Source organism: Lactuca serriola, chromosome 1, assembly GCF_051521515.1.
Source record: "Lactuca serriola cultivar US96UC23 chromosome 1, Lser_US96UC23_V15, whole genome shotgun sequence".
Classification (NCBI taxonomy): Eukaryota; Viridiplantae; Streptophyta; class Magnoliopsida; order Asterales; family Asteraceae; genus Lactuca; species Lactuca serriola.
Genome location: NC_136408.1, coordinates 32,062,342 through 32,134,430, shown reverse-complemented (window position 1 = coordinate 32,134,430; position 72,089 = coordinate 32,062,342). Strand labels below are relative to the sequence as shown.

The 72,089-nt window shown below is 37.0% G+C and overlaps 1 protein-coding gene, 1 long non-coding RNA gene and 1 pseudogene across 3 annotated transcripts; 2 read left to right on the top strand and 1 right to left on the bottom strand.

Moving 5' to 3' along the window:
* Positions 1 to 47,770: 47,770 nt before the first annotated feature.
* On the bottom strand, positions 47,771 to 48,445 carry LOC145080899 (uncharacterized). Its single transcript, XR_013695477.1, has 2 exons — positions 48,310 to 48,445; positions 47,771 to 48,163 (listed from the first exon to the last, which is right to left on the bottom strand). It is a non-coding gene; the product is annotated as an uncharacterized LOC145080899 (long non-coding RNA).
* Positions 48,037 to 50,273, top strand: LOC145080867 (protein NRT1/ PTR FAMILY 5.10-like; annotated as a pseudogene). Its single transcript, XR_013695448.1, has 4 exons — positions 48,037 to 48,181; positions 48,251 to 48,468; positions 48,723 to 49,255; positions 49,326 to 50,273. The product of XR_013695448.1 is annotated as a protein NRT1/ PTR FAMILY 5.10-like (transcript).
* A 15,355-nt stretch (positions 50,274 to 65,628) lies between these two features.
* LOC145080851 (patellin-3-like) lies at positions 65,629 to 68,146 on the top strand. The gene is made up of 4 exons (XM_079023201.1): positions 65,629 to 67,009; positions 67,104 to 67,228; positions 67,317 to 67,458; positions 67,542 to 68,146. Exons 1-4 carry the CDS (start codon positions 65,735 to 65,737, stop codon positions 67,797 to 67,799), a joined length of 1,800 nt encoding a protein of 599 aa, XP_078879327.1. The 5' UTR covers positions 65,629 to 65,734; the 3' UTR covers positions 67,800 to 68,146.
* The last annotated feature ends 3,943 nt before the right edge of the window (positions 68,147 to 72,089 follow it).

Here is a 72,089-nt window from a genome sequence, read left to right as displayed (position 1 = left end):
TTATTTATTGTGGGTTGAAAACCCTATATGCTCACCAGGCTCCCAAGTCTGACCCACTTAGTTTCTTTGTATTACAGGTAGTGGTGCGAGAGCATAAGTTGGAGAACTTGTGAAGATGTTTTTGTTTATAGACCAGTAGTTATATATAAATGTGTAAGGTCTATGTTTTATTGTTTATGCTTTTGTGTATGTATCGGAACATGACATCCCGAGTTTTGATATATAATGAAAATACATTTCTTTAAGAAATGCTTTGATAAACTTTATTTTATCAAGTATTGTTTTAGGGACAAATTCCGCAACTCTTTTAAATCAATGGATTTACTCTGAAATTATTTTAAAAAGCATAAATGAAACCGGTCTTTTCTGGCCGTGATTTTGGGGATGTCACATTACCAATTTCAAATGTACAAGAGTAGGACACTTTTACTCTTACATTTGACAAGTGTTATATACCTCTCTTTAAGATATGTCACTCAACTTACAGTCTTGGAGTATGACTCTAAGACTTGTTTTGGAACGAAGTATGACTCATCTTCTTGATTTAACCATTCCAAAAATTCAAGATTCATCTTCTTAGTCATAAGAATACACTAAGATGTCCTTAGAGGACTAATTGTGACATGATTTCTAAATCATTAAGATGATCACAAAACATGATACTAAAGTACTCTCCCATCTTTTCAGATTTGAGAAACTTTTATCCTTCTGCCTAATTTGATTCTTCTCATTCGGTCTGCCATACATCAAAACTTTTCCAGTGTTTCAGAATTATACTTAAACTTGTAAGTATAACCATATTTACTAGGCTTTAGTAAATCATGACGAATATTCTTATCGATCTTTTGTGGTGGACTTGATCAGTGCACCAGAATGTGTACTCGGTCCCTTAGTCCTTCACTTGACTCACATATACATGTGAACAAGGAATTAATCTTAATTTTCCAAAGATGAAAATTCTCATTCATCCTACTATACAACTTGCATGATTTCCAAGTTTCTATCCAACTGAAACCCTGGGTGATGAGAATTTTTCCTTATTTGGTAAATTTAGACACTACCACAAATGAAAGAATCAAATTCATATTTCCATTATTGCTAGAAATATACAAACATCAATTTCCATAAGTACCATTGCAAGGACATATAAAATAAAACAAAATTTTATTTATTTATCAAATGCGGAAAAACTTTCCTTACAATGCAACTTTAAATGGAAACTATGCTAGTACATATTTCCTTTAAATCTATCATAACTCTATAAGTAGTAGCTTAGGAATCCAATCTTCGAACCATGCGATTAAAATCCATCTTCGCGATTAGATTCAGCATACTCTTTTTCTAAGTTTCCTTCCCTTTGCTTGATCCTGCCATACATTAAAAATGTATTAAGAATCTTCAAATAGAAACTTAAGAGAATTAGATAGTGGACTTACCTGAAGCAGAGTCAAGCTTTTTGACTAGACCTCTCAGATCTTTCAGGTAGTTAAGTCAGCTTCGCATCCAATGCCCCTTCCTTTGGCAACAAAAACATATGGACCCTTTGGGAATGGCACACAGGACTATCTCAGACTTAGCCTTTCTCTTTACCATTTGGTCAACCGATTTGACTATGGCCAATCCCTTTCCATTGGGAAGAGAAAGCTTTTCTAGATATCCAATGTTACCAATTGCCAATTTCCATTGTAGTTTGGGAAGTTGATCTTCTAACCAAATTTGCTTTACTAGTCCTCCAAATCATTTTTGATTCAATAACACAAAGCAAATAGATAAGATCATTAAGGGTCATGTCATAGTCTTTTACATAGTAGTCCATAAAGAACTCACTATGTGTCTTAGGAAGTGATTAGTCAACATCCAACTTCCTCAAGACTTTGACACGCAACTCTCCCGGCTTGTAAATATGTGACTTCATCTCCAAGATGTGAGCACACATAGACCTTGCTTGCCAATAAGGCTTGAGTGACCTTGAACTTGTGGGTTAGGGAGAATAATTGGAGGAGGTGGAGGGAGCAAAGAATGATTTCCGAGACATCATATTCATTAGGAAAACTTGTTCCAAGAGTTTTTTTGGGGAAGATCATAGATGTTTGAACCAAACATCTTTTGGGAGATATTCAAGACAGTTGATTTAAAGTACTTAATATAACACCCAATATAAAATATTAAGGCTAGGACCCAACACAATATTTTATAACTTGGAAGAGGGATGTCGTAATCCAAACTATAGAATATTTGAAGGTAGGTGAATGACGATTCACCAATTTCCACCATGAAAAACGAAATAATTTATTAGGCTTTAATTGTATTTGGAACTCCTAGATCCATTGAGATTCATTGAACTTTTAAATGGCATGTTTCAATCTCGATTGTGCCCTCTCAGGTTTTGTGACTGGGATGCCGAGGATCACAAAACAAGGTGTGAATAACCATGCAAATATACTTGGTACCCTTAATATTTACCCCTCAATCGATGTGCCGGTTAACCACCCGCGCTCCATCGATACACTCATAAACATTAAGTTATGATTTTCCTACCTTGTTAAATCAAGCTAGTGTGCCGGTTAACCACACGCGCTCCACTAACCGACTTAAGCAAAGTGTAAAGTGTAATTTCATGGGTTAGAATCAAATTCACATTTTCCTAAAGTAACTTAAGCGAGTTGGATGCATTTAGCCTTGGACTCGTCGAGTCCCTTTATGGACTCGGTGAGTCTGCTGAGCAGACAGAAACAAAATTCGTTTTTTCAGCCAATTTTGCAAGTATAACAAGAAAACAAGCCTAGGATCTGATACCACTGTAGGGTTTTGAGCATTCTAACACTCCTTAGTGTACATGAAACCCTAAATACCTTGGATCTATGTTTTCTCTATTATACATGCAAATATGAATATCCAAGGTATTACCCTAACTAGCATACAATTCCTTGATACTTGGGTAATAAAATAGATAGAATACATACCTTGTTGATGTAGCTTAACTCCATGAAGCTCGAGAGCCTAGTGCCCCAAGTGTGACACATCAAATGGTTCACACAACATCATATGCACTTGGAAAGACTTAGAGAGAAATGATACTTCATGAAATCGGCTTGCCCTTTCCTTCACACACTTGAGGCCGATTTTTCCCAAGAATATGATCTTTATATAGTGTCACAATTAGGGTAAACCCTAATTGTCATGGCTTTCCATTTCCTTGGATCCATGGGTTCAAATACACCATGGAGCATCCATGGAGCATCCTATGGGTTTTAGCCCAACTTGATAATCCATGGAGTCTTAGCCCACTATACAAGTATGGATGATTTACACAATCAACCCATATATTTAATTAGTCTTCTTTTGATCACTTAATTAATTCTAGATTAATTCTTGATCAATACTAATTAAATAATCTTATTAATATATTAGAACTTATAATATATTAATAAACCTTAAGTGTTATTTCTCTCATTTTAGTCTATCCAAATGCACAATGCCATGCAACCCAAATGGACCATGCCAAGTCGGGTCAAGTACATACCAATTATATTTATGGACTTAGACACTAATCCAACATAGCATTCACTAGTAGTCGGATAGTGTGGAAAGTGTTGTAAGACTACGGGGGAGCCGTAGCATTCACTGTTGGATTAGTGTCTAAGCTCGTAACTATATTTGGTATATACTTGACCCGGTTGTGCATGGTCCTTTTGGGTTGCCCTCACCAAAGCAACTTGATAGGATGATTTATGGAGAAAGAGGATTAATTATGATTTATTAATATATTATATGAATAATATATTAAAGGAGAAATCATATTGTTTAATTAATATTAGTCAAGAATTAATTGATGGTTAGTTTTGTGACTAAAAGACATTAATTAAACTTAGGGGACTGGAATTGTAATCATAAGATAATTGCAATTGGGCTATGGATCACCTTGGAACATAGGTTGGACGAATTCTATTGGAAGCCCATAAAGAAATCGTCCAAGGGGTGTTCTAAAGGGATTCCATGGGCTGCTTAGGGCCTAAGCAGTCAAATTAGGGTTTCCTAGTTGAAAACCCTAATAACCTACCTATATAAAGGCTCCAAAAACGTGGTTAACACTTCTAAGAGAACCCTAGATGTTTTTAGTGCCTCCTCCTCCTTCTCATAAGTCATTCTATTGCTTATGGTGTTTGTAAGCCATTAGAGGAGTGACACTTGTGACTCTAAGCTCCAAGACAAGAAGATTCAAGCCATTGAAGAAGAGGTAATCATCTAGATCTGTATTCTTATGTCTATTTCGACTTATATTACTAGATCTAGGGTTTGTAAGTCTCGGATGAATTGCATGTACAATAGAGAAACCTAGATCCAAGCTTTAGGGTTTGCATGAGCACATAGGATGTTATTTTGGCTAAAACCTATCAGTGGTATCAGAGCCTTGATTGGTTTCTATTGTATTGATGCTTTGTGTTTCATTCATGCTTAGAAAATAGATTTTTTTATCCTCTGACTGACAAACTCATCGAGTCCCAAAGTGAACTCGTCGAGCAGGATGAACTCGGCGAGTCCCTATGGGAACTCGGCGAGTCATGCTGTCAGAAAGAGGGATTCTCGGGATTTCATGCCTATTTTGCTGTGGGATAATTGCCAAATAGTTTTTTATTGATAAATTACAAATTTTATTGATATTGGATGATTATCCTTGCCAAAATAAAAGATAATTTAAAATTAATTGAATATTTACTTCCTTATATGATAAATGTTAATTTTTTGGATTATATGATAATTATATTGCATGAAATTGAATTAGGTCATAATTAGATAATCATTAATTAATTGTTTAATTGTCTTATTTGTATTTTGATCTAATAGTTTTGAGAGGTTTCAAAACTTGCCCTCAAGTTTTGAAATTTAAACTTTTTTGATTAAAAGTTTAATTTTGAAATATTTGAATTCTAAAGCCTGATGTTTTGAAATGTTTCAAAACTTGCCCTCAAGTTTTGGAATTTAAATTTGAATTAAAAGTTTAATTTTAAATTGTTAAATTCTAAAACCTTAATTTTTTAAAAAGTTCAAATTGCATCCTTATGGTTTTATTAAATTAATTAAGTGTTTAATTAAAAGAGAGTTAATAAATCCATAGTGATATGGTTTACATTTAATTAAATTAATAGTATAATTTATCAAATTAGACCACCTAGTATTTTAAAAGTGTAAAATACACCCTTATACTATATATATAACATTTAAATTCTAATATTATATATGTATACCTTAAACTGCTAGTCTTATTGTTAGTAGGCCTCATTCACGAAGTCGATCTATAAGGGGGGTACAAGGTTATGGCCTATAAAATGGCCGTTTAATGGGTGTCCACTATCACCCACCACTTCCTTGATTGGTGAAGGGTCGTTAGCCGAACGGATAGGATAGGGCAAACCCTCTCCTCATTAAAAGTATAATGAATGTTAAAGTAACTAAATGTTTTACAAAAAAATTCCCAATCTTAGTTACTTTAGGCAAAAGTGAATTGATGCAATTCCATGAAATTACACTTTTTACCCTTGCTAAGACATTAGTGGAGCGTGTGTAGTTAACCGGCACACTAAATGGGTTCTAAGAAAATGTAGCAAAGGGTGACTCGATGTTTGTCATAGTTCGGTGGAGCGTGTGTGGTTAACCGGCACATCGAATAGATGACTGTAACATTGGGGGCACCATGTAAGTTTGCATGGTTATTCACACCCTGTTTTGTGATCATCGGCATCCCAGTCACAAGTCGAGGGGCATATCGAGATTTAAACATGCCATTGAAAAGTTCAATGAATCTCAAAGGATCTAGGAGTTTTTCAATACATTTGAAAATTAATCTCTTTTTCGTTTTTCATAGTGGAAAATTAGTGAATCGTCATTCACTTACCTTCAAATGTTCTGCAATTTGGGTTTCGGCATCCCTCTCCCAAGTTGTAGAGTATTGTGTTGGGTCCTAGCCTTAATATCTCATTTGGGTGTTTAATTAAGGAATCAGTCAATCAACTAACTTGAATTTTCTCCCGTTTTGTAGATGTCAAAGTATGACAACTATGGTCTTCCCAGATCCCATGGAACAAGCCTTCCATATGAAGATGATATTCCACAATTCGATCGAGGAACAAGATATCATGCTTCACTTCCTCCACCTCCTCCTATTGTTCTCCCTAACCCACAAGTTCAAAGGCTCGAAAAGTTCAAGCTCACTTAAGCCCTTTTGGCAAGTAAACATGAAGAAGAAAAGTCAATGTGTACACACGTCTTAGAGATGAAGTCACACATTGATAGGTTAAGAATGCTGGGAGTCGTTGTTTGTAAGGAGCTGGCTGTTGACTGGGTTCTTCAGTCGCTTCCTGACTCATATAGTGAGTTCATAAGAGAGTATTATATGATAGACCACGACGTGACCCTCATCGATCTCACCTATTTGCTTATTGTTGCTAAATCAGCAATGATTTGGCGCACTAGAGAAGCAAAGTTGATTGGGGGATCTACCTTCCAAACCACTATGGACATAGTCAATGGCAACAAAAGGCATGCCATGGTCGAAAAGTTTGATCTTAAGAGAAAGGTAAAGTCTGAAGTAGTTCCGTGTGTTGTTCCAAAAGAGTCAATTTGCTTTTATTGCCAAGAGAAGGGGCATTGGAGACGAAGCTGCCCAGTCTACCTGAGAGATCTAAGAGATGGGAGAGTCAAGACGTTTGGCTCTACTTCAGGTAAAATCCACTATCTAACTCCATTAAGTTCCTATTCATTGATTCTTAATACATAATGTGATAAGATTACATTTGAATGTTTTGCAGGCTCAGAGAAAAGAGAGGAAGCTTGATGGAAGAGAAAGATGAGTCTGATCACAAAGAAATGGATCATGATCACGTGGATTCGAAGATCAGATTTTGAGCTTAGAAAGTTATGATAGATTTGTTAGGAATATTTGATTACATAATTTTTTAGTTGATTTTGCATTGTAAGGACACGTTTTCCGCTGCTTTATGAATAAAATAAATTTTTTGATTTGTCTTGTTTATATATATCCTTGCAATGAAATCGTTGTGAAAAATTGATGTTTGTGTATTTCTATAAATGGATGTGATTCTTAGTTATGTTATTTATGGAATTGTCAAATTTATCTAAGTATGGAAAGATTCTCATCGCCCAATTTTCGGTTGGACAGAAGCTTGGAATCATATGATTTGAATCATGTGATGTATGGAAATCTTGGTACTTAGGAAATTAAGACTAATTCCTTGATCACACAAGTATGTGACTTAAGTGAAGGACTAAAGGACTAGAACACAATGTTGTGCACTAGTCAAGTCCACCACAAATAACAATAAGACTATTCATCATAATTTACCAAAAGTCTAGTAAATGTGGTTATACTTACAAGATTAAGTGTAATTCTGAATCATTGAAAAGTTTCAATGAATGGCAGAACGAATAAGAAGAATCAATGAAGGCATAAAGATAAAAGGTTTCTCAAATCTAAGAAGAATGGAGAGTACTTTTGTATCAGTTTTTATGACCGTCTTAATGATTAAGAACCATATCACAATTGATCCTCTAAGGACATCTTAGTGCACTAGTATGGCTAAGAAGAGGAATCGGAAATTGTTGAAATGGTTAAATCAAAAGGATGAGTCATACTTCGTTCCAAAAATAAAGTCTTAGAGTCGTACTCCAAGATTGTGAATTGAGTGATACAACTTAAGAAGTTCTAACACACTCATCAAATGTGAAGTAGAAAATTGTTTTTCTTACTCTTGCACGTTTGAAATTGGTAAATTGTGATGTCTTGGATAAGACAAAGACCAACTAATACCAATTGTGTGTAGTGTTTGTCTTGATAAGAATGATAACTCTTGAATATTTGTTTGTCAAGAAATGTTTTCTTGACAAGAGAATCTTCTATGTCAAGAGGTCAGTGGGAGTCTAAATGATCTTGAAAAGTTTCAAGAACTAATCAAGACTAAACCTATTATTAAACACTAGTACGTGACTTGAGGTTTGTAACCTATCGTGTTGACGTATTCTTGTTTCTGTGCCAATCCAGTTGAGTTGATTATGCATATGATTTCTACGAGTTCTCAATAGGTTGCATAAGGGCAAACACCTTGTTCAATGAAAGTACATTGAATAGCATAGGTGAGCTGCTAAATAACTTGGAAGGAATGATGGGACCCTTGATGGAAAGAAATTAAGAATGAACAAGTTCTATCCATAAGAGTTTGATTTTTTCACAAACATTATCTTACGATTATGGTTATGGCAATTCACATGGAAAGGAACACATACACTATAAAAATCTAAGTGTCATAAGCTTTCTCTCATTCATGAAAATGATTGTGAGGAAACTCTTTCACTAAGAGAGATTTTAAGAAGATAGCGATTATGTAAATTGCATTATCAAATTCGATTATGATTATGTCATCCCTCTTCGTAGTTCGAATTGTGAGATTTGGCAGTTGGTCTAAACATTTGGGACTTAGTAATATAAGTTCTGAATTAGTTTAGACACACATGTGAGCTATCTGAGGAAAGGTGTATGAGTTTGAGAAGCTTAGATTAAGGCTTATCGAAGCACATCATATTGGAAAGATGAACTTTGGAAGTCAATAAGTATTGTCTTCTAGAAGTCCAACTGTTTTCTGAATACGTGTCAAAGCTAGTGGGAGCATAAAAGTTATGCTGAAATGGATATAATCATCATGTTAGTGGGAGCATGATTATTATTTTAAGTAATGCAAATTAGCAATATTAATTATAGAAAAAAAAAGTTTCACATTGCAAAGTTTCAAGGGTTGAAAAGTTGTTTTTGCTATAATTAAGGGAGATAATGTTATACTTCATTTCCAATCTAAAAGCTTAGATCGAGAAATTTAATTGAATTTAGTCAAGGCTATATTTATTATTTGCATTCTTAAAGTTCGATTATGATTACGACATCCCTTTTCATAGTTTGAATTTTGAGAACTCAGAAACTAGAAATATTATGGCAATATTATAGCAAGAAACTAGTAAAGTATCACATTTTTCATTATGAATCGTATCCCATATGTTTCGGGTATAGGATCGATTGCAAATGTTGTAATATTCGACCGTTCTAAAATTTTTCAAATGCCTACGGCATTTAGAGGGAAAAGGGGAATAGAACCGGTTTTGACTAAAATAATTAAACAGATGTCAAGGACAATCTAAGGTTCGCCAAGGATTGGTCGCTTGTGGACAGTTGGAAGTATAGTTATGGATGGACCATATTGACATTATTATGAATAGATAAGATTCTGTTTAGAATGAGTTTTCATATGGAAAATATGGAAATGTTTCCATATTGGGAGTTGGATATCGAGAATCAATGTCTAGATTAGAAACTTTTATGCAAGAAGGATGTTCAAAGGAATGTACTTTGAATGTGAGACTTCATGACTATGGAATGGTCTTGTAACAATATCCAATAGGGCACTTTGTAATTTCATTGGCAAAGTCTTGGTGACTTTAGCACTGTGATATTATGAAAGGACCAATGCATAAAATGTTAGAATCTAACATACTTTAGTAGTGGCGAGAATTTTGTATTCTTACACTAATGGATTAGGAATTGTGAAATGAGTGTGATTGAAAATATTATTCAATTATACTATTTCACAAAGTAAGGACCATAGGAAAACAAAGTGTGCATGCTAAGAGCATGGGACAATTGTTATTATAATTCAAGTAGGAAGTTGATTACCTGAAACAACAAATAATGAGTAATCAATATGGTGATTAAATAAAATGTTTTATTTATTCTCAAAGGTTTGGGACCATATAGGATTAGTATTATTTTTGTGTTTCACTTTGCATGTTTTGACTTCCCGAATAATAAGATTATTCAAACCCTCCACAGTCACTCATCCTTTGGAAGTAGGTATGAAAGAAGACTGTCATGAATCTGACTGTAGATTGTCCAAAGTGTTTGAGACAAAGAAAACGTTTGTTGCAGGGTTCATGAGTGCTGCTATAAGATTAGAGTATTCGATTAAACCCACGCTCACTTGGATCGCTTCATGGATTTTATCACGAGTGATCGGTGAGACAATAATATCTTATATTCTTGAAACTAAGAAGTGTAAGTTGTATCTTGCGAGTCGGTTACACATTGATAATATGTAAACGCACCAGTAACATGGTGTTATAAAAAGTATTTTTGTGTGTGTAACGTCCCACAAATAAGGTCCAAAATTTTCATTTTTAGATCATTAATCAAGTCATAAATATAATTCATCCATCCAAAACCTTAGTCATTAATACAAATCAGAGTTTCATTTCCAAAACACTTGTTCAATTATCAGAGCAAACATCCCAGGCTAACTTGTCATGGTGTGTGGACTGTAACCCTCCCGAGCTCCTCTTCTGAAAACTGAATACCTGAAACCAAAACTGAAAACCGTAAGTACGAAGCTTAGTGAGTTCCCCAACCTACCACATACCATACATATCTACTGATCCATACATGTCATACATAATACTGAGCACATAACCACATAATGGGCCCCCGCCCGCAGCATTGGTCCTCGCCCGCCATCAGACCCCGTCCGTCATCAGGCCCCGCCTGGCATCAGGTCCCACCTGGCATCAAGCCCCGCCCGATATACATATCTGTTTCACTAAGGCCCCGCCTGTCTTTGGGCCTCGCCCGCCACTACACATACATACTATCCAAGTAACATACTGAATCATACATAAAATTCCCTAACTATACCCTGATCTAAGTCCTCACCTAACTTGAGCCCCGCCCCTCGTCTGCTACTGAAGTAGTGGAACCCCGTCCACACTCCCACTAGTAGTGAGATACGGGCCCTCGCCCACACTCACATCCTTCCTATCACGAGCCTCGCCCCTGCTCTGCTAATATCGAGATATGGAACCCCATCCATACTCAGCTAGTGATGAGATACGGGACCTCGCCCACACTCACCTCCCTACTAAGCACATACAAATGTCACGAAGACAACAAGTATAATCTAACGCACTACAAAAGAATCTTCCTCGAGAATACCTCGGCATCGGACCCCCGGCCCGGAAACATACTATTATCTAACGTACTTCGGTCTTACCCCGACATCGGACCCTCAGTCCAGATCCTATCATACCGACACATGAAAGAATCACAAAGACCTCTAGCATCCTAACATTCCTTGGGCCTCTCCCGACATCAGGTCGTAACCCGGAACATATATCAATAAGTGCCTAGGGCTAACCCTGTGGTCTTCCTTCTATACATAAGCATAAACATGAACATGAACATAATGGCCCGACATTGTGGTCGTAGACCCATGCACACAGTGAGGAGACTCACCTCCCACAGCTGAAAACTCGTTGAACACTTCTAACTGCTAACCATCAACTTCTGAACCACTGTCCCTTTGGCTTCCCGAACTATCAATACCTAAAATAACATTTAGACCACAATAATCCAAAAGTCAACCCTGGTCTAACTTGGTCAAAGTCAACGGTCAAAGTCAATTTCTAGTTGAATCGACTTGCCTAGTTGTTCTACCAACTCATCGAGTCCATAATCCTCCAATCCTAAAACAATCCCGACTCCACTCGTCGAGTCTGGCAAGAACTCAACGGGTTCTCCTTCAACCAATCACTTGGGACCATCTTCAACCGACTCACCGAGTTCATCCTTGAACTCGTCGAGTTCATCATCTACATACGTATGTCTAGGACATGACTCGTCGAGTTGCATAAACAACTCGTCGAGTTCATCTTCATAACTAAGAAGATTGCCTTGGACTCGCTGAGTTCTTCCTTGAACTCGTCGAGTATGATGAACTTCATGACCATTATGGACTCAAATTGGTTGGGTCCCTTTCCAACTCAACTCATACCCGTAACAGAAGGGTTTTAGGGCAAAAACTGGCCTGACTCGCCGAGTCTCTCAATGTCCAAAACTATTCAGACGATTTCATACAAGCTCAACGCATCCAAGACCCAGATCTAGCCTCCTAGGGTCGGGATATCACCCAAAGTTGCTGCCTTTGCATCCATACATGGCCCTTTTTGCTCAAAAGGCCATAAAAACCACTTAAAATTTGCATGGGGAGTTCTATTGACATAAAGCTTCCACCTTTATGCCTTTACTACTCTAGACACCCCTGGATCTAAAAGGATCTAGCTTGGGGACGTTCAAATCCCACAAGACATCATTCTTGGTCCATAAACTTCATAAAAAGGGACATAAATGGATCTAAAAAACTAGAAGTCAAGAAAGGAACTTGATTACCAAAATGAGCAGCAAATGGAGTGAATCTTCTAGATCTACTCCTTCCTCCTTGAACCTCCAACCTCCTTCTTGTTCCTTCAAGCTTCAAAATGTTCCAAGACTCACAAAATGGCTCACAAACTCAAGGGAGGCTCTAGGGTTTCGTTCTGGTCTTGAGTGAGTATCAAGGGGTCTGATAGAGGCTATAATGTTCCTTAAATAGGGTGCAAGTCCCGCATTTAGGGTTTTCCCAAAACCTGGCCAAATCGTTGAGTAAGTCTTCTGACTCGTTGAGTAGGTCATTAAACCCGCGACCAAATCGCGCTCCTAATCATCGAGTCACCCATCTACTCGACGATTCACTTCCTCATTTGAGGTTTCCTATCCTTTCTAAGCCTCCTGAATTCAGGGTGTTACAACTCTCCCCCACTTAAACTAGACTTCGTCCTTGAAGTCTGCCACGGTCAACTACCTTACAATCCGCTTACAGCTTTACGCACTTCACCCGTTAGGTCCAAACCCTGGAAATATCATCCTTAGAATAATCTGATCATTACCACCTTCGAGTACAACACTTTTACCCTACCGGTACTCCCAGTGCACTTACACTGATATACAAGGGGTTTACCCTTTTACCCTGCACTGCCACTGGCCTTCCAAGGCAGTTTCCTATAAGCAACGATCATTCCGATCTCCATCAAGAACAAATCTTCTGATGAATCCGCACTCCCAGCCACTCTCAGTGCCGATTATCACATCAGTACTCACAAAATAATTCCACTTACGGTGCTCCAATACTAAAAACTCCATCTATCATGAGAATTCAGATAATCCTTTAAGTAGCAGATCCCTCTCTGCTACGTTTAAGGCTCAGACAAGAACGGCATCACCGAGCCAAATCATTTACTCGGAGATCATTTGATTCCGCGGTGAGCAACTTAGCATCTCCCGATTAGCTCACAGCTTCTTGCACCAAATCTATCACCATCATTCCTGCCTGCAGTCCTGCTGACCCCCATCCGCCTACCGGATGAATCGAGACCACCCTGGTCCCAAACGATCTACCTTTACCCAAAATACCGGTCCTCCACCGGTTACCGAACGCAAGAACAATCCCTCAGTCGCTCTCAGCGACTCATAAAGATATCGCGACTACCTGAACTGCTCTACTAACCCAGCCACTCTGGCTCTAGAAGATCTAGGATCCCAGATCCCCTACCTTACCCTAAGGTCTCTACCAGGTCCCTCCTGTTGCTAAAAGAACACAGGCCTGGCCCACGGGTCCCACCCCTCTATACTTCGGAGCGGCCTCTCCCACAGGTCTCACCTATCCAGGGCTATGCAGACCCACTCCTCTTCTAACCTCAACTAGCTGAACTTTCCTGATTCTCATCATGCTAACTCGGAGATACAGGCCCCCACCCACACTTCACGAACTAGGAGTTACGGCCCCCCGCCCACACCTTGCTAACTAAGCTTCTAATGAATGCTACGGATTACCGCAGTCTTACATCACTTCCCTCACTGACTCGCTACTAGGGAATGCTGCTACTATCTCGTAGCCTTATATCCCGACTAAACTCGCATCTATCGAAGGCTCCCTGATCTGGTCTCCCTGAACCAACCATCAACTACTCGCGAAGATGCAAACTCAAGGTTGGGAAGTTTCCCTAACTTCCAACCTAACTTCTCCTCAATCTAAACAGCCACTTGAGCTGCTTCCTTCCTCACCAAGACTGCGGAACCACCTCATTCTTGCACTTACTTCTATCTTTGGCCCCACAAGTGGCTCTCCTCCACTTCAATTCGTCTGGCTCCTCACAGCTCACAGCTTGAGAGAATTACCAATTCACCCTACCATCCTCTGGCTCCTCATGCTGAAAACCCGAGCTCGCCACAGCTGGGCATCTAACCGATCTATCCCCTAACGACACCTTCCCGAACTAGAGAGACACTACCGAGCCCCACACATGCATGCTACATTTACTTCATCCAAAGCAACCTACTCTAAAGTCTAAAGGAGGCGACCTCCTACTATCATTATAAAATCCAAGGTATGCAGATGACATATAACTCAATCACCAACAGGCCACAAAATTCCAAAATATCATTATCAATACCGATGCAGAACCATAACAATAAGAACATAACATTGTTGGATTAATTTCTAAGTCCATAACTATTTTGGTATGTGCTTGACCCGATTGTGCATGGTCCTTTTCGGTTGCCTTCACACTGGTGACTAGATAGGATGATTGTTGAGGAGAGAGACTGGTTTATTGTTAAGAATAATAAATTAGGGTATAAATATGATTTGTTAATATATAATATGAGTAATATATTAATTTGGAATCATATTATTAATTAGTATTTAATCAGGAATTAATTTAGAATTAATTTTGGGATTAAAGGAACTGACTGAAAGGGCAGGGGCTATTTTGTAATTATTCAATAGTTGAGGCTTTGGGCCATTGGATCACCTTTATTAAGGCTTGAACGAAAATCCTAGAAGGATCTAGGAGTTTTCGTCCAAGGGCTTAAGGAAAGGAGTCTATGGACTTGCTTAGGCCCTAAGCTAAGGGATTAGGGTTTACACCTTGAAACCCTAGTTAGCCTTAAGTATTAATAGCACCCTAAGGCACTAAGATTTCGTCCAAGCCTTGGGAAACCCTAAAAGGGACGAAATCTAGGGCAAGATACCCTTCTCTCCTTTCTCCCATATTCATCCTTTCACCTAGTGTGTTTGTGAGCCATTAGAGGTACTACACTTGTGGTACTTGCTTTCAAGAGCTAAGGAAATTCAAGGAGCTAGTTGTTATTGCTATATAACAACAAAAGGTATGTATTCTATTTTTATATATGAATTTAGAAAATAATAGTAGCATGCCAAGTTTCTTTTTGTGTTCATAAAGTTGTATAACTAATAGTGAAAACATAGATCCAACTCTAGGGTTGTATGCACACATAGGATTGTTTGTATAAAACCCATTAGTGGTATCAGAGACATTGGTTTTTGTTTTCAGTTAGCTTTATTCAGATGTATAAACTTGACAAATTAGGGTTTATTGCTAGTAAACCCTAGGGCTTGGTAATTTTCGCAATTAGGGTTGCAAAACCCTAGTTGGCGATTTTTTGATAGGGTTTTAAACCCTTTCCTTAGCCTCCAAGATTTTGAAATCTAGGGTTATCCAACCCTTGGATTTCGAAATTGGCTCCTTCCCTAGGTTAGATCCTAAATTTTAGGGATTTGGATAATGCCATATCTTGTAATTATCCTTTAAATGTTTAAATTTGGTAATTAAAGATTTTGATTTATCCCATCCCATAATTTCGAAATCTAGGGGGTTTAAGGGATTAGATTAAATTAATTGTTTAATTTAAAAGATATCTTTACCAAAATAAAAGATACTTGTCAAATTAATTAGATAATCATTTCCTTATGTGATAAACTTGATTTATTTGAATTATTTGATAGATTATCTTGCAAGAAATTGAATTAGGTCATATTTAGATAATTACTAATTAATTGGTTAATTATTATTATTTGTAATTTGATCTAGAATATTCTTGCTTATGTTTTGAAAAGTTTCAAAACTTGCCCTCAAGTTTTGGAATTTAAATTGTTTGATTAAAAGGTTTAATTTTGAAAAAAGTCTAAATTCTAAAACCCTAATTTTGAAAAGTTCAAATTACACCCTTATGGTTTTATTAAATTAATTAAGTGTATAATTAAAAGAGAGTTAATAAATCCATAATGATATGGTTTATATTTAATTAAATTAAAAGTGTAATTTATAAAATTAAACCACCTAGTATTTTAAAAGTGTAAAATACACCCTTATACCATGTATAACATTAAAAGTCTAATATTATATATGTATAACTTAAATGCTAGTCTTACTGTTAGTAGGCCCAATTCACGAAGCCGATCTATAAGGGGGTATAAGGTTATGCCCTATAAAATGGCCGTTTAATGGGTTTCCACTCTCACCCACCTCTTCCTTGATTGGTGGAGGGTCGTTAGCCGAACGGGTCGGATAGGGCAAACCTTTTCCATTAAAAGTATAATGAAGTATAAAGTAACTAAATGTTTTTACAAAATTCCCAATCTTAGTTACTTTAGGCAAAAGTGAATCGATGCAATTCCATGAAATTACACTTTGTGCACTTGCGAAGACGTTAGTGGAGCGCGTGTGGTTAATCGGCACACTAAATGGTTCTAAGCAGAGGTAGCAAAGGGTGACTCAATGTTTGTCATAGTTCGATGGAGCGTGTGTGGTTAACCGGCACATCGAATAGGTGACTGTAACATTGGGGGCATTATGTAAGTTTGCATGGTTATTCACACCCTGTTTTGTGATCCTCGACATCCTAGTCACAAATCGAGGGGAATGTCGAGATTTAAACATGCCATTGAAAAATTCAATGAATCTCAAAAGATCTAGGAGTTTTCAATACATTTAAAACTTAAGTTTCCTTTTCGTTTTTCATGGTGGAAATTGGTAAATCGTCATTTACCTACCTTCAAATATTCTGCAACTAGATTACGGCATCCCTCTTCTAGGTTGTAGAGTATTGTGTTGGATCCTAGCCTCGATGTTTCATTTGGGTGTCACATCAAGGATTCTAATCAAGTTAACTTGAATTTTCTCCCATTTTGTAGATGTCTAGTAATGACAATCATGGTCTTCCCAAATCTTATGGAACAAGCTTTCCAAACGAAGATGATATTTTGCGATATGATCGAGGAACAAGAGATCATGCTTCACTTCCTCCACCTCCTCCTATTGTTCTCCGTAACCCACAAGGTCAAAAGATTGAAAAGTTCAAACTCACTCAAGCCCTTTTGGCAAGTAAACATGAAGAAGGAAAGTCAGTGTGTGCACACGTCCTAGAGATGAAGTCACACATTGATAGGTTAAGAATGTTAGGATCTGTTCTCTGTGAGGAGCTGGCTGTTGACTGGGCTCTTCAGTCACTTCCTGACTCATATATTGAGTTCATAAGAGAGTACTATATGATGAACCACGACGTAACCCTCATCGATCTCACCTATATGCTTATTGTTGCTGAATCAACAATGATTTGGCGCACTGGAAAAGCAAATTTGATTGGTGGATCTGCCTTCCAGACCTCTATGGATATAGGCAATGGCAACGAAAGGCATGCCATGATCGAAGTTTGATCATAAGAGAAAGGCAAAGTCAGAAGTAGTTTCGTGTGCTATTCCAAAAGAGTCAATTTTCTTTTATTGCCAAGAGAAGGGGCATTGGAGACGAAGCTGCCCTATTTACCTAAGAGATCTAAGAGATGGGAGAGTCAAAACGTATGGCTCTACTTTAGGTAAAATCCATCAACTAACTTTTTTAAGCTCCTATTCTAGATTATTAATACATGATGTGATAAGATTACATTTCGATGTTTTGTAGGATCGAAGAAAAGAAGGGAAGCTTAAGGGAAGAAGTAAGCTGAATCTAATCGTGAAGAAATGGATTTCGATCGCATTGCTTGAAGATTAGATTCTTAAGCTACTACTTAGAGTTAGAATAAGATTGCTAAGAAATATGTATTAACATAGTTTTTCAATTGAATTGCATTGTAAGGACAAATTTTTCCGCAATAAAATAAATTTTGATTTTATATTATTTATTTATCCTTGCAATGGCGTGTATGAAAAATTGATGTTTGAAGGTTTCTATTATTAGAAATAATGGATTTGATTCTTAATTATGTTATTTGTGGAAATGTCAAAAAGTTACTAAATAGGGAAAGTTTTATCATCGCCCAAGTTTAAATTGGATAGAAACTTGGAATCATACAACTTGGTTGCATGATGAATGAGAAATTTTATATTTGGAAATTAGACTAATTCGTTGACAAAATGTAAAGTGAAGGACTAGGAGATCGAGTACACAAAGTTGTGTGTTGATCAAGTCCACCACAAGAGTGACAAAGATATTCGTCATGATTTACTAAAGTTTAGTAAATATGATTATATTTATAAGATTAAGTGTAATTCTGAGTTGATTGAAAGAGTTTCAATCAATAGCAGAACGGATAAGAAGAATCAAGTAGGCAGAAAGATAAAAGTTCCTCTATTCTAAGAAGAAGGGAGAGTACCTTTTATTGTGTTTTATGATAGGTATTGATGATTAAGAACCATATCTCAATTGATCCTCTAAATGAGTCTTAGTACAATTGTATGTCTAAGAAGAGGAATCAAGAATTGAAGAAATGGTTAAATCAAGAAGTCAATCATACTTCATTCCAAAAACAAGTCTTAGAGTTAAGATTGTGACATTGAGTGACAAGTCTTAAGAAGGTTTATAACATTCATCAAATGTGGAAAGTTGTGATAAGATAAAGACCAACTAGGACCAATTTTGTGAAGTGTTTTGTCTTGATAAGAACTACACTAACTCTTGGATATTTGTTTTGTCAAGGAATGTTTCTTGACAAGAGAATCTTATATGTCAAGGAGTCAGTGGGAGTCTTAATGGTCTTGAAAGGTTTCAAGAACAAATCAAGAATAAACCTTATCGATCATCACTAGCACACGACTTGAGGTTTACAACCTATCGTGTTGACATTATTTTGCTTCTGTGCCATTCCAACTGAGTTAATTATGTATGTGAGTTCTATGAGTTCTCATTTGAATGCATAAAAGGCAAACTCCTTGATCAATGAAAAGTACATTGATAGGAAAGGATGAGCTGCTTAACTACTTGGAATACATGGTGGGCACTCGTGTTACCATAAGGCAAGAAATCAAGATTGAGAAAGTTCGGTCCATATGAGTTTGGATTTGTCGCAAACTTTGGTTTTGACAAATTCGCATGGATAGGAACACTTACACCATTAAAATCTAAGTGTCATAAGATTCCCTCCTTCATGAAAATGATTATGAGGAAATGCTTTCACTAAGAGAGATTTTAAGAAGATAGTGATTGTGAAAAATTGTATTCTCGAATTCGATTATGGTTACGGTATCCCTTTCCATGATTCGAATTGTGAGATTTGGCAATTAGTCTGAATTGTTTAGACACACATATGAGCTATCTAAGGCAAAGGTGTATAAGTTTGAGAAGCTTGGATAAAGGATTATCAAAGCATTAGGTATTAGAAATATGAACTTAAGAAATTCAATAGGTATTCTTTTCTGGAAGTTAAGTTGTTTTCTGAATACATGTCAAAACTAGTGGGAGCATAAGTGTTATGCTTATATGATAATAATCATCATGATAGTGGGAGCATAAATGTTATGCTTGTATGATTATTATGGCAAGTATTGCAAGTTAGCAATATTAATTATAGAAAACAAGAGTTATACTTTGCAAAGTCGTAAGGGTTGAAAAGTTGTTTTGCTATAATTAAGGGAGAGAATATTATGCTTCATTTCAAATCAAAAGGCTTAGGTTGTGGAATGTTAACAAATTTAGTCAAGGATACATAGTACGTTCTCAAAATTTCGATTATGATTATGGCATCCCTCTTCATAATTCGAATTATAAGAACGTGACACATAAGATATTATGGCAGAAGGTTGATCAAGTATCGTATCTTTATGTAAGACATTATGCATCGTGTCCCATACGTTTCGGGTATAGGATCGATTGCAAATGCTATAATATTTGACCATTCTAAAATTTTCCAAATGTCTAGCGCATTAAGAGGGAAAAAGGACTAGAATCGGTTTTGACTAAAATAATTAAACAACTATCAAAGGACGATCCAAAGTTCGCTGAAGATTGGTTGCTTGTGAGTAGTTGGAAGTATGGTATTGGATGGACCATATCGACATTATTATGAATAGATAAGATTCTATTAAGAATGAGTTGTCATATGGCAAATATGGAAATGTTTCCATATTGGGAGTTGGATATTGAGAGTCTATGTCTAGATTATAAACTTTTATGCAAGAAGGATGTTCAAAGGAATGTACTTTGAGTGAGAGACATCATATCTATAGAATTGTTTCTGATAGAGATTGGCCAAGTCTTGATGATTTTGAGCTATGACTTTACGAAAGGATCATTGCATAAAATGTTAGAATCTAGCATACTCTATAAGTGACAAGAATTTGATATTCTTATACTTATGATAAGAATTGGGAGTTGTGAAATGAGTATGATCGGAAATGTGTTCATTTGATCTATTTCACAAAGTAAGGACCATAGCATGGGACAATTGTAGTAATAATTCAAGTAATAAGTTAATTAACCGAAAAAACAAATAATGAGTAAGCGATATGGTGATAAATAAAAGGTGTTTATTTATACTCAAAGGTTTGGGACCATATAGGATTAGTATTATTCTTGTGTTTCACTTTGCATGTTTTGACTTCCTAAATAATTAATTATTTCAGAATAATCAAATTATTCGAATGGTCCACAGTCGTTCATATGTTGGAAGTAGGTATGAATGAAGACTGTCATGAATTGGTTTGTAGATTGTCTAAAGTGTATTAGACATAGCAAAGGTTTTCTGCAACGTTTGTGAGTGCTTATGAATATGATTTTGAGCATTGGATTAAACCCACGCTCACAAGAATCACTTCCTGGATTTTATCACGAGTGATTGGTGAGACGATAATATCTTATATTCTTGAAACCGAGATGTGTGAGTTGTATCTTGCGAGTCGGTTACACATTGATAATATGTAAACGCACCAGTAACTTGGTGTCATAAAACATATTGTTGTGTGTCATTCGGTGAGTCAGTGCAAGCAAGCATTGAATCAAAGTTTATTCATTCCTTTTATCCAAAGTGGAATGAAAGCGATATATGTGGGCCCCTCGATGATTTAGTGATGACACCCTAAGCGCTTGGTCAAGTCGAGACTAATTTGATGTGTTCAATTGTAGTCTGTTGTCAGTCTTCATAAATCGGAAATCGGGAAACAGAACATAGACTGAGAGAAGGATCAAAATCCATGTCTCAAGTCTATATGATATCAAGAATGGAGGAATATATGATCCCTTATCTAAAGGACACGCTTCTGATAAGATCAGAGTTGACAACGGCTTTTGAAAGCTACGATTGCTAATCAGGATCTGAGGTTATACGTAGAATAGTTATTAGACTTATCCAAGTAGGAGACTGTTGGATTAGTGTCTAAGTCCATAACTATTTTGGTATGTGCTTGACCCGATTGTGCATGGTTCTTTTGGGTTGCCTTCACACTGGTGACTAGATAGGATGATTATTGAGGAGAGAGGCCGATTTATTGTTAAGAATAATAAATTAGGGTATAAATATGATTTGTTAATATATTATATGAATAATATATTAATTTGGAATCATATTATTAATTAGTATTTAATCAGGAATTAATTTAGAATTAATTTTGGGATTAAAGGAATTGACTGAAAGTGTAGGGGCTATTTTGTAATTATTCAATAGTTGAGGCTTTGGGCCATTGGATCACCTTTATTAAGGCTTGAACGAAAATCCTAGAAGGATCTAGGATTTTTCGTCTAAGGGCTTAAGGAAAGGAGTCCATGGACTTGCTTAGGCCCTAAGCCAAGGGATTAGGGTTTACACCTTGAAACCCTAGTTAGCCTTAAGTATAAATAGCACCCTAAGGCACTAAGATTTCTTCCAAGCCTTGGGAAACCCTAAAAGGGATGAAATCTAGGGCAATATACCCTTCTCTCCTCTTTCCCATATTCATCCTTTCACCTAGTGTGTTTGTGAGCCATTAGAGGTACTACACTTGTGGTACTTGCTTTCAAGAGCTAAGGAAATTCAAGGAACTAGTTGTTATTGCTATATAACAACAAAAGGTATGTATTCTATTTTTATATATGAATTTCAAAAATAATAGTAGCATGCCACGTTTCTTTTTGTGTTCATAAAGTTGTATAACTAATAGTGAAAACATAGATCCAACTCTAGGGTTGCATGCACACATAGGATTGTTTGTATAAAACCCATCAAACATAAGCTAATAGGGAAAATGAAAGAAGATATGTACCTGATGCATCGGGTTGCTCATGCCTCATCTGAAAATAACTTATACGCCCTGCTCCTTGCTGCAGGCGCCTCTGCCCGGCCCTGACGGCTGTCGGTGATCCTCAAGTTTGCAGGGGCAGGTGCCATCATCTGTCCTGCTAAATGCAAACTCAAACATTGGGCCTTCTTGTGGCCCCTCTGACTACAATGGAAACATATCAGGTCTGATCCCTGGGTGGTGGTAGCAGTACAATCTCTGTTGAAATGACCAGTCTGGCCGCACTTGAAGCAGCCAGAATCACCACCACTGCCACCCCTACACGCACCCTCGTGCGTCCTGCCACACTTCCGCACCGGCTGCGGCTATGATAATCCATCGATCTCGAATCTGACCCCTTAGGCCTTTTGCCCGAACATGTGGCTACCTGAATTTCATATGGCTTCCTCTTCCTGATCTGCTCAAGATCAATCTCTCTCTCTCTCTGGCCTGATGGGCCTACTCACAAATTCCCTGATGTCAGCTCTAAACATCTCGTGGTACCGACCCTTCTTCATATCCTCGTCTGCCACATACTACAGAACCAGAAGGGCTCTCTCCCTGAACTTGGCGGCGATTTCTGCCACTGCCTCTGTAGTCTGTCTTAGATCCTAAAACTCCCATGCTAACTGTTGCACCTCAATCACCGGTGCAAACTCGGACTCGAACCTTCCCGAGAAGTCACTCCATTTCATAGCGTCCAACGCGGAATCATCCCCGATAGCATGACCAACCTCCTCCCACCAATCCCGTTCTCTGTCCTTCAGAAGACAGGAGGCGAGTCGAACCTTGTCCCCCTCGGGACACCTGCTGGAATGAAAAGCATTGGCGACATCAGCCAACCATCTGCCACTATCAATGGGTTCCTAGCCCCATGATAGTTTGGAGCTCCACAAGCTCTGAACTCCCAGAATGTTAATTTGCGCGCTCCCAACAATGCAATCATATCTGTGCGGAAGGCTCCAAGCCTCTCATCCAAAATCTCCAGGATGCCCTCCTTGACCGTGCCAAAGATCACAGGAGTCTACTCTAAAATACTGCGTGTTACCTCTACTGATACAAACTCCCTCATCTACTCCTCGAGCTGCTCGGTCCCTAAACCCGAGCCTGATCCCTCTCTGACATCTGACCCATCCACTGGTCCATCTTTCAATGTCTCCATACTTAAAAACATGCCATGACAATCATCAAAATACACATCACTGCCGAGGGATCACACACACTCTACAAGTTCCCTGTCTTATCTCGGCCCCTCTTGAATCAAGTACGGATCCTCTGCTTTCAGTAGTACGGTCCCATAATACCTTCCACATCTATTCGTACTTTCCTCAAGAGTTGCCTCAACTCCACCAAGTCCCTTTCACTACCCCCACAACTCCCAGCACTAAACTCATCCTAGGCCTACCCTAGGGAAATCTCTAACCCAAACCAGTCCTCAACTGTTGAAGGTCTCTTTGTAATGCCAATTAACCATCACCTGAATACCATCACATGTAATGAGGCTTAGATAATCCTTCGAGTAAGGACTCGTCCCTACAACGGTTGGACTCAGACAAGAGCTGTACAATAGGGCCAAATCCAGCATGCTAAGATTATTCAACCCTGGTCACATGTGACTTAACGCATTCACCTAATAGCTAACTCCCATCACTCAGAGTCCCACAAAGCACAAAGCAGACAACATTCAGACCAAAGGAAAATCTAACCAGAAAATAATCAAGCAGTTATATCCAAATACAAGAATCTGTACTAGCATGCAATATAAGCTCACATAATCAGGCATAACCTAAACAGGCTATCCTACCACTGTCTAAACAATGCTATCATATAGCTCAATAAGCGCATATAACAGGCACATAAGGCATAATCCTAGATCCTTAGCCCTAATTCTAGCATGTTGATCACATAATCATATCATAACATAAACTTGTATGGGTAATTTGGGAGAAATTACTTACGCTCGGCTGATTCCATGCACCACAGCCTTATCTCTTTTCAAAGTTCTTCTCTATTCTCAAAGTTCTTTTCACTTTTCCTAAAACTCTTTTTCTAAAAAATCCATTTTACGAGATTTGCTTTCCTTTTGAAAATTTATATACCAATTCCTCAGTTTGAGTTCAGACACACCCGAAAGCATGTCTGAATCCCTCAAACAAAGGCTCTGATACCAACTTGTAACGTCCTACAAATCAGGTCCAAAAATTTCATTTTTAGATCATTAATCATGTCATAAATATAATCCATCCATCCAAAACCTTAGTCATTAATACAAATCAGAGTTTCATTTCCAAAACAATTGTTCAATTATCAGAGTAAACATCTTAGGCTAACTTGTCATGGTGTGTGCACTGCAACCCTCCTGAGCTCCTCTTCTGAAAACTGAATACCTGAAACCAAAACTGAAAACCATAAACACGAAGCTTAGTGAGTTCCCCAACCTACTACATACCATACATATCTACTGATCCATACATGGCATACATAATACTGAGCACATAACCACATATTGGGCCCTCGCCCGCAACATTGGGCCTCGACCGCCATCGGACCTTGTCCGTCATCAGGCCCCGCCTGGCATCAGGTCCCACCTGGCATCAAGCCCCGCCCGGTATACATATATGTTTCCCTAAGGCCCCGCCTGTCTCTGGGCCTCGCCCGCCAATACACATACATACTATCAAAAAAACATACTGAATCATACATAACATTCCCTAACCATACCCTGATCTAAGTCCTCACCTAACTTGAGCCTCGCCCCTGGTCTGCTACTACAGTAGTGGAACCCTGTCCACACTCCCACTAGTAGTGAGATACAGGCCCTCGCCCACACTCACATCCTTCCTATCACGGGCCTCGCCCCTGCTTTGCTAATATCGAGATATGGAACCCCATCCATACTCAACTAGTGATGAGATACGGTACCTCGCCCACACTCACCTCCCTACCAAGCACATACAAATGTCACGAAGACAACAAGTATAATCTAACGCACTACATAAGAATCTTCCTCGAGAATACCCCGACATCAGATCCCTGGCCTGGAAACGTACTATTATCTAACGTACTTCGGGCTTACCCCGACATCGGACCCTCGGTCCGGATCCTATCATATCGACACATGCAAGAATCACAAAGACCTATAGCATCCTAACATTCATCGGGCCTCGCCCGGCATCAGGTCGTAACCCGGAACATATATCAATAAGTGCCTAGGGCTAACCCCCGGGGTCTTCCTTCTATACATAAGCGTAAACATGAACATGAACATAATGGGCTGGCATTATGGCCATAGACCCATGCACACAGTGAGGAGACTCACCTCGCACTGCTGAAAACTCGTTGAACACTTCTGACTGCTAACCAGCAACTTCTGAACCACTGACCCTTTGGCTTCCCGAACTGTCAATACCCAAAATTACATTTAGACAACAATAATCCAAAAGTCAACCCTAGTCTAACTTGGTCAAAGTCAACTTCCAGTTGACTCGACTCACCGAGTTGTTCTACCAACTCGTCGAGATAATCCTCCAATCCCAAAACAACCCCGACTCCACTTGTCGAATTTGGCAAGAACTCGACGGGTTCTCCTTCAACCATTCACTCGGGACCATCTTCAACCGACTCGCCGATTTTATCCTTGAACTCGTCAAGTTCATCATCCACATATGAATGTCTAGGGCATGACTTGCCGAGTTGCATGAACAACTCGTCGAGTTCATCTTCATAACTAAGAAGATTGCCTTGGACTCGCCAAGTTCTTCCTTGAACTCGTCGAGTATGATGGACTTCATGACCATTATGGACACAGATTAGCTGAGTCCCTTTCCAACTCAACTCATACCCGTAACAGAAAGGTTTTAGGGAAAAAAATGGCCTGACTCGCCGAGTCTCATAACCGACTCGCCAAGTCTCTCAATGTCCAACACTATTAAGACGATTTCAGACAAGCTCAACGCATCCAAGACCCAGATCTAGCCTCCTAGGGTCGGGATATCACACAAAGCTGCTGCCTTTGTGGTGGTTGTCGAGGCCAACACAAATAATAACCCTAAATATTACACACTAAAATAGTGTATAGTGGTAAAGGGATCGAATCCACGGAGATTGGTTCAATTTATAACTCTATGAAAAATCTCTTTGTAAAAATACTTGTAAAATGACAATAAAAATAAAATGGGGGGTTTTGGTGTTTTGAAATACTTGAAACAAACTAGAGTTAACTATGATTTAAATAGACAAATGCAACAAAAATAAGAGTTTGATGCAAAATCAATAAAGGAGAAATGGTTGACTTAAAGTTTCCTCACTTTGACTTTTGATGAACATATCATTAGAATCCAATGGTGCAATACTTTGATTTAAATCCTTAATTTGGTTATAGTAATCCAAGAAGCCTGAGATTACCTAGACTTTTCTTAATTGTTGAAATGGCTAGAGAAGCTCATAACAATTTCCTTAGTCAAAGTCACTAATTCCAAAATAGCATGTAATTAGTGAAAGTCAACTAGCATTAAGAACCAAAAAGTCACCAAATCCAAGAGGAGTCAATTTCTTTCACTACCATGTTGGAGGAAATGTTTTTATGATTGTGTGAAGCAAAAACAACACAAAAATCATTTGTTGCTTGCTAATTTGAGGATCATTTACTTAATCAATAAATTAGCCAACTAATCACCACAAACACATTTAAACTCATGAATAAAAACATACTAGTAGTGATAATATGATAAAACACAAAACATTTCCATAAAGATTTAAGAACAAGTTCATGGATTCTTCAACATTCAACAAAAATTCAAAGGATTCAACAAAAAGTCAACCAAGATTTGCTTAGCCAAGCATGGCTAAACTCAAATGAACAAAGTTAGATAAGATTGTACCAAACATTTGACAAGATTCAAGAGATGAAAAGAAGATATTCTTCAAGTGTTCTTGGCCTCCAAAGATGCTCCAAACTCCAGAGAGAAAGTATGAAAATCGGACCTTCAAGATAAGATAAAAGAAGCACACCCAACTTCCCAAAATAGAGCTCTAAGCAAAATCCCGAAATTGCCCTAGTCAGGAACCCACGCGGGCTGCGGGGAATCTTACGCGGGCCGCGGGCTCTGACGGGTGATTTTGGGCTTCTTCAAGTTTTGGGCCCCCACAGCTAATCCATTGGCCCAGTTCGAATCCAATCAACTCCTAGACCATTTTTCTTCAATATTTCTTCAATTAAAGCCCAATTTGTCTATCCACATCATTCTAAACTTCCGCAAACTCTTAAACATCAATCTTGCACACTCAATAATTCTTTCACGCCCTTTCAAATTTAAAGTTCAACACTTCTGCGCCTTCGAGCAATCGACAAGCCTACTCCATGAATCACCTCCATATCCATCAAGCATGAAATTCCCAATTCCTTTCAAGCCCAATCGCCTCCCAAGAGTGCCGCCCCGCTAGATTCCAAGAAAATCTGCAATAATGCTCAAGAAACTAGAAAGTACCCTGAAATGGTCATAAAAATAATAAAAGGGAAAATATGCATGGAAATTAACTAAAATGCGAATGAAATGTGCTAAAATAAACTATAAAAAGAAGTAAATAAAATAAAGCTATCAAATCACCCCAAGCTTAAACCTTACTTGTCCTCAAGTAAGACAAGACTAAATGAACTTGGGACGAACTACCCTAGAAATAAAAAGAATGGATAGAACCATGGAACATGTTCGATGTTAGTCAACATGGTCAGAATTGATCTTGCTGCTGTCTCACAACTTTTTCATCCGATGACAATGGGACCATAAACCACAGCCGGGACAACTCCTTTAGGTGAGTAAGGAGGGATGAGCAGTCGCAGCCTCAATGAAACATGCATACAATAAAGAACATCTGTAGTAGGGAGAGAGCAACTGGATGGGCTCGGGTGGAGCTCTTCTTTGAGTGCACACTTTGATCTCACGTCTGTCGGTTTCTCTCATGTGTAACTAGGTTTAATCGCTCGGGTACTGTTGTAGGAATCGGTTCACTTAGTGTTGTCCCAAACCTCCCGTAGTATCCGACTCGACAGTCTCCCTAACATCACCAATTTGCGAAAAAAAAATAAAAAAAAATAACAACTCGATCTATATACAAAAAAAACAGACCTATACAAATGAATATCAAACGTCGGGTGACCAAGATGTTGGGAAATTTGTTCAATAATTGAACCGGCCACCTATCTAAGATAGTTGCAGCTGAAAATTTGCATGCTTCTTTTTTTTTTTTGTTATTTTTTTTTATTTTTTTTTATTTTGTTTTTTTATTTTTTTTTTTAAGCAAGAAACCTTTTGACTCAAAATTTGGTTCCCAAAGGTGTGTAGATGGGACCGAAAGGGTAATGATATAATCCGAATGGTCTAAGTGTGAAATTGACCATGTGTGGAGCATAAAGATGTAATGTAAGCTCCTTTTCGAACTTGTGGGTTTTTCAAAGATAATGAAAATGTCCAAATGTGGACTAAAAGACTCTCTAAAATTCTAAGAAAATCACAAAAAAATATGGTGATGTAAAGAGACTGGATATGGATTCTACTCGGGGACAAGCACCAATGCTTCATCCTAACAGTTCAAACATGATCAAGTGTGATCCTCTCGGCGGTAGTGACCGCAAGGCTAAGAACATCCATTGCTATAGTATATCCTACAGTTGTTAGTATTGTATGCACAATTTTTCATGAAACTACCTGGTCATGATCACTTACCCCTTCAAGCTACCAGCATCTGATCCCAAGTATGAAATCCCAAACTGCAGCTAGTGGTCCCGGTTTGATGGGTGAGATGGCAACAAGATCCTGGGCCAATAATGATACAATAACTGTGAACCTGTTCCATGGCATCCAAAAGAGGTGAGAATAAACAGACAACAAAAATGCATGAATGCTAATGCCTTAGGCTAAATGTTATGCAAAAATATAAAAGGTGAAAAAGAAGAAAATAAAATCTTTTTGGAATTTTAAATAAATAAAAAAAAATGAATGAAAATTAGCTTAATACTAGAATGTTATGCAACCTAGCTAAAAAAAATGCATGAAAAAGTAAAAGATAAGGGAAATGCTGCCCCACCCCAAGCTTAAGAACAAGCATTGTCCTCAATGCTTAAGGAAAGGGGGGAAAGGACCTAAATCGGAGGTTCGGGCGGCGGGAAATGCCCGTGGCGATAATGGTAGTCCCATATATCTTGAACCTGGCGGGAAATAGGAGGGAAGGATTGTTCTAATCGATCAACGCGACTCGCCACATCTTGGATGGCTCTCGTATTCTCTTGCGTTTGAGCATCGATGCGCTGCACTGTGGAGAACATTGTGGCAAATTGATCAAAGAACGTAGGGGGGAAATATGGTGGAACTTCGTGTCCCCCCTGCTGCTGCGGCTGGAACTGAGGCTCGACGAATTGCTGTGCAGGCTGAAACTGGTCATACTCATCATCTACAGGTGGAGGGTAGTCTGATGGAATGATCCATTGCTCGGGATCGGTCGGCTCAAAACTCCCTATATACTCATGGGGGAGAATGAGGTATGGTTGGTTGTCAAGGATCCACATGGGACCGACGACCGAATCCCGGATGAGTTGCATTCGGTGAAGTGCGTTGCTGTCAAGGCTAGAGGGGCCGGGAGCCTTCTCGAATGGAAGAGTAGAGAGATGAAGTTGAAGCGGTGGCCGGGATGCAATGAGGGTGATCAATCCCCCAATGAAAATGTCTCCTTTGTCCATAGTTGTGAGGTTGTAACATTTGGTGAAGAAAAAGGAGGCAAAATCCGGCCGCGGACCGTTCTCACGAGTCATGCACCAAAGAAAAAATAATTCCGCCTTTGAAATTTGTCCCACTTCGGAGCGGGCGAAAACGGTACATGTGAGAACTCGATGCGCTAGGCGCAAACATGGGTGAATTATGGAGGAGGCCTTTGACGAAGATGATGAATATTATGGCTCGTTGGTAATTTGCTGCCAAAAGTGGTGCTCATTGAAGTTTCCGGGCCATGGGTCTTGTTGGTAATACAAGTTGTCCACTGGTGCGCCCATTAGGGCGTTCACGACCCGATGTGGCAGGGATCGTTTCTCACCGAGCATTTGGAAGGTGACAGTTTGGGCTTCCTCCTCTGGATTGAATGTGGTAAGAAATTCCAAGGTGGGTTCAACATAGGTGGCGGCACGGTTATAGAGGAATTGACCCCACCCGATGTTGTTAAACAATGCTTGGACTCCATCGAGCACCCCAAGACTAGCAAAAGATTCCCTATGGAGGAATTTCGTTGACTTGACTTGACGCTTATTTGAAACAAGAAAATCATAGGTTTTACGGTCCTCACGATTCAACAAACGAAACGGGGTATCCGTGGATTTTCCCTTCGAACCTCCTTTAGAGGAAGTTGCTCCCGTCCCCGTTTTTGCACGTTTAGACATTTTATCGGGACAAAATTTTACCAACAATAACTTTCAAGCCACACAAAAGCACACAATACCAACAACAAATGAGAAATTGGGATGTAAACAATAAGTTAAAGGAATGAAATAACCCAATTTATAAGACTCGGGAGAATTAGTGTCACCAAAAAGATTTCGTCAAGACATACCCCAAGCTTGCGATTTTGCTCCGTATTTCACACTTTAATCGCGAAAACGACCCCACAAATTAGCTTCAAAATGACATTCCGGCGAATGGAGTGGCGGCACCCGGAATTAGACGGAAATTTTTCGTGAGTTTTTGTGGGAAGATTGGTATAACTAGAAAGCTCTTGATGAGAGAAACAAAACCCCGTGCTCGGATTCTCAAATGGTGGCCGGCATTGGCCGGAAAACGCGAAAAAAGGTGGTGGTGGGTGGTGGTGGCGCCCGGAATTCCGGCCACAGATTGGACCGGAATTTGGGTGGGGTTTGTAGAGGATGAAAAATGGAGAAGAATGGCGGTGGTTTCGTGAGATTCCGACCGGTAGAACTCCGGGAAAATGGATTTTAGTGAGAAGTGGGTTTAGTGTTCTTGAGCTTCTAGAAAGAAAATGGAGGAATGTGTTAGGTTAGAATGAAGAAGAAGGGTGCTGGAGGTGTTTAATCTTTGGTCAAGGAAGGTCAAGCCCGGTCAATGTTTGGTCAACTCATTAAATCTTCTTGGTCAAAGAAAGTCAAGGCAGTCAACAGCTCAAAATCCCAGTCAAACGACCAACACGCAGGCTGGGCGCGGGCCGCGTGCTGGCCGCGTCTAGCCTGTTCGAGATTTCTGTTGCATTCTGTTCTTACACGCGGGTGGAACGCGGGCCGCGGGCTGGCCGCGGGTACTGGATGGTCGTGAAAAATACTAAGTGCTACGAATCGTCACGCGGGCAAGGCTCGGGCCGCGGGCCGGCCGCGGGTGCTGTTCCCCAATATGATGTTTGTCCTACGCGGGCCGCGCAATCCTTAAGCCTGAAATCCACGCGGGCCGCGGGTGTTCCTGCACATCAAAAATGAGGTTTGTTCCAAAACACTTGATTTTTGAGCCAAAACGATCCCCTTAATGCCCGGTATCAAAAATTTGACAAAATTTGGAGTAAAATGATTTATTAGAATTTGAAAAAAAAAATGGTGAAAGCGCATTGCTTTCCAAAAATGTCCTTCTTTTACGTCTTTGGCGAGACGTCCTCCTAGCTTTCTTCAACACACCGGGACACCCAAATGGATGATTTCAAGGGCATTAGCACTGAAACCTTCATAGAATGGCTTCAACCGGTGCCCATTGACTTTGAAAATTTGTCCTGTCTTTTCGCTTTGAATTTCCACCGCCCCATGGTTAAAGGTCTTAATCACAACAAAAGGTCCAATCCATCTTGACCTTAGCTTGCCTGGAAATAATTTCAACCGTGAATGGTATAGTAAGACCCTATGCCCCGGTTCAAAATGCTTCCGGGTGATGGATTTGTCGTGGAAGAGCTTCGTTTTCTCCTTGTAAATCCTTGAGTTTTCATAGGAGTCATTTCTCAATTCTTCTAGCTCTTGGAGTTGAAGTTTCCTATGCCTTCCCGCCTCGTCAATGTTGAAATTGCATTGCTTGACCGCCCAAAATGCACGGTGCTCTAACTCGACGGGAAGATGACATGGCTTTCCAAAGACCAACCTAAACGGGGACATTCCTATCGGGGTCTTGTACGCAGTCCGATAGGCCCATAAGGCATCGTCAAGTCTCAAACTCCAATCCTTCCTTGTTGGATTCACTGTTTTCTCTAGAATGGACTTCACTTCACGATTTGAAACCTCCGCTTGACCATTCGTTTGAGGGTGATAGGCTGTGGAAACACGATGGGTTACGTGGTGCTTCTTCAATAGAGCCTCCATCATTTTGTTGCAAAAGTGTGTCCCTCTATCACTAATCAAAGCCCTAGGCACACCAAACCTTGCAAAAACATTAGACTTTAAAAACTCGGTAACTGTTTTGGCATCGTCCGATCTTGTGGCTTTTGCTTCAACCCATTTAGAAACATAGTCAACCGCGAGTAAAATGTAAACGTTGCCAAATGAGACGGGAAATGGGCCCATGAAATCGATCCCCCATACGTCAAAAATCTCACAAACAAGGATTGGATTTTGGGGCATTTGGTTTTTATGTGAAATGTTTCCCGTCCTTTGGCATCGCTCACAACTTTTGCAAAACATATAACAATCGCGTGACATGGTTGGCCAAAATAATCCACACTCAAGGACTTTTCTCAAAGTCCGGTTAGGTCCAAAGTGTCCCCCACACGCGAATTCATGGCAGAATTGCAAAATGGATTGGTGCTCTTGTTGGGGTACACATCGCCTAATGATTTGATCGGGACAATGTTTCCACAAATAAGGCTCATCTCACACATAATATTTTGCATCATTTTTCAACTTGTCTTTTTGAGCACGTGTGAATGTGTCGGGATACCTTTTTGTGACCAAAAAGTTAACGATATCGGCATACCAAGGAATAGATTGAGTAAGGGAAAAGAGATGCTCATCCGGAAACTCGTCCCGCAACGGGAGAGGAGTTTCGTTTGAAGTGATCCGGCTTAGATGATCGGCCACAAGGTTCTCGCACCCGCTCTTGTCCCGGATTTCCAAGTCAAATTCTCGTAACAGTAGGATCCATCGGATGAGTCTCGGCTTTGCATCTTTCTTTGTCATTAAGTACTTGAGAGCCGCATGATCCGAATACACTATGACTTTGGTGCCAAGTAGATATTGTCGAAACTTCCTCAGAGCAAACACTATGGCCAATAGCTCCTTCTCTGTGGTAGAGTAGTTGCTTTGAGCATTGTCTAGTGTTCTTGATGCATAATAGATCACATGGGATGCCCTCCCGTTCTTTTGACCTAAGACGGCACCTATCGCGTAATTGCTTGCATCACACATGATCTCAAAGGGGAGATCCCAATTTGGTGCTTGCATGATGGGGGCGGATGTAAGCAACTCTTTGAGCTTGTCAAAAGCTTCTTTGCACGCCTCGTTGAACTCGAAGTCAACCTCCTTTTGCAAGAGTTGGCACATTGGTCTTGTTATCTTTGAAAAATCCTTGATGAACCTTCGATAGAAACCTGCATGGCCCAAAAAAGAACGAACTTCCCGAACACAAGTCGGGTAAGGTAAGCTTTGAATAACATCAATTTTGGCCTTATCTACCTCAATTCCCTTTTTAGACACAATGTGACCCAAAATAAGACCTTGACTCACCATGAAATGACATTTTTCAAAATTTAGAACCAAATTTGTCTCAATGCACCTTTTTAAAATTTTGGTGAGATTGGTCAAACATTCTTGAAAAGAGTTGCCATATACCGTGAAATCATCCATAAAAACCTCAATTATGTTTTCAACATATTCCGAAAAGATGCTAACCATACAACGTTGGAAAGTGGCCGGGGCATTACATAATCCGAATGGCATTCTACGGTATGCGAAAGTGCCAAATGGACATGTAAAAGTTGTCTTTTCTTGGTCCTCCGGTGCCACCGGAATTTGGTGAAAACCAGAGTACCCGTCTAGGCAACAATAATGGGATTTCCCAGCCAACCTTTCTAACATTTGGTCAATGAAAGGCAATGGGAAATGATCTTTTCGTGTGCTTGCATTGAGTTTGCGGTAGTCAATACATACTCTCCACCCGTTTTGCACACGGGTGGGGACCATCATACCTTTGTTGTTTTCGACCACCGTGATTCCCGTCTTCTTTGGAACGACTTGCACCGGGCTCACCCACTTGCTATCCGAGATTGGATAGATCATCCCCGCATCTAGGAGCTTCAAAATCTCTTTCTTGACCACTTCCATCATTGGCGGATTCAACCTTCTTTGTGCGTCCCGTCTCGGCTTGCATTCATCCTCCATTAAGATCTTGTGCATACAAGTGGAGGGGCTCAATCCCTTGATATCCGCAATCGTCCATCCCATGGCTTCTTTATGCTCTTTCAACACCTTGATAAGTTGTTCTTCTTCAAATTCGGTTAGGTGAGTTGAAATGATAACCGGAAGGGTTTCATTCTTTCCCAAATAGGCATACTTCAAGTGTTGAGGTAAGACCTTCAATTCCAATTCGGGTGGTTGAACAAGGGATGGGGGCAATTTTGTATGAGTTGGGGGCAATTCAACTTGCATGACATCTAATCTTGTGGATTTCTTCATTTCCATTTTATTTACTAGCTTCTCAACTTCCGGATCCAAATAATAAAGCTTTAATAGCTCGGCTAGCTTTCCACAATCGAACCCTTTGCTTAAGATCATCTCCAATATATCACCGTTGGATAACTCGAACAATTCTTGAGTAATTGGCTCGACAACATCAACAAAGTATAAAGATGAAACATCACTAGGATATCTCATGGCATCATAAATATTAAAACTTATTGTTTCACCATCAAACTCCATTGTCAAACTTCCCGCATACACATCGATCTTTGTCCTAGCCGTCTTCAAGAACGGTCTCCCAAGCAAGATTAGAGTCGATTTGGATGATACTTGCTCATCTAGTCAATCACATAGAAATCTGCCGGGAAGACCAATTGGTTCACTTGCACTAGGACATCTTCCAAAACACCTCTAGGAAAGACACTTGATTTATCCGCAAGAGAGATAATGACACCGGTTTCACTTAAGGGTCCGACATTCAATGATTCATACACCGAATAGGGCATGACATTGATAGAGGCACCAAGATCAAGCATAGCACTACTAAAAGTGACATCTCCAATCTTTCAAGGAACCATGAACATCCCGGGATCTTTACATTTGGGTGGAAGTTTCCTTTGTAAAACCGCGGATGCGTTTTCATTCATCAAAATTTTCTCATTTCCCTTCAACTTCCTCTTGTTGGTGCAAAGTTCTTTCAAGAACTTTGCATATCTCGGAATTTGCTTGATTGCATCAAGTAGAGGGATGTTTACTTCCACCTTTCGGAAGGTGTCCAAAATCTCTTTCTCCTCCATATTCTTCTTTGAAGTTGCAAGTCGGGAGGGTAACGGTGGTTGAGTGGCTATCGGTGTTACTAAAGGGGTAGTCTTCTTTGGGGCTCCGACTTGTGCATCGTTCTTGACTATGGGTTCTTCAATGGGAATGATCTATATTTCTTCCTCTTCTTCCCTTGGCTTCTTCTTTGAAGTACTTTCTCCGGCTTGTTTGCCACTTCTCAAGGTCACCACATTGACATTTGGGTTCTTTTCGGTTTGAGAAGGGAGTTTACCACGGGATTCCAACTTGCTTATAGACGTAACTATATCTCCCATTTGTGCTTCAAGGTTGGAGATACTAGTCCTTGTCTCTTTTTGGAATTGTTGGGTACTAGTGGCTAGAGATTTGACAATGTCTTCAAGAGACATTCCGGAGCTACTTGGTTGAGGTTGAGGAGGTTGTTGATGATGATGTGGAGGGTGTGGTTTGGTTTGATAGTGTGGTTGTTGATGTTGGTATTGAGGTTGCGGTGGTGGATAGGACGGTCTAACCAATGCATTTTGAGGCAATGATCTTGAGTTGTAGCTCATGTTGGGATTTGGCTTCCAACTCGAATTATATGCATTTTGGTAGCCGGATGGTTTGTTGTGGTAGTTTTGGAACTCTCCCGTGGCATTCACATGTTCCGCATCTTCTTGAAGGATGGGGCACATATCAGTAGGATGTCCCATTGTTGCACATATTCCACAAACCATCACTTGTGGAGTTTGTCCCATGGCTAGCTTTTGGACAACGGAGGTTAGATCTTTTATTTGAGACTCAAGACTTGATGTTCCCTCTTCATTGACTTTGTGTTGTGTGTCTCTCTTCATGTCTTGGCGAGGGCCAAAATGTTGTGAATTTGCGGCTATGGTGTTGAAAAGTTGTCTTGTTTGTTGTGGGGTTTTACTAAAGACATCTCCACCACTTGAAGCATCAACTAGTCTTCTCTCCATTGGCAACAATCCCTCATAGAAGTGTTGAATGAGGAGTTGTTCCGGAATTTGGTGTTGTGGGCAACTATAGCACAAGTTGTTGAACCTTTCCCAATAATCATGGAAAGTCTCATTTTGACCTTGGCGGATTCCACAAATCTCATTTCTAAGACTTGAGACTCTTGAGGCGGGATAGAATTTATCAAGGAAAGCTCTTGCCATGTCGGTCCATGAGTTGATCGACCCCGGTGGAAGATAGAATAACCAATCCTTCGCTCTATCGGCCAATGAAAAGGGGAATGCCCTTAGCTTGATTTGGTCATCGGTTGACCCTTGTGGCTTCATGCTAGTGCAAATAATGTGGAACATCTTCAAATGCTTATGAGGGTCTTCATTCTCCAATCCATGAAAAGTTGGTAGATGATGGACTAAACTTGACTTCAACTTTGAGCCTCCTTCCAAAACCGGGTAATTGATACCGGTTGGAGTTTGTGTAACATCGGTCTCCATCATTTGCCTCAAAGTCCTTTCGGGAACTTCTCCTCCGTCCGCCATTGCAATTGGTTCAATAATGGGTGGGTTTTGTTGTAGGGGTGGTGTTTCGGGAATTTCTTGGCGAGGGTCGGGACTAGAATCGGGTTCTATATCACTTAATGACTCGGTTTCAACCTCCGGGTCCCCGTGAGGATTAGAAGTTTGACCACGTTCAATTCGCTTTTCCTTCGCCAAACGCCTTGCTTCTTTTTCGATTTCCGGATTGTAAATCAAGTCACCTGTACGCTGAGATCTGGGCATAGAGAAACAAATTGATTAAAAATAAACCAATCCCCGGCAACGGCGCCAAAACTTTGGTGGTTGTCGAGGCCAACACAAATAATAACCCTAAATATTACACACTAAAATAGTGTATAGTGGTAAAGGGATCGAATCCACGGAGATTGGTTCAATTTATAACTCTATGAAAAATCTCTTTGTAAAAATACTTGTAAAATGACAATAAAAATAAAATGGGGGGTTTTGGTGTTTTGAAATACTTGAAACAAACTAGAGTTAACTATGATTTAAATAGACAAATGCAACAAAAATAAGAGTTTGATGCAAAATCAATAAAGGAGAAATGGTTGACTTAAAGTTTCCTCACTTTGACTTTTGATGAACATATCATTAGAATCCAATGGTGCAATACTTTGATTTAAATCCTTAATTTGGTTATAGTAATCCAAGAAGCCTGAGATTACCTAGACTTTTCTTAATTGTTTAAATGGCTAGAGAAGCTCATAACAATTTCCTTAGTCAAAGTCATTAATTCCAAAATAGCATGTAATTAGTGAAAGTCAACTAGCATTAAGAACCAAAAAGTCACCAAATCCAAGAGGAGTCAATTTCTTTCACTACCATGTTGGAGGAAATGTTTTTATGATTGTGTGAAGCAAAAACAACACAAAAATCATTTGTTGCTTGCTAATTTGAGGATCATTTACTTAATCAATAAATTAGCCAACTAATCACCACAAACACATTTAAACTCATGAATAAAAACATACTAGTAGTGATAATATGATAAAACACAAAACATTTCCATAAAGATTTAAGAACAAGTTCATGGATTCTTCAACATTCAACAAAAATTCAAAGGATTCAACAAAAAGTCAACCAAGATTTGCTTAGCCAAGCATGGCTAAACTCAAATGAACAAAGTTAGATAAGATTATACCAAACATTTGACAAGATTCAAGAGATGAAAAGAAGATATTCTTCAAGTGTTCTTGGCCTCCAAAGATGCTCCAAACTCCAGAGAGAAAGTATGAAAATTGGACCTTCAAGATAAGATAAAAGAAGCACACCCAACTTCCCAAAATAGAGCTCTAAGCAAAATCCCGAAATTGCCCTAGTCAGGAACCCACGCGGGCCGCGGGGAATCTTACGCGGGCCGCGGGCTCTGACGGGTGATTTTGGGCTTCTTCAAGTTTTGGGCCCCCACAGCTAATCCATTGGCCCAGTTCGAATCCAATCAACTCCTAGACCATTTTTCTTCAATATTACTTCAATTAAAGCCCAATTTGTCTATCCACATCATTCTAAACTTCCGCAAACTCTTAAACATCAATCTTGCACACTCAAGAATTCTTGCACGCCCTTTCAAATTTAAAGTTCAACACTTCTGCGCCTTCGAGCAATCGACAAGCCTACTCCATGAATCACCTCCATAGCCATCAAGCATGAAATTCCCAATTCCTTTCAAGCCCAATCGCCTCCCAAGAGTGTCGCCCCGCTAGATTCCAAGAAAATCTGCAATAATGCTCAAGAAACTAGAAAGTACCCTGAAATGGTCATAAAAATAATAAAAGGGAAAATATGCATGGAAATTAACTAAAATGCGAATGAAATGTGCTAAAATAAACTATAAAAAGAAGTAAATAAAATAAAGCTATCACTTTGCATCCATGCATGGCCATTTTTACTCAAAAGGCCATAAAAACGACTTAAACTTTGCATGTGTAGACACCCCTAGATTTTAAAGGATCTAGGTTGAGGACGTCCAAATCCCACAAGACATCATTCTTGGTCCATAAACTTCATAAAAAGGGACATAAATGGATCTAACAAACTAGAAGTCAAGGAAGGAACTTGATTACCAAAATGAGCAGCAAATGGAGTGAATCTTCTGGATCTACTCCTTCCTCCTTGAACCTCCAACCTCCTTCTTGTTCCTTCAAGATTCAAAATGCTCCAAGACTCACAAAAATGGCTCACAAACTCAAGGGAGGCTCTAGGCTTTCGTTCTAGACTTGAGAGAGTATCAAGGGGGCTGATGGAGGCTATAATGTTCCTTAAATGGGGTGCAAGTCCATCATTTAGGGTTTTCCTAAAACCTGGCCAACTCGTCGAGTTAGTCTTCTGACTCATCGAGTAGGTCATTAAACCCGCAACCAAATCACGCTCCTACTCGTCAAGTCACCCATCTACTCGATGAGTCACTTCCTCATTCGAGGTTTCCTTTCCTTTCTTGGCCTCCTGAATTCAGGGTGTTACAGTGTGTGATTCGGTGAGTGAGTACACGCGAGCATTGAGTCGAAGTTTATCCGTTCCTTTTACCCCAAGTGGGATAAAAGCAATATCTGTGGGCCCCTCGATTATTTAGTGATGACACCCTAAGCGCTTGGCCAAGCCGGGACTAAGTTGATGTGTTCAGTTGTAGTCTGTTGTAAGTCATCATAAATTGGAAATCGGGAAACAACGCATAGACTGAGAAAATGATTATAATCTATGTCTCGTGTCTATACGATATCTAGAATGGAGGAATATATGATCCCTTATCTAATGGACAGGTTGCTGATAAGATCAGAGTTCGACAGCGTCTTTGAGAGCTATGATTTCTAATCGGATTGCACTTACATTATAGTTACTAGACTTATCCAAGTAGGAGACTGTTGGATTAGTGTCTAAGCCTGTAACTATATTTGGTATGTACTTGACCCGGTTGTGCATGGTCCTTTTGGGTTGCCTTCACCAAAGCAACTTGATAGGATGATTTATGGAGAAAGAGGATTAATTAGGATTTATTAATATATTATATGAATAATATATTAAAGCAGAAATCATATTGTTTAATTAATATTAGTGAAGAATTAATTGATAGTTAGTTTTGTGACTAAAAGACATTAATTAAGCTTAAAGGACCGAAATTGTAATTATAAGATAATTGCAATTGGGCTATGGATCACCTTGGAACATAGGTTGGACGAATTCTATGGGAAGCCCATAAAGAAATCGCCCAAGGGGTGTTCCAAAGGGAGTCCATGGGCTGCTTAGAGCCTAAGCAGTCAAATTAGGGTTTCCTAGTTGAAAACCCTAATAGCCTAACTATATAAGGAACCCCTGAGGCCCCAAAAACGTGGCTAACACTTCTAAGAGAACCCTAGAAGTTTTTGGTGCCTCCTCCTCCTTCTCATAAGTCATTCTCTTGCTTATGGTGTTTGTAAGCCATTAGAGGAGTGACACTTGTGACTCTAAGCTCCAAGACAAGAAGATTCAAACCATTGAAGAAGAGGTAATCATCTATATCTGTATTCTTATGTCTATTTTGACTTATATTACTAGATCTAGGGTTTGTAAGTCTTTGATGAATTGCATGTATAATAGAGAAACCTAGATCCAAGCTTTAGGGTTTGCATGAGCACATAAGATGTTCTTTTGGCTAAAACCCATCATTCACAACAGCCAGATAGTGTAGGAGATACATACATACTGTAGGGTAGCTGTGACATTCACAGATTCGTTTGGATAACTTAGGTAAGTGTGGGTCATTTCGCAAGGTTGTGAGTAGGTCGTAACATAATTGGAATAAGGAAATGGTAGGTCGTAGGGGACCGAGTATGATGTAAGATTATAGTTATTCTGGTAGCATTCACTTCTTTGCGTTGGATTCAGTGGCGATGGGTAGCCAACCTATCATGATCGGAGGGATCAGGAGGATTAGATGATTCATGAGTGGCGGTATAGTTAGGGCAGTTATTTTCAGACGAAGTATCCTTCAGAGGTCACATGGGACTGCTAAGTGTGATTTGGCTCAACAATCGGTTAGATGTCCATTGTTTCAAGGAATTATTTGATCTTCGGTGAGATATAAGTATATTGCAGGGAAATTTGGTCTGTGACTCTATTTTCTAGTGAGAACCCCAGGTTATCAGAAGTTGCGTATCCAGTTGGGAGAAAAGTGTAATGAATTCAACAATGATTCAGTGCGAGCGCTCGGTCAGGGAGACAGACCCTCTCGAGACTGTGGAATTCGGACAAAGTAGATGTGTTCTTGTTGCAGGAATTTCGTTCATTTTCGGGTTCTAAAACCTTGCAAAGGCTGGTCACAGTCACCCTGGGAAGGCTAGGGTGTTCCCAGGATTGTGACCATGTTGCCCAAGTTGTCGGGCGTGTAAGAGATGGTAAGGAATGATTTCGTGGACGAAATCTAATTTAAGTAGGGGAGAGTTGTAACATTCTGTTTATTTAATAAATAAATAGATAAAAACTGATGAACGAATAGTCGCACTAAATCTATATTATTTAGCGGATTGTTGGTTTTGGGGAGCCGAATGTTATAATTTGCATTATTCGGGGGGGGGGGGGGTAAAGTGTAATTTCAGGACTTGATTTGGAAAGATTTTCAGAAAGTAGGGTTTGAATGGTAAATTAGGGATTTGTTTTGAAAAAAATAATACAAGGAGGGACCATTTTTGTTATTATGGGATAAATCTTATGGAACTGGGTAATAAACCCAATATCACTGGGTATCAAACCCTAAACCTAATGCAAACCTCAGCCGCCACTCTCACTACCTTCATCTTTCCAACCACCTCCCTTGACCTGTTGAAGCCGGAGGATCACCGTAGCCACCGCCATGTCGAGGACTACTGCCACCGTGTACCACCACCGACCACCACTAGGGTGGTTGTGTGTGTGTGTGTGTTTAGTTAGTGTGTATGTATGTTTAATTGGGATCTTGTGTTGTGTATTGTAAATGGTGCCCGAAATAATAATAACAGAAACTCGTAACCACCGTTGGGTGCCGCCGTTGACCACCACTACCCGAGGTAGTAGTGGGTGGTGCATGATTTAGGAAAACCCTAATTGTTCTAATGAAACCCTAATGGGCCTAAGGACTTAGCTTTTGGGCCTAATTGGATTGTAATGGGTTGGAAACCCTAATTAGAGTTTAGAAAACCCTAATTTTGTAATTATTGATTTGGACTTATCGGGACCAACATTTTTGGACCATTAGAGTGTAGATACGACTCAAACCCGATTTCATTGAATGTTTGGACTTAATGGATTAAGAAGGAACACTTAACCCTAATCTTCATTTCATGTGAAAAACCCTAATTGGGTTTTAGGTTCTTATTGGGCCATTTATTGGACTAAGCTAATGTGGGCCTTGGTGGGCCAATTGGGAACATATTTATGGACTAAGGAAATTATTGGGCTTTAGGATAAGGCCATTGGAAAGGCTTGGGCCCAATATGGAAATTTGGGCCTTAAGGATTATTAGCTATTGGGCCATAAGAATGCCAATTGTTTGGACAAGAATAATTGGTTAGGCCTTAAAGAAAGTCCAAGTAGAGGTTTGGGCCCTATTTGAAAATTGGGCCATATGTTGGGCTTTAGCCCATTACTTTTCTATTGGGATTTAGAATGTGAGTTGGACCTTGGGCTTGGAACCCAATTATTAATTTGGGTATTGTTTGGTGTTGATAGTTTGGGAATATGTCATCCGGTAGCTAGAGTTTTATTCGCGGGACTTCGACAGTTCCAGGGGAGTCTCCTCATCATACCAATGGGTCGCAGGCACCAAGGCCGGCCCATTATGTATTATGTGATGTGCTAGTTGGTTGTGTGCTATGTGGTTTTCTAATTGATTATGCGGTACGTGATATGGTATCTGTCTTTGTGATTCTTACATGGAAGACCTCGGGGGGTTCCCGAGGCACTTAGGTGTAAGACCTTGGAGGGTTTCCATGGCATCCTAGGTAAAGACCTCGGAGGGTTCCCGATGCACTAGGGTGTAAGACCTTGGAGGGTTTCCATGGCATCCTTAATTAATACCATGTGGGGGTTCCCGTGGCATTGGGCTAAGACCATGTGGAGGTTCCCATGGCACCCGGTGTAAGACCCTGGAGGGTTTCCAGGGCATCCTTATGTGTTTGCATGTTTAGCTTATACGTTTGTATGTATGGTTTGATTGGTAGTTAGTGAAGACCATGTGGGGGTTCCCATGGCAGTGGCCTAAGACCCTGGAAGGTTTCCAGGGCACACGGTGTAAGACCTTGGAGGGTTTTCAGGGCTTTCCTATATGTTTATATGCATGGCTTGTGTAGTTGATATGATTTACGTGAGTATGTGAATAAGACCTTGGAGGGTTTCCATGGCATCTTTATATGTGTATATGCATGCTAATGCGATTGTTACGGTTTATGTAGCTGTTATAACTGATATGGATTATGTGGTTATGTGGATTGTGTGGGGTATGCTCTAGGGAACTCACTAAGCTTCGTGCTTACAGTTTGTTTATGGTTTCAGGTATCATCGATTTGGAAAAGAAGGGCTCGGGTTGATCGCAGTGCACACACCTATGATTTCCACAATGAATGATTTTGGGATAAACTCTGATAAATATTTTACAGAATGATGATTTGAAATGTTCGAAATAAATGGTATCAATGCTTTAGCTACATTTAAAAATGAAATTTTTACCCTTGATTTTTGGGTCGTTACACATGCGCTTCAGGAAGAAGGGAAATTGGGTCCCCGATATATTGGATCGTTCTGAGTGATCGCCAAGGTAGGCAGGGTGGCCTACCGATTGGATTTGTCGAGTGAGCTCTATCAGATCCACAACACCTTCCATGTTTCGCAGTTGCGAAATTGCGTGTTAGATGATGAGGCAGTGGTTCCTTTGGATGATATCCAGGTCGATGAGCACCTGAATTATATTAGGAGGCCAGTAGCAATAATGGAGAGGAATATGAAGGTCATGTGCAACAAGGAGATACTCCTGGTAAAGGTTTAGTGGCAACATCAGAAAGGCTCCGAGTGGACCTAGGAGTCGGAGGTTGAGATATGGGAGCATCATCCTGAGTTATTTGCAGCAGCTGACTTCAAGTGGGGAGAATTTTAACATCCCAAATTTGAGGTAATTTCAATTTTAGCCCTATATATGGATAAATATTGCATTTTGTTCCTTGAGTATAAGAAAGAGTGTAAAATGGCCTATAGTGGCATGATGGTGATTTTGGGCAGTGGGGTAGTTGATGGGTTTTGGCCATATGAACATTCCTATGTGCACATGTAACCGTAATGCTTGGATCTAGGTTTCTCTAATTGAACATACATTGAATCCAAGACTTCTAATGGCTAATATACAATAACAATAATATGAAATCATAGATTAGAAGTTTACCTTGAATCACTTGCTTGATCTTGTTGTCCTTGAGGCTTTAGAGTCACAATTGTCACTCCTCTAATGGCTTACAAACACCAACTAGCAAGGAGGATGATTTGAGAGAGAGAGGAGGGAAGAGAAATTCGGCCAGGGTTTCTTCTCTAAGCACAAGTCACGGAATCCCTTAGCCCTTGGGGTCTATTTATATTTGTAAGGCTCCTAGGGTTTCACCCTTAAACCCTAATTGGATAACTTAAGCCCTAAGCAATCCAAATCCTTTCTATGATAAGCCTTGGACGATTTTATGGCTATCCTTAGCCCTAGAAATCGTCCACCCCTTATCCATAAAGGATATATAGCCCAAAGTGCAACTATCAAACAATTGACAGTTTATACCCCTTTATTTAATTAATCTCTTTAAGTCACCAAATTAATTCCTAATTAATTTATGACTTATATTAATCAAATAATAATATTATTACTCCTTATATTATTCTTATAATATATTAATAATATTCCTTCTCTCATTATAAATCATCCTGTCAAGTTGCTATGGTGAAGGCAACCCAAAAGGACCATGCTTAACCGGGTCAAATACTTGCCTAATATAGTTGTAGCCTTAGACACTATTCCAACAGTAGTATGTTGGGCATACGTCCTGTATGTTGAGCGTAGTAGGGCCAACCCTAGTATGATGGGCGTACACCATATATGCAGGGCGTACGTGGAGAAACTCCATACCGTAATTTTTAGGGTTTGATACATATATAAGCATCATTATAGCTTCATTTATTATTCCCTCATCAGCCCCTATCTGAGAAAACGCTCCTCTGGAAAACCCTAAGTGAGAAGAATGCATTTTGAGCTCATTTGTGTGCTTTGATGTTGTTCTTGAAGAAGAAGAAGAAGTTATTGCAAGGACCTTGGAGCTTGGGAGAAGCTTGCATCTAGGATTCTTCACTTGTTAGCTACCTCCAAAAGGTAAAAGGCTCATTGCTTGACTACCCTATCTTGTAGATCTAGCATTTTCTTTATTTATGGCACTATTGGTCCCAAATATGGTGATTCTTGAGCATGGCATGCTCTTGACAAAATAAGTCATCCTTTCAAACCTTATGAGGGGTCTTAAGTCATAAAAATGTGGTCTTGGTGCTTAATTTTCCTCCATGCATGCTCTAGAGGGTCTTAAGGCATTAAGAAGTTGGGATTTTGTGTATTAAGCACTTAATGGACATGCAAAGTCATAAAGTTGGAAACTTTATGACTGCCATGAATGGATTTTAGATTGTCTATGGAGATTAGATATTGCAACGGTTGCTACAATATTCATGAGTACTTAGAAAAATTGAGATTTTTGGTATTGGATAAACCCACGCTCAAATAATTATTTCATGGATTATATCACAAGTAATTCTGAGATGATAATATCTTATATTTTTTAAATAGAGACATATGAGTTGTAATTTACAAGTCGGTTATGCATTGGTGTTACGAAAATGCATCAGTAACGTGATGTTATAAAACATAGTGACATGAATGATTTGGTGAGTAAAAAATACAAGCATATGAGTCGAAGTTTATTCGTTCCTTTTTCCTTGACGGGAAATGTGATATCTTTGGGCCCCTCGGTGATTTGGTGTTGACATTATAGTGTTGGGCCCAGCCATGACTGAATTGATGTGTTCAAATAGTAGTCTTATGAGGTCATCACAAATCAGGAAATCAAAAAACAAAATTTTAGACAAGAGATTGATTCTAATCCACGTCTCATGTCCATACAATATCTTGTAAAACGGAGAAATATTTGGTCAATTATCTTAGGATCGATGTCTGATCAGATCAGAGTCTGGTAGTTGTTTTGGAAAGCACACTTTGTTGTTTGGTTTAGAAGTTGTACTTGCAATTATAGTTATAGGTTTATCCAAGTGAGAGACTGGTGGATTAGGTGTCTAAGCTAATAACTAAATTGGTATATACTTGAATTAAAAGCAAAATCTTTTTAGGTTGCCATCAAATCTAGTAATTAATTAGAATGACTTTTGGAGAGAGAGATTCATTTATTGGTTTATTATATGCTTAATAAATAGCAATAAATAATTTATTAATATATTATGAGACTAATATATTAATTAGAAATAATATTATTTAATTAATAATTAATCAGAAATTAATTGGAATTAATTTTGGGATTAATTAGATTAATTAAAAGTGTAGGGACCTAAGTTGTAATTGTTCAATAGTTGAAAGAGAGAATGATTTTGGTATATTCTAGGGTAGGCCGAAAATTTAAAGGCTCCTTAGGGTTATCTAAGGTTTTCCTATCAACTATAAATAGGGTCTTAACCTTGTGATTTTCGGCCACCATTACTCCAAGAAGGATTGTCGAAAATCAGCTCCCCTCTCATCTCTCCTCAAGTATTCTAATTGCTAGGTTTTGGGTACAAACCATCTAAGGCACGAGATTTATGACGCTTGCTTTTTAGAGTTTGTTCAAGAAGGATTTTATTAATTATTTACAACAATAATAAAAAAGGTGTGTAAACCCTAATCCCTTTGTGAATTTCGATAATAATAGGGTTTTCCTAGGGTTCTTTGATGTTCATAGATTATAGCTAATTAACTATCAATAGAGAAAACTTAAATCCAAATAAGTTGCATGTAAACTTAAGGGTTACATTTTTCCGCTACATGATTTTAAATATAACTTATAAAACTCATCAATTTATAAGTGTTATTTACAAGCGGGAGGTAAACGCCTAATTATAATTTATTTATTGTAATAACATCAACAAAATTAGATTAAGAAAAGAAAAAGTCATCTCCACTCCAAGCTATCAAAAAGACTAAAAAAAAGTCCATAGTTTATTATATCCAATGGTTTTACGAAGCTGGAAAAAAAAGAATATTTTACAACTGGAAAAAAAATATTTGATATATTTTATGCCCCAATGTATTGAAATTATAGTCACTGTTTGTAACATTTGAATCTTTCAAGTATTATTGTGGTATGTGGTACTTTTATATTGGTATTCCATATATTTGACTTGTAGATGTTTTGGATTTTGAAATGATTTAGGTATTAGAAATTAGAAACATATTGCATTCTTTGAAGTCATTGAATTATTCTTGATGAGTTTAAAGATGTTTTAGCGATAACGACAATCTTTATTTAAAAAAAATACAAAAAGGTAATTATAATAATTTTAATTGGAATGGGTATTCGGAATTGATAACGAACCCTGGGAAAGGACCAAATTTCAACCATACTTTTTAAGGATATACAACTATAAATTCAGGACCCACCCGTTTACGTTATTTGTTAAACAACTCGCACCCATCTTTGAAAATTTTATAATCTTATCTACTTTATATACAGTTTTAACTTTTACGCAAAATATGCAATTGATAGAGCAACGACTACACAGCCATGTTGTAGACATTGAGTAACAAACAACAACCGGAATAAGTTGACAAGTTTGAACAACCGTTGATATGGTTGACAATGGCACCGCCACCCACCCCGTCGCGATTGACTCACCGCTACTCAACAACTTCGTCGACGGCGTTGTCGACTACAGAGGGCGTCCGGTTCTCAGATCCAAATCCGGTTGCTGGCGATCTGCATATTTCATCATCGGTAACGTCAAGTCTCTCAGCAATATTCTAAAATTAGTAAAAATGTTTCAGCATTTAACGTTTTATGCAGGCGTTGAAGTGGCGGAGAGATTTGCATATTATGGCGTCAGTTCAAATTTAATCACATACTTGACCGGTCCCTTGGGGCAATCGACGGCTACGGCGGCGGAGAATGTCAACGCCTGGTCTGGAACGGCGTCGCTTCTTCCTCTCCTTGGCGCTTTCATTGCTGATGCTTTTCTCGGCCGATACCTAACGATCATCATTGCTTCTCTGCTATATGTTCTGGTTTGCATCTTTTCATCTTTAGTTTGAATCATTCTACACATTCGTCTACCCTGTGCTAAAACTACATCAGCAATTACTACTAGATTAAACAAATTGGAATAAATCATGAATTCGTTGCTCCGTTGATATCACCGGTTATCGAATTTGATGAATTGAATTTTGAGAAATGTAGATCAAAGGATACTAACGAACCAGTGGCTTCCGATGCAAAATAACACCCTAATAACGTAAAAATATATGATTACAATCAACAGGCGCTTGCGTTTCTGGCTCTTTCCACTTTGATTCCTTCCAATTGTGAAACCGCAAATGGTGCCTCACCATGTTTTCCTCAACTCCAAGTCATCCTGTTCTTCATCTCACTATACCTTGTCGCAATTGCCCAAGGTGGCCACAAACCCTGTGTTCTAGCTTTCGGGGCTGACCAATTTGATGCAGACAATCCACAAGAACGCAAAGCCAAAAGCTCATTTTTCAATTGGTGGTATTTTGGATTGTGCGCTGGTCCAGCTGTGGGAATCTTTGTTGTTAGTTACATTCAAGACAATCTTAGCTGGGTTCTCGGATTTGGGATTCCTTGCATCATCATGGTTTTTGCCATCGTCATATTCTTGATTGGAACCGTCACTTATCGATTTGGAGAGAAAACCGAGGAGAAAAGTGCTTTTCTCAGAATTGGCCACGTGTTTGTTAAAGCAGCTAGGAATTGGAACACTACACCTTCAAGAATATCATCGGAAGAGGAAGCTACTGGAATCTTGCCTCATCAAGATTCTCAACAATTCAGGTATGAGTAATTAGAACTCCATATTCTTGAATTCCATGTCGTTTTATTGGGTTCTTAATATATTTTTCAGATTTCTGGACAAAGCTTTGTTTAAGGGATCAAACGAAGATGGAACTGTTTGTAATATAGATGAAGTGGAAGAAGCAAAGGCAGTTCTTAGACTAGCTCCAATATGGGTTAGTTGTTTAGGGTATGCAATTGTATTTGCTCAAACTACCACCTTATTTACAAAACAAGGCAACACCATGGACAGGTCAATCGGGTCAAATTTCAAGATTCCAGCCGCCACACTACAATCTTTCATCGGTCTCTCGGTTATGATTCTAATTCCCATCTATGACACCATCTTGGTTCCTTTTACACGATCCATTACAAAGAAACCATCAGGTATAACCATGCTTCAGAGAATCGGAATCGGAATCCTCATTTCCATTGTTTCTATGGTGGTTGCAGCTGTTGTTGAGACAAAAAGACTCGAAACTGCTCGTGAGTATGGATTATTAGATGATCCAAATGCAACGATTCCAATGAAGATATGGTGGTTATTACCTCAATATCTGTTGGCTGGAGCTGGTGATGTTTTTGCCATTGTGGGTATGCAAGAATTCTTCTATGACCAAATGCCAAGTGATCTCAAGAGCATGGGCTTAGCGCTTTACCTCAGTATTATAGGGATTGGTAGCTTCTTAAGCAGCTTTCTGATCTCAATTGTTGGGAAGATGACAGGTGGCGATGGTGAAGATGGTTGGATATGTGATAACATGAATGGAGGACATATTGATTATTTTTACTATCTTCTTGCGGGAATTAGTGTGGGGGTGTTTGTGATGTACATATATGTCGCAAGATCTTATGTTTATAATCGAGAAAGAGGCTTGTGATGTTGCTGAATAAGTGGTTTCTGTGAAAAATTATGAAACATGGTGTCATTGTTGTAAATTTGTAATGGTTGTATTGACAATTGGATGTATAATTGTTGTATATGTGTTTCTACTAATGGCAAATTACTTCAGATAAACTTATATTTGAGCCAATCATGAAATCTTAGCAAAGCCAATGGAATTTCTTTCATCCCAAAGTCTCCTGGTTTTATCAAATTGTTAGAACCCTAATTCTATGAACTTTTTTTTTTAGATTTAAAAATTTAGGACGATATTGGTCAAAATGAAACAAGCAGGATACAAATTGCGATAAATCAAACTTGCCGGTTTTTAGTTTTTAATTTTTAGTATAACAACACATGGGCCAATTTGTATTTTACTACTCTGTATAAAATAATCTGAAATTGAAATCGAGGTCCAAAATGAGGATGCGTTGATAAGCGTGCCACTGAAATGGATGACAACGCCACCACCAGCTACTCCACCGGAGTCCACACTCCGCTGCTCAACAACTTTGTCGACGGCGCTGTTGACTACAGAGGTCGTCCAGCCGTCAGTTCTAAATCCGGTTTATGGCGATCTGCATATTTTGTTATTGGTAACGTTAACCATTCGCCTCCCGAAATCAAAATCGTCGTGAAAAGGTTTTTTCAACTTTTGATGTTTTATGCAGAGAGATTTGCTTACTATGGCGTTAGTTCAAATTTGACCACATACTTGACAGGATCCTTGGGGTTGTCCCGGCAACGGTGGCCGAGAACGTGAACGCATGGACTGGGATGGCATCGCTTCTTACCCTCGTTTGGCGATTTTATTGCTGATGCTTTTCTCGGTCGATTCCTAACAGTTTTATTTGCTTCTCTGCTGTTTGTCATCTTCTCTCTCGCTCTCTCTCTCTTTTTTTGAACGATTTTACCTTGCGAAAGAGTTTTTTGTTTAAACAGTTATGATCAACATGTCTTTGAATGTTGAGATTTGATGCTGATTTCATTCCTAATATTTCCCTAGCATTATCCCTTAAGTTTAGGGATCACCTTTACTTATTTTTGGTTGGTTATCTTTTCCTATTTCCTGTTATGTTTCCTTATTTAAGGCGTTGCATTTCTTCTCTGTAATGAAGGAAACAATATCACGTAATACAAAAACTACATTATGGTCTCTGATATTTATTGAATCCGTGGTCGGGAAGTTGTACTCCTTTCTTTTGGGGTTCTAACCTACAGCGGAATATGACTAAGGTTAGTTAAATTGATTGAACCAAATAATTAAAATCTAATCTGAATATGGTAGAAACACGAAGTGTCATAGAGGATTTCAAGACCAGGAAAGTAATGTAGAACTCCAAATCTTTCATCTCAAAGCAAGAACTTTGAGACTTTTGATACAAATAATACCTTAAGTGTCACTATTGGTGATGATGATATCATCCAAACTGAATGTTGGGTGAGAGGTGGTTGGTGGTGGTTTCATGTAGATTGTAGATTTCTTTAGAAAGCTCATGATTTCTTCAAATATACATATGTACAGATTTAGTTTCTATACTATCGACATGGACATTATGTGCTAACCAAAATATATGTCAACTACTATTATTGTCGATTGCCCTTGTGGTGATATTGCGTGCCATGGAAATCGATGAAAAGGAATTGAATTGTAATGCGGACACAATTTAATTTAATTTAAATTAAATAATACATATTTACCTTCTTTATCTTATTCTGTTTTTTGGGGACCTTAGTCCATGTGTCTATCAGTACCATAACAGATTATATTTTAAGTTTACAACATCACATCCAAATGTACCTACCATGTAAACAAAATCTTCCAAATCCTTTCTTATACATTTTGAAATCTCTTCATCTCTATGTATAACTCAAAATATACTTTCAACCTATTTTGCAGATTGTATGTACACTCAAATATGATATGCTCCATGCTAATTATGTAATTTGGATTGATTATGATTCATTTTTAGTCACTGAACTTTTCTGAATGTTTTATTTTTGGTCATTGTACTTTTTTTAAACTACCATTGGTGATTGGTCATTGAACTTGTTTATTTTTAGTCATTTTGGTCACTCTAATCAGTGATATATAACATTGTCAAGGTTATAAACTTATAATTAGTCATTAACTTTTCTTGGTGTTTTATTTTAGTCATTATACTTTGTTTAAGCTATCATTGGTCACTAAACTTTTTTATTTTTTCCATTTTAGTCACTCTATTTTTTATTATCATTTATACAAAATTAAAAAAACTATAATTTTTGTTTTTCCAAAAATTTTAGTCACTCCATTCAGAAAAGTTCAGTAACTAAAAATGAACTAAACCTTTTATACTTTGATAAATCTACCCAATTATAACATTGTACTTTCAATTCTTTTCTTGTTGTGGTGACATTGCAAACAAATTGAATAGATTTTTCAAAGTACAACACTGTAATGGGAAGAAATGGAAGGATGATGATGCTATAACAATTAAATCAATGAAAGTATAGTATTGCTATTTATGTCTTGCATTTAACTCTTAAAATTATTTAGTTGACATATACATATTTAAAGTATCCTGGGTTAGACTCAAGAAATAATAATTTAATTTCAAATTTTTGAATTTTTTTGTTTAAGAAAACTACAATTATAGCAATGGGGTTACCTGTTTGAAAAGCAGTCAAACTTCCAAATTCCAGCCGCAACACTCCAATCTTTCATCGGCCCCTCAATCATAATCCTGATTCCAATCTACCAGATCCATCACAAATAAACCATCCAGTATAACCATGCTTCAGTGAATCGGAATTGGAATCGGAATCCTCATTTCCATCGCTTTAACAGTGGTTTCAGCTCTCATTGAGACAAAAAGACTCAAAATTGCCTGTGATCACGGATTACTAGATGATCTGGATGCAACAGTTCCTATGAAGATATGGTGGTTGTTACCTCAATATTTAAGTAATTATTGGCTGGTACTTCTAAGGTTTTACAATTGAAACGCAAAAATTGGATTAAGAAACAAAAGTAACGAAGTAAAGCAAGGTTTCATTGCGACATTTTGTCAAACAACTAGTGAGTACTAAAGTCAGAGAAACTTAGAAACATTTTGCATCTTTTCTATGTGCACTGTGGTCCCTAAATAGAAAATTATGAATTCAAAACGTTTAGACAAAGAAAATTATAACCAACATCCACTTTGAAAAGAAGTTACAAACTTCAATAAATATCAATTAAAACTCTAGTCATTTGGACCACACCATGACATTAGGATATTACCTCTTTATTTTGGAACACGGAAAAAAAATGAAAAATATTACGATTACCTCAAATAAAGAACAAAAGGGAAACAAAAACGTTACCATAACCTAAAATAAAGAAAAAAAACTAATAGGAAATATTTTCGGGAACAAATCAGAGGACAAAAATGTAATTTACTCTAAGCTTTATCCAAATGAGAATGTAGGCCCCCGTGGTTCATTTTGTCAACTAGAACACTCTGTTGATAATAAACGAAAAAAAGCCTGTTTACCTTGGACTTTATTTATAGATAGCTCTTTCAATACACATTACATTAAGTTGTTAATGGAAGTTGCATTATTTGTCTTTTTCTAAATTATCGGTGTTTTTGACTTTTGAGTATATTATTTTAAAGTTTTTTTTTTTTTTTTTTTTTTTTTTTTTTTTTTTTGAAACAAGAGAAATTTCAAATCTCTTCTCATCGTATTTCCACGTTAGCTCCTTGGCTTGGGAAAAAACTATGGTGTAATTGTTTTTATCTTTTTTTTTTTATTTTTTTTTTTTATTTTTTTATTTTTTTTTAGCATTCCATACGGAGATAAAAGATTTTACCATGCATTCGTAAACGTTATTATGTTTACTTTAGTCACTTTTAAATCATTTTAACTTTTATTAAAATAATAACCAATAAGTAGAACTTTTATTAAATTACTTACACATGATCTTTTAATTCCACACGAGGAAAAGGAAAGTATTAATTCCATAAATATAAAACTAACATTTTTGTCTAAATTTGATATTTACAATTTTGATGGGGCATAGAAATTGATGTGTCATTGGTTTAACATCACTTTCAAACAATCAATATGATCATATTCAGATAATCTCAATATGTATGTTTGTTGTTTAGATACAAATAACGTTGAGTCTACGTTCACTTCGCCTTGATGACAAAAAAACTAAAATAAAAAAAGATTACTTTTATTAATATGTTAATATAATAATATCCTAACAACAGTGTATATAATCGTTGATAGACTTAATCTACTACATGATTTGTGTATGCTAGCACATAGTTTTTAGACCCACAATGTTTTTGTTCATAAAAACACTAACACAACCCATGACAAAAGATGATGATAATAATAAGAAGTCTTTAATATTAAATACAAAATATTTACATTTATTGACATATTAAAATAATATCTCACTTGTTGTCAAGTTGGAAAGGTTTTCAGATAATCACAATTTAATTAAAGAAAGGGACAGCAAAGAAATACAAGGCTACCAGCCGTTTTCACTATGGATTGCTTTCTCCTTTCAAACAAGGCCCACAATACACCAATGCACACTTGCACTTCCTAATTCATGATGATTTAACACCTAAATTTAAATATTTACAATTTGCAATCAATCATAATCATAATTCATATGTACTTTTATGTTTTATAAAGGATTCATATTGTTTTAATATATCTGGAAGTTTAAAGTATTTATCTTAAAAGTAAAATTATTCTTGTGAGGATTTAAAATGGATATTGTAGATAATTGGTTAGCTTAAATAAATATTAAGCATGTGATAGATATGACAAATAATACATAAAATCCGTATATTTTCACTCAGTTTATTTTCTAGAAACGTAATTTTATAATTAACATATGAAGACATACATTATCAAAAACAATTTATATATTAAACAGTCGGGTTCAATGTCTAATTATAACTTAAAACATAAGGTTTATAAAAATATGTATCTTTGAAAATGAAAATGGATTGAAATTTACGTGTAATTTTTCCTTATAAATAAATATCTTGTATTTAGGTCCCCTTGCAGTGGTAATGCATGTTCTTTTCAGAAGTAAATAAATAAAAAGCGTATATCATTTGTTTGTCATGCCATATGTCGTTTGTGTATCATATACATTACATAGTTTGTCGAATATGTGATTGTGTATTCTAAAATAATTTGTAGCGTTTTATAATCTAAAAGTTATATAAATTAAATTGTGTTATATAACCAGATGACGACATATGACATGATCCAAATGAAAGTACAAGAATAGAATAATATATTTAAATTTTATTGAATATTTATATTCTTGTTATTGGGAGGTGAAGTATAAATAATTAAAAATTTTGTTTGGTTAATACCAAGACATGCCGATCTAGAAGTTTTAGATTCAAAATCTACATTTATAATATAATGTCTTATACAAATAGAATTTTACTTTATTGCAACCAAGCATTAGGTAGATAACCAATATTTACTGTTGCGTAGCCTTAAAAACGAATATTTTTGGCATTTTACTAAAGTGTAAGGGGTTAATTTGATATTAGGTGAAACCTTGAGGCACAAAATGTCCCGTATGATGAAAGATTGAGGTTACAAGAGGCCGGCAGATATTAAGGATGGTGATTGTAACAAATAGATGTTGAGGTTTTGGAATATTCAGATGTGTTTGTGTAAGTTAAACGTTAAATTTCGAAACTATAATTTGTTCAAACTGTAGATGTTAAACGTAATATTGTTTTCTAGTTAATCCATTTGAATTAGTCTCAATTTACGGTTATAGACTTATAGCCATTAAACTTATTTAAACTTTCTTCCTGATAAATAAAGAATTTTTTGGCATACATGTTTTCCTTCAATTTGACAAATGTCAATTTATGATAATTTTAAATTAATTTTTTTTCCACATGTTATTTTATAGGTTTTTATGTTTTATTAAATGCAATATAATATTTTAATGTAATAATTATAATAAATATAATAATAAATGAATATCAATTTCACTAGTGAGTTTTCTTCTAATTTCAAAAATTTTAAACTAAAGTTTATTGATTTCTTTGTTTATTTATTTGAATTATTTATTTAAACTTAAAAAATAAAAAACATTTCAATTTTAATAATTCATTATTTTTTTTATTTTTTATAAATTCAAAGTTCTCAATTATTTAGACTTTCATATTTATTTATTTTTTTAAATTAACTCGTATAATACATGGGTCTCAAAACTAGTTATCTATAATACAAAAGGAAAAATTAGGAAGCATCATGGTTTCAATGCAAGGAGTCTCAACTCAAACCTAATATTGGGTTTTTGGAATATCCAAAAAGAGTTGTTATTACCGGATATTAAGCCTAGAATAGATTTCTTAATTGACTTGATCATTGATTTTTCTTATTTTTTCGATCAACAAAATTTTATACGAATCGTATTAGCAAAACGCTAACGGAGACAAAGAAATACAGAAAGCAAAAGTTCAAACATCAAGAAAACATGCAAAAGCTACCCAAACCGACTAAGGTTTCTACACATGTTTATCCCCCTCACCTATAAAAAAAGATTGAATAAATGGTCTATGATATCCTCAATGATCTCTCCTATTGTTGGTTTGTTAAAAGAAATAGAAAGTTAAACACTATTTGGAGGGGCATTGTTGCAAAACCCGATTATCGTTATTCCTCTGTAATCTCTTCTTTTGATAGTTTTTTGCTAACTTGTTAATATAAATCGTTTAGTTGTATAAATAAAAATATAAGATCACCAAGTGGCTTACTTGGTAAGCTTCTCCGTATAAGAGACTCAAGTTCAAATCTTGGGAGGCTTCAATTAAAGGTGGTCGAAAGGGTAACACAACATCGCTTGCAAAGCAAGACAAAATGTCTCCATGTCTTCACCAAATTGTGGACCACCTTCAAGGAAGCCAATTAAAAATGAGAATGCTCATTTTGGAAAAAAAAAATCATAAATAAATAAATAAATAAAAACTGAGATTAGATTAAAAAGTTTACGGGTATCAATAAATTTAAAAAATAATATTTGTTGACATGGAGGAAAGATACAGAACCAAAATTTCTGATCTTGAATGTTTTGACATTTAAACTACTAATCATCCATGTAACGATCGAGTTTCAGGTACTCTTTAACATTGAAATTGGTTTTAGAAAAAAAAAATTGCATTTTTGGTCCCTGAGTACGTTAGGCGTACCATGGGGTACGTTGGATGTACTCTCTTAAGTGGGTTGCGGGTGTTGAAGGCGTACGCTAGGCGTACCCATGCGTACATCAGGCGTACATAAGCATACCAAAAACCCTAATTTTTAGGGTTTGGCCTCTGTTTAAATGTCATTATGGACTATGAGGTTGCCCCCTCATCAACCTCATTCCCTCTAAATATCCCCCACGAAACCCTAGCATTTCCTTGTGTGTTCTTGAGCCTTGGAAGTAAACTTTTGGTGGTTTTTATGCATTGTGAAGAAGTAGGAGCTTGGTGATTAAGAATTGGTTGGACTGGAGCTTGAAGATCCAGAATCTTCATCATCTTGGCATGTCCCATAAGGTATAAAGTTGCAACCTTGTTGATTCATCTTTTAGATCTAAATAGTTTGGAGTCTTTGGCATATTTTAGTCCCTTGAGTTGTTCTTGTGAGTATAAGCTACCCCAGAAGCTTAGGATGTTAGCTCTTAGTGTTTATGAGGTCCCTTGTGTATAAAAATTGTAGCTTTATGAGTTTAACTCAACCATGCAAAAGTTGATGTTCATTTCATGAGGTTAAAGTGTTAAAGTTGGTTTTTGGGGCTTATTAAGCCATGCATGAGCTTAAAGCTTCCAACTTCATGGATTAAGACCTTGTTTTAGAGTAGATCTGAAAGTTGGACGAAAAGATCTTAAGGGATTAAGCCATCCAAAGAAGGATTGGCTCATAGACCAGTACGTTGGGCGTACTTCCATGTACATTGCGCGTATTGGGTTTGAACCCTATAAGTTGTTCAAGGGAGAGTACATAGGGCGTACGAGATAGGTACGCTCAACATACTCCCTACTATGGGCTTAAGGGGTTTTGGGCCATTTTAGGCTTCGGTTGCTTTTGGGTTGGGTCTCGGTTTTGGGTCGATTAAGGGAATGGGTAAAATAACCTTTTTACCCTAAGGAGTCGGGTTTAAGGAATTAGATTCTCGGTTATGGTTTATGACCTAACTATTAATTAGGAAATTATTTGATTGATTAGTGCGGGGATTCTCCTGTTCAGCAGCCCGAGCATCTAATTGTTTATCAGCGGATCGAGGTGAGTTTGCTCACTATACTGTAGGATACTAGGGTAGTATGTGCTTGTTGTATTTGTGACTCTTGATGTATGCTTGTATGCCTGTTTGCTTAAAGTATGTGGGGTGAAATAGACACGGGGTGAAATAGACCCAATACAGCCTTGAGCTGTCGGTTGAGTTGAAATAGATTCGGGGGTGAAATAGACCCAAGGGTAAAACAGACCCGGTTCAGCCTTGAGTTGACATTTATGAATGGTATGTGGTATTTTTGGGAACCCACTAAACTTTTTTCTTACAGTTTTCAGTTTATGTTTCGGATACTTCCGGTTCGAAGGGGAAGAGCTAATGATGATTACATTGCACACACCATGATTTTCCACTTATTATGATTCATATGTACTTTTGGATGATTATTGACATACTCTGATTTCCCTTATGATTTTTATAAACATGTTTCGTTAATGGCATTATTGAAACAAAAATGAAATTTGTGGCCATGAATTTTTGGGACGTTACAGTCCAAACTTCTATAGTTTCATGGTATTATATTCCAAAGGATATGGGTGAACAATATTGTATACATATAATTAAAAGATTAATTATGTGTAATAGAACGTCGAGTAACATGAGGGCTTCTAATAATATAATTAGATATGTCAAATGAAGAAAAAATGACTTATAAGCCCAACGAAGTTTCCAAACCGTTCAAAAAACACCATTATGTTTTGCCTGTTCAAAAAAACCCAACGAACTTAACATTTTATCTAAAAAAAAGTCCAACTAACTTACACTTTTGTTCAATTCTCATCAGGGTCAATCAGTTGATGAAAGTCAACTAATGTTATGGCTTATGATGTGGAATTAAATATCAGGAAATGCTTGTAAGACCAACGAAGTTTCGAAACCGTTCACAAAACCTCAATCATGTATTCTCTGTTAAAAAAAGAAACCAACAAACTTACACTTTTGTTTAAAAACCCAACAAACTTACGTTTTTTTTTTTTTTTTTTTTTTTTTTTCAATTCTCATTAGAGGCAACCAGATTCATTAAGTATACAATTAGTTAGCAAATGACATGACATTATATTTAATGACATGGAATAAAAATATTAGAATTTCCTTTTATACCGAATTACCAATTTAGAGCTTGGAGAAGAGAAAAACGAATGGTGTCTGTGTTCGATCTCTTGTAATGGCATCTTCTTCTTCCTTTCAATCATAGATGTCCAACTCAAGATCTACAGAGAAGATATTTAATGATTCAAACCCTTGTGGATGTGTAGGCCCTTCTCGAATTTGGACATCTAGAAAGGATGATCGTCTAGAGAAAAAGTTCAGGGTTTATTCGAACAGATAGGTAAGTGTAATTGAAAGCTTTATCATGTCCATCTTCTATCTATTTGGTTGATTATCTTAATAAGTTCTTGTTTTTGAAGGAACGAAACAAATAAATAGAAGATGGACATGATAAAGCTTTCAATTACACTTATCCATCTGTTCAAACAAACCCTATTCTGTTTCTCTGGATGACCATTTGTTCTATATGCCCAAATCCGAGAAGAGTGTCCACATCCTCAAGGGCCTGTATCATCAAATATCTTCTTTGTAGATATTGAGTTGGATATCAACGATTGAGAGGAAGAAGAAAAAGTAGCAATTAAAATTTACAAGATATCAAACACGGACGTCGTTCATTTTTCTCTTTTCCAAAACCTAAATCGATATATAAAGGACAATTCTAATATGTTTATTCCGTGTCCTTAAATATAATGTCATGTCATTGCCAACTAATTGTATACCTAATGAATATGGTTGCCTCTAATGATAATTGAACAAAAGCGTAAATTCGTTTGGCTTTTTTAGACAAAATGTTAAGTTCGTTGAGTTTTTTTTAACAGACATAACATGAGTGAGGTTTTTTGATCGGTTTCAAAACTTCGTTGGTCTTACAATTGATTTTTTCGATATTTAATTTCACGTCATAAGTTGTGTCCTTCGTTGACTTTCATTAGCCGGTTGACCCTAATGAGAATTAAACAAAAGTGTAGGTTAGTTGAGCTTTTTTTAGACATAAGTTTAAATTCGTTGGGTTTTCATGAACAGAAAAAACATAATTGAAGTTTTTTGAACGATTTGGAAACTTCGTTGGGATTATAAGTCATTTTCATATCAAATGATATACTAAAACTAAAAAGAGCATAAGTTTTGATCATCGTCCTATAGTACTTATAATTAAGAGTGCAAACGAGATAAGCTACTCGTGACATACTTGGTATCGGCTCGGTAAAAGCTTGACTCAAAACGGATTTTAAACGAGCCAAAGCCGAGCTCAAGCTTAATATTAAGCTCGTTTATTAAACGAGCTCGAGCTCGAGCTTATATCACTAAGCTCGATAGGCTTGCGAGCCTAAATGAGCCGATATATATATATATATATATATATATATATATATATATATATATATATATATATAATTTATTATTATATTTATATATTAAAATAAAAAATATTTGGGAAATTAGGGATTTAGGGTATTAGTAAACAAGTTTTTTAACGAGCTTGAACCGAGCTTAAGCTTATTTATGCACGTTAGAAAAAAACCATGATGAGCTCGAGTCGGAGCCGATTTTGTATAATTATTTACGAGCTCCAGCCGCGCTCGGTACAATAAAGTTCGAATCGAGCGAGCTCGAGCTCGAGCCTCGCATAACTTAAACGAGCACGACCGAGCTCGGGCTCGGCTCGGTTCGTTTGCACCCATACTTACAATTTTGATGAAGAAGGTGTTTAGGAACAAAAAAAGATTTTTAAGGCAATGCAATTAAGACAACGATGACACAAAGATAAATAAGATCATTTTAGACAAAGTTAAGTTTTATAATATTTTCTTTTTTGTATTTTATGATTAAATTGAATAAATATTTATCTTATCATAGTAACAAATTTCGTTTTAAACATAATATTTGACTAATTATTTGAATACATTTAACAAAGGTACGGTTACGGTCTTTAAAACTTGTTACGGTCCTGGTGTTATCTTCGCCTTAGGGTAGGGGGACCAGTTTGGCCCGGTTTGTACATACACATATTCTTGTTAAGTTATAAGAAAGATTCGACAACCTATAATTAATGGTCAATTAAATCTAAAAACCATTAAAAAAGGTTTGGTGGGAGAACATCCGTTGGTATAATGGCAAGAACTTAGAACTCAATCATTTGACAGGGTATGATTTGCGTATATCATGGAGACATACGCCTGCTTAATTTTATGGATATCATCCATCAACAACTACTAATTCATTAATTTAGTCCTTGCATTTTTTATTTTTCATCTTTTTGTCCAACATACTAGGACTAAGATCCGTATGTAGTCCGTTGAGAGAGGGGTGTTGATATTCTTGATATAGTAAATATCTAAGAAAGATATTACACTTGTTAAAATAACATAATACCACTTTCTATTCGGTTATGCTTTTAAAGAAATCATTAATAACAAGTGCAATGGTAAGTGTATAAATGTACTATTAAAATTCATGACAAATGACTAAATATTCCCGGCTGATAGATATGTCTGGTGTGTCGCAAGGCATGTTTGGACTTCTTTGGAGAGCATGCAGTTCACTGTAAAGAACTCCCGGGGTTCAAATACAGGCACGATATGGTTAGAGATATTTTGTTCGATATATTTAAGCGTGTCGAAGTTTCCGCTAAGAAAGAGGCATCTATGAATTTCTTGACTGACCCGACAGAAGGAAGGTCAACCCTTAGACCGGCTGACATTTTGATTTTTGGATGGGTTAGAAGGAAACATGCATGTGTGGACCTTACAGGGGTATCCCCTCTCGTGGGCTTGAGGGCGGGGGGTTTCACGGCAGGACTGGCTGCTTTAAAAGCTGCTACATGTAAAGTCACCAAACATAATAAATTGTGCATGAAAAATCAACACGTGTTCATACCATTTGCATTTGATACGTTTGGTTTAATCGCACCGGATGCGGTAGAGCTTCTTAATAGAGTACAACGGATCATGCATTGCAATGGTATATCCCCTAGTTCTATGAATGTAGTCTTTAAAAGATTGAGCTTTGCTATACAAAAAGACTTAGCGGCGCAGCTTGTTGTTTGTTTGTTATCTCACTTGTTGTACGATGATAATTAAATTAATCCATGTGATCTTTATTAAAAAAAATAACTAAATATGTTGGCCTATATATCAAGTTATTACAATCATGGTTCTAAAAAACGTATTATGGCGCACCTTAAGGCTTGTCATGGTGCGAGGCGTGATGTAGCCGTTATGAAAACGTTCAATGCGGGTTTTGTTAAGTGTGACGTCCAAATAACGTGTCAAAACGCGTCTTATCGTACTATGACATGAGTATTTTTTCAAAGCGCGAATTTTTTTTTTGTTTTTTTATCGAGTTTAAAATAATTGAGTTTTTGTTAACTTTTTTATATTAAATATTAGTATAACATTTCTATAAATTTGATATATTTGATAAAATTCAATAACTATACGATTTAATTTTTTAATATATATATATATATATATATATATATATATATATATATATATATATATATATATATATATATATATAAAATAGTCACGTTTTGAAAAACATCATAATTCGTCAAGACTCATTATGACTTAACTTTGACATTACCGTCAAGCCACGTCTCATATTATTTGATTACAACTTGTCATTAACAAATAGTCTAGGGATGAATTTTCCAATTTTATAAAACTTAATAAAGTATTAATTAATTCTTTAGAAAATATTCTAAAAATCTACATTTTGAATATAATAGTCATCCAAATACGGGAAGTCTCAAAGCTGGATTATGTACAAGAACGAGATGAGTTTTAATTATTTATTCACCCACATTTTACAGAAAATCTTAAATTAATATAATATTTTGAATTTTGAATTTTTTAGATTAGTTGTTATATTGTTCTTAAATAATTTCAAAGAGTTGCAATATGCAATTATGCATTAACGTATAAGTTCTAGCCCAACCGCATCAAATCTTATCCTTTTTTTTAAGGACTAGGTTATTGAAAAACTAAATTTTACCTTATAAACTAGTTTATCTTGACACTCTACAACTATTTATTTTTTTGAGCTTTTTTTTTTTAATGTTGTTACTTTTTCAAATTAAAAAGGAACTTGTAAGTGAACTTATGAAATATTTTTTTTAAACCCTACTTAGAATAGCATTTCAATACGTTTATTATGTTTTTTTTACATCTTTCAAATATATTCTTTATTAATTATAAAAACTCATTGTTCTATATGTTTTTAATTTTCATTTTTTTTTCATATTTCAACTACGTTATCAGTTAAATTTAAAAAAAAATCATTTTTTATCACTTAACAGCTACTTTCAACTATTAGTTACTTTCAAGCAGTTTATCAAAAGTTAGCTTATAAGCTAGTTTATAAATTATAAATTAATATAAGTTACTTTTGTAGTCTCACAAAATATTAAATTGCAATAAGCATAAAAAAAGTAAGTTTACTTATACGTGCATACCAAATATAATTGAAATTGGATTGTTTTTTTTAAGAATTTTTAAAGAAAATGACGTTTAGAATTGCAAGATAATTCCGCGATGTACCTTTCTCAATGAGGTAACCTTACTAGGTCTTTTGCGTTTTTATTGATCTCAAATAGTTTACGGTGAACATTACTTTTTGTGGGTTATAACCTTATAAAGTAGGATTTTATGGAACACAAATTCATAAGTAATTTTCACAAACTTTATTACATCGACCTTTTTGTTTTCCTTCCATTATATCATGTAACAATACATCTTTATCGGCTAATGTTATTCAAAATCCAACAAATCGATTCAAGAATTTAAATCGACCATTGTATGAGATTAAATTCGAGCATTAGCATCATTGGGATGTGATTAATCCATTAAAGATCATAAATGTATGAAGTTTTAACCATTTTTATTTGGTTTCGGAGTTCTACGAAAATGAGAAGAAATCATTGATTTCAATGAGAATTTTGGGGATTTGATTTTTTATCAAGTTTGAATAATGGTTTCAGTATCCCCTTATTGTCTTTGATGGATTCGAGTATATAACCTTATGTAGAAATTGATTTTGGTGCTTAAAGACTCCAAGCACTTGAGAAAAAATCGTTGTTATCAATAAACATACATTAACAACAATATGAAATATGTATGGAACTTTTCCAAGTCGTACAACGGTTGTGAATCAAATGGATTTAGAACCTTGGTGATTCAACCTCTATACATGGTTGGCCATCATGTAAGGAGGAAAAAAAATATGCGGCAACTGTCCCGCAGATCTTGTATGACCTTGGATACATGAGGAGTAAATCAGTACTGAAATGATATTAGACAATATGTTTCCTAGTTTCCATGATTTTAAGTTTTTTTTTTTTTTTTTTTTTTTTTTTTTTTTTTTGGTTTGCTACTGGTATCTCCTTGTAATATTGTGATTAGATTTAGAACTAGCTATTTTGCTCATAACACAATATCGATTGAAATACAATTACATATAACGATATTTCATCATCTGACTAGTTTGTAAAATGTTTTAATCCCAGAATAAGTTTATGGTTACACAATTTTTAAAAGCTTATTTTTCCTATAAATCAAAAACTATAAAATCGTCTATATATAATCAATAAAAGATAAATCTTATAAATTACACAATGATGGTTATAAATTACACAACTGGAACTGGTTGTTAATACACGATCCTAAAAAGCTTAGGCATATAAAAAGCATGAACAACCGTTCACGTTCACGTTTTCATTTTGTCGTTATAATTATTAAATGGTAATTTTATGATTATGATGAAATATTATCTTATGTTCACAAATCCCTTGCGTAATTAAACTGCAAATACAAAATAATTATTATATACACCGCAGAAACAAGTCAGCAGGCCCACAAAAATCTAACGGTCGAGAATTACGGTGGGGTTAAGGCCATCAATCACACACGATAACTGCACCCACCTTACCACGTAGATAGTCTCGTTATACAGTACATTGCTGAGTTGTCAAATAGCGGTTGGAAAAAATTTAGTGGGTCCCCTATCTATTTTCACTGTTTCTGAGCTGGCATTTAAAATAAATAAAAATAAAATAAAAAAATGAATAAACGACAGACTGTTTCAAACCCCAAACCGCCCTCACGTCGATTTTAAAGCCCCCCGAAACCCCAACTCCTTACCCCCACTCCCACCTTCACCTTCATTTTCACCGCTCTCAAAATCATCAAAACCTCCATTTTTCAGATTTTTTTAATCGAATTAGTTGTTGTTATACATGGCGGAAGAGACTTTGAAGACGGCGGCGGCAGCATCGGAGGCTCCGGTAGCGGCTGCTGAAGTTGCTGTTGTTCCAGAGGCGGAGAAGGCTGAAGCAACTGTCGTTTGTGAGAAAGATGGGCCACCGGAACCTGAGGCTGTGGTCGAGGAGCCTGTGAAAGTTGTGGAAGAGGAGAAGGAGAAGATTACTGAATCGGCTTCGTTCAAGGAGGAATCTAATGTTGCCGGTGAGCTTCCTGATCCACAGAAGAAGGCGTTGGATGAACTGAAACAGTTGGTTCAGGAGGCGCTTAACAAGCATGAGTTTACCGCTCCTCCGGCACCTGTTAAGGAGGAGAAGCCGGCAGAGGAGAAAGCTGCGAAGGCCGTTGAAGAAGAAGGTAAGGCTTGTGATGAGACGGCTGCGAAGGAAGAATCTACACCAGAGCCGGAGACGGTTGTGGTTGAGAGTAAGGAAGAGAAGGCCGTTCCACCGACCGCGGAGACATCGGAACCTGCGGCCGAGTGCAAAGAAGAAGAGAAGATCACCCCGGCTCCACTAGCACCAGCAGCCGAGGTACCGGAACCGGTGAAGGAGGTGACTGAAGTAGTCGAGAAAGCTGAAACCTGCGTAGACGAAGACGGAGCGAAGAAGATCGAAGCGATTCAGGAAACAATTGTGGCAGTCGCGACTTCTTCTGAACCACCAAAGACGGAGGAAGCCGAGCAGGTAGCACCACCAGAGACGGCGACTGAAGAGACCCCTGCCGCTCCTCCACCTCCACCTGAAGAGGTCTCCATCTGGGGAATCCCCTTGCTCGCCGACGAGCGCAGCGACGTTGTTCTCCTGAAATTCCTCCGAGCAAGAGACTTCAAGGTGAAAGAAGCCTTCACCATGCTCAAAAACGTGGTGGCTTGGAGAAAGGAGTTCGGCATCGAATCATTGCTGGAAGAAGATCTGGGAACAGAGCAAGAAAAAGTGGTTTACATGCATGGAGTCGACAAAGAAGGCCACCCAGTCTGCTACAACGCATACGGAGAGTACCAGAACAAGGAACTATATAACGCCACCTTCTCCGATGAAGAAAAACGCACCAAGTTCCTCCGATGGAGGATTCAGTTCCTGGAAAAGAGCATCAGGAAGCTCGATTTCAGCCCAGATGGAATTTGCACAATTGTTCAAGTCAACGATCTCAAAAATTCTCCCGGACCTTTCAAGAGAGAGCTCCGTCAAGCCACCAATCAAGCCCTTCAATTGCTCCAAGACAATTATCCTGAATTCGTCGCTAGACAGGTATATCCTTGAATCAATTCAATTCAATTATTCAAAGTTTTTTTTATGGCGTCTGCGCAGCAGGTGTTTGATTGAATGTTTTTTTTATTTGAAGGTATTCATCAACGTTCCATGGTGGTACCTTGCTTTCTACAAAATGATCAATCCTTTCTTCACTCAAAGAACCAAGAGCAAGTTTGTCTTCGCTGGCCCTTCAAAAACCGCTGAAACCCTCTTCAAGTATGTTCTTAATCCTTTAATCTCAATCTCTTCTTTCAGACGTTCAATAGTACTTAATTACTTATTATTCCGTTTGTATAAATCTCAGATACATCGCACCAGAGCTTGTTCCAGTCCAATACGGCGGACTTAGCCGTGAAGGCGAACAAGAATTCACCTCTTCCGACACAGTCACAGAAGAAATCATCAAACCTGCAACCAAACATACAATCGAATTCCCTGCTCCTGAGGTACTTGCTCCTTGTGTGATTTCAATCATGTCAGATTTTATAAATTATTGAGATTTTAAAAGATTCCTGTTAAAAATTCACAGACTTGCACATTCGTATGGGAGGCCAGAGTGGTCGGCTATGAAGTGACATACGGAGCCGAGTACGTGCCTGCGGCGGAAGACGGGTACACAGTCATCATTCAAAAGTCGAGAAAAATTACAGCCACCGCCGACGAGCCGGTGATCTGTGGCAGCTTCAAATGCGGTGAACCGGGGAAAGTGGTGCTCACGTTCGACAACCAGACGTCGAAGAAGAAGAAGGTCTTGTACAGGAGCAAGACAAAAGTGAGCTCTGATTAAGCTCTGTTTGTGTCCATCACATCACCATCAATACTGAACAAGAACCAGGGGCTGTTTGTGAAATTACCAAAATAGGTTTTTCTTCATTTTTGGTGGGGTATTATATTATATTATTAAATTTTTTATTCATGGATTTATATTTATCTTGGAATCTTTTTACATGGGATTCTTTTTGGGGATTTGTCTGTTTGGGGTTTGAACTTTGAATTGCTTTACTTATTACAAATACTATGTTGCATTGTTGGACCTTTGGACCAAGAAAAGTAAAGTAAAAATTTTAAAATTTTATACAAAATATATATAGAAGTGGATTTGTGGGCAGATGCTTTTGTCTTTTGCCTCCTAAATGTCTCTTTTGTTGATTTATTTATTTTTTATTCGTTAAAGTTGTTTGTTGTTGAGTTTCTTTGAATTCTTTGGCAGCATGAGCTGGAAAATCTTCCAACTTTAGCTTTCCCAGCCTAATGTCATCATTTGATCACATCTAAGATATTATTATTATTATTATTATTATTATTATTATTATATTCGCTCGATATAATTTAAATAAAATCATGGTTCTTTGTAGGTGTAAATGCCATAACCATTTGATCAAGTAAGATATTATTATTATTCATGTCATTCCTATATTCATTCATTTACGAATGCGTGTGTGGCTAAAGTGAATTGCAAGCGGGTGTGAAATAGAAGACACGATGACAGAAAATGAAAACAAAACAATTAAACATAAAAGCTTAATGATTTGAGCGATGAATTTATGAGGGTTGTATACAACTTGTAAGGTTTTAATAGATGACTTCTAGAACATTAGCGAGTTCAATTTGAGAAACTATATTGCAAGGTGATAAATGATAATCCACACAAGATGTCTCACGTTCATGTGGAGGCGGGAGTGAATACAATCGATTAAAAAAATACCCAAATCAAAATTTATAAATAAAATTTAGGAATGTAATTTCTCATTTTCAAAACGTCGACTAGTTCCTTGGGGGGAATTGAAAACAATCATTCTATTCCGAAAAGATCAAATTCAATAAGAGACACTATAAACTTCCCACATAAAGAAAATCACAAACAACAATACACATACCCGCATCTAGTTAGAAAGTAGATTCCTTGACACATCAGTATAATCTTCATGAGATGGTTAGATGATAAGTTAACCCGAATATGCTTAGAACAAATTGGTTCAAGTTAACAACTTGGCAACATGTCAATTACAAGTCAGATTATATAATCTGACTTAACCAAAAAACTAACAAAAGCCGATGATCGGTCCAAACTGCTAATGAGTCGGTTTGTCCAAATTTACAAGGGTCAGTCTGACAATTGTCAGTTTATTGCATTTTTATTCATCATCAAATCTAGCTAACAAATTAAGATTAACAAACCCCTCTTATTTGACCGAAACACGTGGCATGGGCTTGTTAAAATAGTATTTTAAAAAACATTTCAAAGTAAAGGAATTCTGTCACCAAAATACAAAATCTTACATTTTAACCATTTTTAAAACAAATAAAATTATTGTTTAAATAGTATGAGGGATAATCCTACCAGACTCAAACACAAATACTCCATCAATATAGTTGTCTGTTATTATTTGTAAGCCAAAATATCCCCAAAGTCTCTTCGCTATTCTTCCTTCCATGAACTGTACTAAATAATCCACTTTGCACTTAAATCACATAAAAAATAATTATGTTACACTATGAAGCTATGAGGTTAGACATGATATAATCATCACAGTTATAAACATACATTACCATGTGTATAAAATGTTCAAAATCTATACAAATCACCACAATCACTAAAATGACTATATCACCATATTTGTCCAAGTAAGTACTCACCATATCAGTGCAATTAAGTACTCGCTATATTTAAACAATTAAGTTCTCACCATATTTGAACATTTTGGTTCTCATCATCTTTGAACAATAAAGTTTTCACCATATTTGAACAATAAAGTTTTAACTACAATTCGTATCCCTAGTATATTTCACCATTTTTCCACAATAAAACCATTTAAGTTATAAAATGTATGTCATCAATGAATATGTACTCAATGAATACTATGTACTCACATTTGCTAGTTTGTTGTCGTACAATGCTTTCCAAACATCTAGAAGGTCAATGAACGCCTACAATTGCTAATTGAGTGTAATACCAAAATGAACTCATCACAAATTATTAAACGGGTTTTTATCAGGAAAAATCTCAAACTTTTGGAAAAAGTTTTAAAAAAATTTATTTTTTTTTCTTTTGAATAAAAAACCTAAAAAACCAGATAATTTAAACAATTTAGCCATCAGTGGCCTTTTCAATAGGCCACCTACTAAGGTGGACTGCCAAAGTGGATCTATAGTGTGTGTGACATGACATCTTAAGTTGAAAACAAAAGAATTCGTCCAAAGGAAGAAAATGAGTGGAAAAAGGATCTAACTCCCAACTTCTGGTGACTCGCACATGCGCCCTTACCGCTAGGTTGTAGATGTTTTCATGAAATAATGATTGATTTCACTTATATACCGCTAATAGCCCTGAACAATAAATGTGAAAAATGAAGACGAGTAGACTCGAAATCAAAACATCACACATGTAAACTAAACACCTTGATATTTGATTAGCTGTCTAAGCTCATAACTATAATTGATATAAGCTTGAATTGATAGTAGCACAATCCTTTTAGGTTGGCCTCAAACCTAGCAATTAGACTAGATATTTTGGAGAGAGAGGTTGATTTATTATTTGATTAATAAATTGAAATAAATAATTTGTTAAGATACTATGAAATTAATATATAAATTAGAAATAGTAACATTTAATTAATATTTAAATAGAAATTAATTGGAATTAATTTTGTGATTGAAAGTGCAGGGACCAAAATGTGATTTGTTCAACAGTTGAACAAGAGGCATTGTAGAACCTCCTTGAAGCCTTAGACGGTTTTGATGAAACTTTAGGGTTTCTAGAATTATCCTTGATGGATAATTAGGAAGCTGGATAATTACCCAATTCAAGATAATATTATTATATTGGGTATGAGCTTATCTAGGGTTTCGTTTCTGCACTATATAAAAGGGCTAACCCCTAGTAATTTCGACACTCATTATTAATAGAATTTTTTGTAGTTTGATAGTTCATAGTATGTTGCCTTTATGTGAAAGACATAGATCCTTCTTAGGTTGCATGTGTCCTAATCATTTGATTGTTAAATGTTTTTCCGCTTAGTACCTGTTTTTATAACCTCCATAACCCATCACTTAACCACCAAGCTAGTAAACTCGAATAATAATTTTAATTATAATATTAAGATTTATTGGTATTATTAATATTATTATTGTTCTTATTATTATTAAAAATAAATAAGTAAATTATTTTTTGAATTCAATTTTATGAATATTCTTATATAAATACATTTTAAATGTATTTATTCATATTTTTCATAATACTCGCTATATTAATATTATTAAAAAAATACATAAAAAATAGTATAAATACACTTATATACTTATAAAAATTTTATAATTATTATGAAAAATACATATAAAAACTTTATATGTATAAAAACTAATATATATGAAAAATACATATAAAAATTGTTTGATTAAAAACAGCTTATAGAGGTGGAAACCGCTAATAAATCATTTTTTTATAAATTACCTTACTCTAACTTATTAACTTATAAGTTAATAAGATAATAAGTTATAAGCTAATAAACAATAAGTTTTTCTATCCAAAACCCCCCATCAAAAAACAACTCTTATTCACTCCCGTATATGTCTACATAACCAATTTGTACCATCTAAACGTCCAACTAATTCATTTTGAAAATCTTGTATAATGGCTAATAGTGTTTTACATTTTTTTAGAACATCTGTGACATCCCCAATTTCACGGCTAGAAAAGACCGATTTGTTTATGCTTTGTTTTTAAAATCAGAGTAATCTTTTAAAGAAAATAGTTGCGGAATTTGTTCCCAAAATATGATAAAGATTTATCAAAACATTTCTTTAAAGAAATGTATTTTCATTATATAACAAAATCTCGGGATGTCATGTTCCGATACAGATACATAAGCATAAACAGAACTTACATTATTTACACTAAAGATTTTACATCTCCTTTAATAAATCATTTTTTTATAAATTACCTTACTCTAACTTATTAACTTATAAGTTAATAAGATAATAAGTTATAAGCTAATAAACAATAAGTTTTTCTATCCAAAACCCCCATCTAAAAACAACTCTTATTCACTCCCGTATATGTCTACATAACCAATTTGTA

What these genes read in the sequence shown, in the direction of transcription:
- LOC145080851 (XM_079023201.1), top strand. Translation starts at nt 65,735, where the DNA reads ATGGCGGAAGAGACTTTGAAGACGGCGGCGGCAGCATCGGAGGCTCCG. An exon ending in ACCGCTGAAACCCTCTTCAA is followed by an intron (nt 67,229 to 67,316) that starts GTATGTTCTTAA and finishes TATAAATCTCAG; the next exon opens with ATACATCGCACCAGAGCTTG. An exon ending in TCGAATTCCCTGCTCCTGAG is followed by an intron (nt 67,459 to 67,541) that starts GTACTTGCTCCT and finishes AAAAATTCACAG; the next exon opens with ACTTGCACATTCGTATGGGA.